Below are 60,948 nucleotides of genomic sequence, written 5' to 3'. Positions count from 1 at the left end.
GTTTTTCTTGCTTTTGGAGGAATCTTCCCATGACCAGTGACCAAATACTGGCAGCTCATGACTCACAATTTATTCTCACTGGTTTCCAGCCACACAGCCTCATCTCATATTTTTTCTTCTGAAAAGTCAACAGAGGAACATCAAGTTTATCCCCCATCTAAAGCATACAGCTTTATACCTCTTTCTGGGTCTCTCACTGCTTTGTGACAGAAAGCCAAGCTACCTTGAAGATTCATTCCATTGTGTAGGAAGCATAAAACTCTTTGTCAAGCCAAACACTCTCAGGTGAACCAGAGCATGGAGTAGTCAACCATATCTATGACTAATTCACTACTTGGTCACCTGAAGGCTCCCAGGTTGACAGAGTACTTAGGAACCTTCATCCACAATCATGGCTTCATTGTGTTTAATTTTGATTCATTATCTCAACATGGAAATCATTAAAAACTGTTATAATCAAATATTCTCAGCATCCTTAGACATTTAATTTACTTTGTAGTCTGGAGGTAGTCATTAAGATATTAAAGCTTAAAACAGGCGTTTACAAAGAAAAAAATACATGCAGCACATGAGGTTTTTAAGATGGCAGTACTGGAATCAATAAAATCTAGGGGGTATTGGTCTCCTCTGTTTTCCTGGGCAAATAAATGGTGTGTTTAACTGATGTGGTGACTTGCTCACAAAAGAAAATTGCCTTTTAAAAACAGCAAATAAAAAACATTCTGGTGTTATTTGTCTCCAGTAAACTAACTAACAGCATTTTGGCATTTTAATTGAACAACTTTGGAAGTAATGCACTGATCTTAAAATGGGTCTCTACAAACTCAAAGTGCCATTCACATTATGTTCCATAAAAAAGTAGCAGCCCAGACATGCTGAATAGTTACCTAACATGGTAACAGCAAGCATCAGATCATCTCAAAGACATAATAAGTGTGGAGGAACTTCAAGTTAATACTTCCAATAAATCTGGGTTTTTTAAACAATGTTCACAATTTCTCTGAAGAGCACATCCTTCTAATCGTTCTAAGTCTGACCATAAAACACATAAAGCAGAGAAGGGACATAAACTATGGTACTATTTCCTTTTCATCCTTCTTAAGTGGGGATGGCATGGGTCTCAAAAAATACTTCACTCAGATCACTTTTTTCCTGTTGTGGTGTGATGCCAGGTGCCCAAAGCCACGCTGTCACTCCCATCTCAGCTGGGCAGGGGACAGAAAGTATAACAAAAGGCTCATGGGTTGATACAAGGACAGGGAGAGATCACTCACCGACTACTGTCACAGGCAAAGTGGACTCAGCTTGGGGAGTTAGTTTATTTTATTAACAATCAAATCAGAGTAAGGGTGATGAGACATAAAAACTAAATCTTAAAACACCTTTCTCCCACCCTTACCTTCTTCCTGGGCTCAACTTCACTGCCAATTTTCTCTACCTCCTCCCCTCCAGCAATGCAAGGGATCGGGGAAAGGTATTTGTGGTCAGTTCATCACACATTTTCACTGCTTCTCCTTCCTCCTCAGGGAGATGAGTGCTTACTCTGCTCCAACGTGGAGTCCCTCCCACAGAAGACTGTCCTCCATGAACTTCTTCAGTGTGAGTTCTTCCCAAGGGCTACCATTCTTCACAAACTACCCCAGCGTGGGTCCCTTTCCATGGCATGCAGTCCTTCAGGAACAGGCTGCTCCAGCATGTGTCCCCCACGGGGTCACAGGTCCTACCAGCAAACCTGCTCCAGCAAGGGCTTCTCTCTGTATGGGTCACAGGTCCTGCCTGAAGCCAGCTCCAGCATGGGCTTCCCATGGGGTCACAGCTTCCTTCAAGCATCAACTTGCTTTGGCATGAGGTCCTCCAATGGCTGCAGGTGGATCTCTGCTCCCCCATGGACCTCCATGGGCTGCAGTGGCACAGCTGCCTCACCATGGTCTGCACCTCAGGATGCAGGGGAATCTGCTCTGGCACCTGGAGCACTTCCTCTCGCTCCTTCTGCACCGACCTTGATGCCTACAGAGTTGTTTCACATATTTTCACTCCTGACTCTTGCTGCAGTTGCACATGTTTTTCCCTCTTCTTAAATGTTATCCCAGATGTGCTATCACCATCAGCCTTGGCCAGCAGTTCTGTTGACAAAGGGGAAGCTTCTAGCAGCTTCTCACAGAAGCCAGCTCTATGGGCTCTCACAAAAAACCTTGCTATGCAAACCCAAAACACCTGTGTACTGTTCACGAGATGAGCAAAACCCAGTTGTTTATAACTACTACTTCAGTTCAAGCCACTTACTCCCATATTTGAATAAGCTATAGTCCTGGGACCAGCACTTCTGTTTCTTCATCTTTCCACCTGACATTGATCTTAGAAGCCTGGGTATCCAGTTCATGCATCTTGGACAAACTGACAGTTTAGGTAAGACAAAAGTAATAAAACCAGAATGATCTCTTAAAATGCCAACAATGTGATTTCAGCAATCTTGTTAGTGTTCATCCGTCAAAGATTTTCACAAATGCAGTTATTTCTCCAAGGATCACTAGGGAGTTTTACTTCCTTTTACTTTGGTTGATGATTGCAATCAACATCTTACAGTATGCACAAACTATGAGTAACTGTATTACAACTTTTAAAATCTCTAAATATCTCCGTTTTATAATTTCTCTGCAAAAACTAATGAACTAAAGAAACTAAGAGAGTCTGCAAAACTGAAAACAGTGTTGCTCACAGCAATCTGTACTTTTCTCAACCAGGGCTCCATGGCTCTAAAGGACATTTCACCCGCATAAGGATTAATGGCCTGTATCATTCTTGTTTAGGTGTCTATTACAACTCTAAATGACTCCTGATATTAGGACAGCAAATAACAGGACACAGGTCAAAACAGTGGGGTTATTTGAAGTCTACTGACCCCAATATTACAGATCAAACTCTGCTTTCAGTCATCAATGTGTGAGCCCACGAGAGGCCCACGTCGCTGGAACGGGCCGCGGAGGCCGCCCAGAGCCGCCCCCCCCGGGCCGCTCCGCCCCGGCGGCCGAGGCGGGGCCGGCCCGGCAGCTCCGCGGCAGCAGCAGCGCGGCCGCCCCGCTCCGCCCCGGGCCCCGCGCGGCGGCAGCGGCCCGGGAGGCGCCGGGGACACCGCCGGAGCTCCCACCGGCGGGATGGGGCTGGAGCCGCTCTTCCAGGCCTGGAGCTACTTCAGGCGGAGGAAGTTCCGGGAGTGCGCGGATCTCTGCTCGCAGCTGCTGGAGAGGCCGCCCGGCGAGCAGGTAGCGGGGGCCGGGACGGGAGGCGGCGGTGAGGGGCGGCAGCAGCCGCGTCCCCGCCGCCCCAGCACGGCGGGACCCTCCGTGCCTGCTGCAGCCGCCGGAGGGGCCGGCGCGACCCCCGTCAGCGGGGCGGGAGCACTGGGCCGCGCCGAGCTCCCCAGGGAGGAGGAGGAGGAGAAGAGGCCGGGCAGCGCCGACTCCCCGAGCTCCCCCCGGGCCCGGGGGCGGTGATCCGGCCCTGCCGGCTCCTCCTCAGACACGCCCCGGTGGAGCGCTCCCGCCCCAGCCCCGAAGCCGGGAGAGGGGAGCGGTGCCGGGTGTGGGTGAGGCTGCTGGAGCGCTGCCGTGAGGGCCAGAACTGCCCACAGCGAGAACTTTAACTCATTCAGGAGTTTGCGGAGTTAAGGGAAGAAAAGCTAAGACTAAAATCAGTTCTGCGTTAGCGTGTTCCTGTTGAATTTATACTGATGTTCAGATGTCCTAGCTGTTGCGTGGACTAAATCGCATAAGGTTAAGAGACACGCATTTTAGCTCAGCTTACATATGAACCTTACCTTGGGGCAGAAGGCGTTTGCATTTCAATCTCTTTGCCCTTTCTCCATCTGCAGAGTCTCTGGAAACCTTGTACATGTCTTGTTCAATACATACATGTTTTCTCATTCTTCTGTAAAAAGGAAGAATTTGAGAAAGTTGTTTCTGGATTAATGTTTATGTGCATGTAAACCTTTTTAATGCCATATTTTAAAAACGGTAATTGAATAAACTTTATCTTCATCTTGAATACTTCACATAAATTTGTAAGTCTCTCAAGGCATCCTATAGACATACATTTTAGGAATCTTGAAGGCAGTTCTTTTCCTCGCAAAGGACAAATATTTAAAGAAAGGTACATAGTCACACAGTTATGTAAATATAAAGCACAGTAACTATTTAAATTGGCATAGGATGGATATTTTAAAAATTCTTTTTTATGTTTTATAACCAACAAGGACCCACCAGCAGAAAAAGTTTTAGCACAGAAGGTATTCAAAGAACATTGTTCCTCAATGCTAAATGGGATTGAGTATTAGTTCTGTGTAGGTGCTGTATTATTTATGTATATGTACGTTATTGGATCTTTATATATGTAATCTTTGCATACAGGAAGACAACACTTGATTTGTGATAGTAACTCTTGAAGTAGCACAGATAACAGTAAATAAAAGTTATAAAGACCATAGTGCTTCTGTTGCTCTTAATTTATAATTTTTTTTAATTAATAAAACTGTTTTTAATCTATGATCTCAACATGAAAATATAAAGATGGTTGCATTTCTGCTATGTGCTAAAGCTCAAGTATAAAATTGTATTGTTACACCTGGCAACTCCAAACTTTTGCTGGGCTGTTCCCAGTAGCACTGGGAAGAAATAGAAGATGTTCAAGGCTGGGAAAAATGTTTAGGAGGAAATTAACAAAACAGCAATGAGAGGAAGTAGTTGGGTAAGGCCTTGAGCGACCTGGTTCAGTGATGGGTGTCCCTGCCCATGGCAGAGGGGGCTGGAACTAGATAATCCTTAAGCTCCATTCCAACCCCTTAACATTCTATCATTCTGTGGGATAAATTCTGATTGGTTTTCCTTCTTCCAGATATTGATCAGGTACCAATCTGTCCTGTTTACCCTGCTAAATGTTGGGCATGGGGTAAAGGAACATTCCTCAAGAATGTGTTTTGTGTGTCATTGAAATCTTACAAACTATTTTGAACTTAATACAACAAAATGGAAAAGCAAAACATATTTATGTATTGTAGCATATATACTTTGCATTTAATAGAACCATTATTTTTATATAACCTTTGAAAGATACTAAGCTCCAAGGCTGAACACTGAGTTAATTAGAACTCGAATAAATGACATACATTACTTAATTCTCCTTTTGGCCTAGTCTAATCCTATTTTACATTATTCTGAATTTATTCCAATGGCATTGTATCAGCTAATTTGCTGTAGTTGTGAATATTAGAAAAATGATTTATGATTTTTTTCCACGTTAATAAGAATCTAGGGCCATTTTCAGGCAGATTGATTTCCTGATATCTGTGTTACTTTTGAAGTGGCATGTTAATGAAATAAGTAGTTCCTAAATGTTTTGATTAAACTTTATTTCTGTCATCTTCAGCCACGTACCAGAAAATGGTACTGTCTTCCATCTGTGTGAATTACATTAGTAGTGTTTTAGTATTACCTGGCAGTATATCTGAAATGAAGTATATTTCATTTTGGTACCTAACCCAGTATATGTGGTTTATTACTCTTAAAGAACACATAGCAATTCTGACAGATTTAATGGTCAAACTCTTAATGGTAGTACTTCTGCAAATCAAACTGTCATGTTGGGCACCAGGAAAGCAGACAGACAAATGACAGCCCTTACGGAAAGTTTGGATTAAGTGAGCTGCTGTGCAGCACGAGGGAATACTCAATGGCTGTAATCACTGTGCCATCTGTTCTTATCCTCGTGTCCCATATTCTGCTAAGCATGCGCCTCCCAACCTCTGCAGCCAGGGAAAGAAGGATCTTACAAGAACTGTAGCCTCAGTCACTGTTAGGGATTCACTTCTTTGACCAGCAACCATTAGGATACGACATAAACCAAGCCACAGGAGATCATGTCCTTTAAATACCTGCCCAGGAATGGTTGAGTTAAACTGTGACTGTTACAAGTCAGAACTTTTCTGTGCTTAAGCAACCAGCCTTCTCCCTTCTAAGACATGTAATGTAACAATAGATAAGTAAAGGAAGAGACTAACAGTGCATAACTGGAGAACATATTCATGCCTGAAAGAGATGGCCTTTCTTGTCTTAAAGTCTGTACATTTTTCCCAGCTGTCAGCTAGTCTGCTAAATGATAGCACCCCTCCTGCTCCATCGTATCCACAATGACGTCCCAGAGCTATGGGCTGCTGAAACCAGGAGGTTCTTAAGGTGTCATGTTGACCTTGTAGCTAACTGGGCATGAATCAAGAATTTTCTTACACAGCAGTATCAAATGCTATGTCGTTATAAACTTGTATTCTTAAAGAACACAACAACAAAATCAAAACATTTTAAAATCAATCAAGTTTTCCTGAAAAGTTCTTAATGAATAACATTTTGATAGAAGAATAATTAGCTGCTACAGAGTTACATTTTGTGGAAGATTGAATATTTTTTTCTATAAAATATCCTGTGCATTTCCTCATTTAAGTATTAGGAATATAAATGTTATTGATGGAATTTACTTCTATGCTGATAATCTAAGATCTGGGTAAATAAAAGCTGTATTTTCTATGACTAGCATTTGGGCATACAAACACATGAAGTACTGATGTTCAGTTTAATTATTTCCTGTTGTAAGCAAACAGGCATTGTCTTCTGTGTTTATAGTAATAGCATGACCTAGAGAAAATACAATCCAGGACTGTCTCTGTTGATCATCCTGATTAGTCACCTAATCTGATTACTCTTTGGGTTCCATATGTCAGATTCAAGGCAATAACCAGAACCCATGTATGAGGCCTGCTCTAGTTTAACAATAGGAAAACTAAAATTGCCTAATGTAATTAATAGGCATACAGTGGATGTTCTTATTGATTAATGGTCTACTATGAGGATTTGCTTTTGTTCATTCGTCCTTTCTTCTCCTGGGGTGAACTTTCCGCTACTATTACTTGCATACTGGTTTTATAAGGTCAATTTAGAGTTATCACAGTTATGTTTATGGGCATTGACTTTGATTTGAAAAAGCTTCTTCAACTGAAGTGAGTTATTGGTTCAAGAGACTGTAATTAAGTTTATGCATGAAAATTAGTGATACTTACAGTGAATTCATTGTTCCTGGGTAAAGTTTGGGGGTTTTTTTTTCTGTATTTCTGCTCTTAATCATTTGAAGAGCATATTCAGAATTTTAATATTCTGCATGTATTAAATCTTACCTGAAATTAATTGTAGAATGAAGCCTTATATATATATAAGGTATGTAGTCTTTTCATTCTCTTTTCTAGGCTGTAGGTGTCAGAAAACATAATTATTCTAAATATTTTTGGTCTTCAAATAAACTGACTTTATACATTAGCATGAATTTTAAAGTGCCCTCAGTTGATTCAGGGATCTGGATTAAATTCTTCCTTCATTGCTTTTACAATCTTTTTAATTCCAAAGGAACTTTATATGTGTAAATGAAGAGTAAATTTGAGCTTTTGTTTTGAGATACAAGCTTACAGGGCAACGCTATTTGTTAATCTTCTCAGAGAACTCTTTATTTGAAATCTAGTTCCAGTGGATTACTTGCATGAGTAGCAACTGCTGGATCCACCCATGTTAAAATAGATTATATTTTAATGTAATTTTTGTTGTTCCATACTTTTGTTTAGTGTGAGGGTCCTATTACCCACTTGAGGGTTATTAAAAATCTGAAGTTACTTCTTGTCAAAAACTGAAACAATGTATCAGGATGGATGAAGAGTGCATACTCTCATCTACTTTAATGAGAGAGCAATGTTTTTACTTAATATTATTGGTCAACTTTTTTTCCAGAATGATGAGGGGTATAATTTCTGAATTTTTTAGTAATATGAATGCTCCTACAAGCAAATTCATTTTGTTTTTAAATTATTTTTGAACTAATGAACAGTGCCTAAAGTAAGATACACATCTGTAACATCAAGGCATTTTCGAGTTAGTGTTGACGTACTGTTCCTAACCTTATCCTCATTAGTTACTGTAGCACATATGGTATGGAAGAGCACCTACTGCTCTTAAACCATTTTCATATATGCTGTAACACTCAGGCACAATGGGGTGAATAAAATGCAAGCTGAATATCTCAAGGATCCTCAGGAAGCTGAATAGTTTGTTTTTTAGAAGACAAGTGCTATAAATAAAAGAACTTGGAGTTCATAAAATCATACATCTGAAATGCTAAGGCAGTTTCAGTGCCCTATGTACCCCCAGCTACATCACAGTCAGCTGAGATTAATCCCTCAATTAACATTTAGTTCCATAGTGTAGTAGATGTGTAAGCTTGTTATACATTTTAACACCCGTGAACGAGTTGTGATTCCAAATATGATCCTTAAAAGGTGACAGAAATCCCAGTACACTACAGAAAGAAGATGTCTTTCACTAGTCTTTCAGGTCCCTACTGTCATAGAATTTACTGAATAAAAATGTTCAAATTGAAAGAAGTAGGCCATGTCTCGTACTACAGAGGAAAAGAGTGAGCTTGCCATTTTCCTGGGGAAACAGGAGCCAGCAATGTGTCCCACTGCAAAGGAAGCCAGCAGCATGTGGGGCAGTGCTTGAGTTTGGAGAAGACATTGGGGCGATCTAATAGCAGCCTTCTAATACATACAAGGAGGTTATCAAGAAAATGGAGCCAGGGGCCCCTTGCAGTGCTGCGTGGAAGTGAAGGAGGCTTTGGCTTGATGCAAGGAAAAACATTTCCTGATAAGGACAGTCGGCACTGGAGCAGATTGCCCATGGGCATTGTGCAGCCTCCATCCTTGGAAGTTTTCAAGACCTAACTGGACAAGGCTGTGAACACCTCAACTGACCTCATAGCTGACCTTTCTTTGAGCAGGGCTTTGGACCTCCAGAAGTCCCTTCATAGTCTGAATTACTCTAAGATTGTATATCCAGTCTAATAAAGCTGATTTAACTGTGATAGATTTACACAACTCCAAATGTGCAAGGAATTTTCCACTGCCTCTAGAAGCAGAAACGATCTGACACTCTAAAAGACTAATAGTGATTTGGAGAAAGTAACATCTATCTCCCACTTTCCTTGTCTAAAACTAAGTAATACATTAGGAAAAACTCCTCCCCAATCCCTGGAAGTGAGCAGCAGAAGCCCTGAACGTGATAATTATACAATTATTGGTGATAAACCTACTTTTCTTTCTGTTAGTATTTACTCAATTTTACCACAAGTTTTCAAGCAGATGCAAGCTTCTGCCTTTTCATTTGTAATAAACCAAATCTGATAGCTTTCCTTTTATTTATCGGGTGATGCAATAGGCCAGTAATTTGACGTTTATTCCACTTGCTGTCTTACTGTCCAGAATAAAATGAATGCATGATTTTCATCATAAAAGGACAAAAAAAGTGCTGACATTTTTCTATTGTGTGCTTGAATGATATCAGTGTGATCACCAGCAGCAGCTAACAAAAATGCACAAAGATGGATTTTATTAAGTAGGTATTCTAAAGCCCATGGCATAATAATCTGGTCAATTTTTAAGTGATTTGCATATGTCTTTCAAGTTAATTTTCTTTTAATCTACCATTTTTCAGTTAATTAATGCTGTAATGTTAATCTAAGATTTGGCCAGCATGATCCAGAAGAAGCAAGAAAGCAAAGGTATCAGAGAGGTGAACTTACTGCAAATCTGCTTTCATTGTATAAAATATTAATTAGCTCCACAATGTGTGTAAGTTGAGATAATGTAATAAAATGAAAATTCGGCTATATGTGTCAGAGAGAAAATGTTTGTCCAAAATGAGATAGTCACAGGGTATAAATCCATTTTTGTTGTTTTTATTGTTTGGCATTTCCATTCCTCAGTTTCAATTTCCTCTCTTTTCAGGAGCTTGATTCTGAATACAGCGTGGTTCAGGTAAAATTCTTTCCATAAATACAATTATTAAATATAATCATTTGGAAGAATTTATGATATACTGAATAATATTTGTTTTCTTGTTAAGTCCTCAATGGCAGAATTTTGTTTTTCATCATTGGTAAGGCATTACATTTGATAAGGGGGAGATTTTTGATATTTTGAATAGGCAGCTTTTATATTTGATGGAAATTTATTTATCATATATTTCCTATAGCTTTATTCAGCAGTTTAGCACCTTCTAAAAGCTAAATTGAATCTACCTTGAGCTGAATGACCTTCATCTGCTGATGAGATTAGGAAAAAGCTAATGTGTGGTTCACCGACAGAACAGTGTTTGTGCTCTTAGGACTCACTTTCATGTTTCATTTAATATAGGTAATAGTGGGCTTTTATCTGTGCCCTCCCTGCTCCTACAGCTCGTTCTCACTGCCTAACTTGTGTAGAGTCTTGTAGCTGCATGATGATGATTTGCATAAGTGATGGAAGACTGAGAGTAATTGATTAGTTTTCACTTTGTCCACATTAACACTAGATTACTGCAATGGCAAGAATAGTATTGTGCAGGTGGTGGCACCTTTTGGCTCCAGCCCACAGTCAGAAGAGATTAAATGCAATGTGAAATGGCATTTTTAAATACAGCTCCATAACATATTTTACGAGTCTCCAGTTACATTCCAGTGAAGTCATGCAAGTTGTTTACATATAGAATGGTTTCAGTAAAATACTTCCAGATATCTTCTTGACTTTAATGATTACCCTTCACAATGTAGTTCTTGCGTTCTTGGGTTTTCATTGTGTACGGAATAAAATTTATTATAATGGAAAGGATTATTAGATACTAAAAGCTCTTAGAAAAATGTGTTACCATATTCAGAAAAAAAACCATTTAAATACAGATTTTAAGTTTATATTTTTAATTTGGTTTTTGGACTTCTCAGGAACAAGAGGAAGATACTCTATTCAGTGGCAAACTTCTCAGGAACTAAGTGAAAAACACTTTGTCACTTTTCTTTCTGGAATTTAGACTTCCTAAATACTGTATCACATTTTTGTACTTATGGTACTTAAAATAATGTTTACCTCTTTATTTACTATTAGTTATTGTAAACTTCTCTCTGATTTGGAGTTAAGCAAGCAAAATCTGTTGTGTTGTGAATATGTGGGTTGTCTGAAATGATCTGTCCCTTTCTTTTTCCTGCCATTTAAGTGCCTGTTTCATAAAAATGCAGTTTTTCTTCATAAGTGCCAGACATGTTGCTTATCACAAAACAAAGTTATCAGTCCCACAAAGAGAGAGCAAATACTCTAATCTACAGACTGCTGTTTAATTAAGGAATAATGTGTGATATTTGAAATTTTTATTGGCTGTGAAGCCTCGTACTAGGAGCTCAAGACTGGAATCTAATTTCTAGAGTGGAATCTAATTTCTAATCTAAGGAATCTAATTTTGCCCAATAATGACAAAGAGACATGTTGCTTTTAAAAACACATTATCACATTTTAATTAGTGGAAAAATCACAATAATACTCTTATGCCTATGTAAAGAATTGACTGCAATTTTAGTGTAGAGAAGTTGCTACTTTCAATTCCCAGGAAAAAATAATTCCAATGGACAACTTTTCTTACCTCTACTAGGAAATTAACCTGTGTTTGGCTATACAAGAGCTCTAATTTGAGCATATTTCTAATAAAGATATGATTATGTTGACTACAGACATACATGTCTTTGAAAAGAACAGAGTACCATCAAAGTGATAAAAATTCAACAAACTAAATAATTCTACAGCATAATGAAAAGCAGTTAAAGGTGTTGAACATCTAACTGCAAATTGCAACGCAAATTAAAGGCTACGTTAATTTGCCCCACTACATAAGGAGAAACTAAAAGATAATAAAGCAGATCTGGATTATGTCTGTCTGGCCTAGATTCAGATCATCCTGCTGAATTCCTTTCTTTTCATACTTGAACAAAGGTTTATTAATTGTGGTTAAACTGACTGGCTAAAACCCTCCTTTGCTTCAACTTGGAAGAAAGTACTTTTTAAAAGAATAGTTAAGTATTTCAAAATTTTTAGATATACTTTCTTTTTGATTGACACAAGGTTGCATAGAAGCATGACGGGAATGTAGAAGAAGGGATGGTCTGAGACATGGTGAATAAGAAGTGTCTCATGAAATGATTACTTAAATTATTAAATAAGTTTGAAGTTTAGATCTTCTTATACCTCTTAATTAAAGAACAAATGTTTCCATGTGTTTGACCTTTATTTCTATTAAGGTAGCATCAGTATGTTTCTATTTTGAAATGTCTCCTTAGCCAATATTAAAGACGCCTTTACACCGGACTACTATATTGTGTCAGAGAGGAAATAAATCTAATTGTTTTGGCAGTGATTTTTACTCTGGAAAGTTTATGATGATCTATTTAATATCTGATGGAAGTTAAAGAATTGGTCTTGTGACTGCCTTTATCATGCCAGCTCTATGAGTACCTTACAAGCATATCAAGTTATCAAAGTGGTTGGGTCTGCACTTATTTTGTTGGTACTTCTGTATTGCTGGCACTGATTTTTCTTGGGGTTTTTTTTCTCCCCATTGATTTGTTGTCTTTACAGTCTACACAAAACTTGTCACATAGGCTAGTGTTATGCTTGCCTTTCCACACTGGTCAGATTATCCTCCAAGACATTTAATCTAGTAATTTGTCAGTTCAGGTCACTAAAAAGTGTTGCAATATTCTGATAATCTGAGATGCCTAATCTATGCATCTACAGATTTTTACAGCTGATGCTATGAACAAAAGACTTGGTCCCCTTTCCACCGCCGTCAGACAGATGGATATATTCGACTGTTTAAGTCAATACCTTATTCAGACCTATTAAAACTGTGAAGTGAATATTAATTAAAAAATTGGTAAAATTTCTTATTAGATTATTTACTTGGTGTTTTGAAGATATTTTACTTTTTACTTTATCCTTAATCAGGCTGCCTGGAGCCTGAAAACACGAGCTTTGACAGAAATGGTGTACATGGATGAAATCGATATGGATCAAGAAGGAATCGCAGAGATGATCCTAGATGAAAATGCCATTGCTCAAGTTGCACGTAAGAATGACTTCCACTTAAATACTTTGAATAAACAAGAACTGTTTTGGCTGGGATCATCATCTAGCATAAAATAGTACATACTGAGGTAACCTGATACAGCTTTTAGCTATTGCTACAAAAAGAGCTTCAGACTGTTTTATGGTGCATGGCAATGTTGAGATCCACCACATGTTCTTGATGTGGTGCTTAGACCCATCGGACAGGAGTTCGGACAAATAGTGTTTCATCAGCTTTTCCTCTACATCTCTGTACTCACTCGCTCTTTTCCATCAGTACATCGATTTCTTTTACTCCTTTCTGGCTTCTTGAGGCACTGTGGGAAACCAGAGAAAAAAATGCACCCTCAGTGTACTGTGAATCTTATCCATATGGCTGTACTGTAGACAGCAGTCAGACATCACCTTTTGTTATCATGTCCTACAACATTATCTGAACTGATTTTCTTTCTTTCTCTGCTTTTCTCTACTTCTTTTCTCTCTTCCTTCACAGAGCAGTTCTTCAGCTCTGTCATTGTTTCTTCTATGCAACTCTTTTTCAGCTTCATTAGTTCTCTTTTAAGTGGGTAATAATTAGTAGTATTCCACTACTTTTTTGGCATTATTTGTATTTTTCTCTGTTTCTTTAGTATAGTCCACATGGAAATTTTGATGCAACTTATTAGATGGGGCTCTCAACGACTGACCACATCAAGGAATTCAAGGGAAGAGTTGCACATAGGCCAGGGCTAATATTTGAAGCATAAGAAGCTTTTCTTGTCTGTATAGACATAGGCAATATCATACCTATCTGATTACATTTTTAAAAATTTTCATTTCATGATTGGTCACATATAAACAGTCAAACAGTACTGAAGTTGTATTTATACATTATGATAAGCTAATTACCTGTGTCTGTCTTAAAACAGTGTAGTAATATAGTTTAGTTCCCCCGTAGTAATCATCTGCCAAGAAAAATCATTTGATGAATATTATTTAGAAATAAGGTATCCTGGAAAAATACATTCATACTATCTTTACACTGAATAAAGATGACTTTCTGGATAGTGTGTACAAATTTCAAAACCAAAAGAAAATCATTATGATAGTGTAGCCTGCACTCCTGAATCATTGAGATAAGACTGCTATTTGTGCTTCAAATTCACTAGATGTACCTGAGCTAGTATATAATTTTTCAGAAATTATAAGAACTTCCCAAAGATAGAGAAACCCCTGCAATCTTTTCTAAGTTATTACATTTGCTAGCTTTTATCAGTGTGTGCCATATCTTTAGTGGGAATTATCAACTATAACTTCACCTGTTGCTTCTTTGTGAGTATTTTATGCCTGATATGAAGTTTTTATTTTCAAAGGTTTATTTCCAAAGTAAATTGCTAAATCTGTCATTAAGTCATCCAGTGATCTTTTCTCTAAGCTAAATGGTCTCCTCATTCTGGGCTATATCTTTTAATTTTTGAGTTGAGTCTTGAAACTCTTTTCTTAACCCTTTCTAGTTATTCAATTGTCTTTTGTAGTCACCAAACCAGACAACAGTCCACTGACACATAGAAAATACATTTTTCTTCTATAGCTTGATTTTCCTTTCTTTATACATCTGTGGTGTTCTAATGTTACATTAGAATTACATTGATGTTATATTTTTATATAAAAGGTAAGCACAGATATCACCGAACAGAGTGCAAGGAGGATGGAGCCAGTGGTGCCCAGTGACAGGACTAGAGGCAGTGGGCACAAACTGTAACACAGGAGGTGTTGAACATCAGGAAACAGTCTTTTTTACTGTGAGGGACTAAGCACTGTCACAGGCTGCTCAGGGAGGTTGTGGAGTCTCCCTCCTCAGATCTATTCAGAAACCATCTAAATAGAGCCCTGGGCAACTGGCTTTAGGTGTTCATGTTTGAGCATGGTTGGACCAGCTATTCATAGCTAGTTGAGTTGGGATTCTCAAAATAAGGACAGAGTTGCCTGGGGTGAGATCAAGGGTATTCCCATAAGCATTCTCCCAGTGCACCAAAAACTCAAAACCAATTGCAGTTATTAAAAAACATGTGTGAAAAGGGCATTTTGGTGTCTACCTCTTCTATATTACTGCAATAGTTTAAAAAAGAGTTCAGAAAGTGGAAGACTAGTACATTTTTGCCTGTTAGTCTAAAAAACTAAAAGCCACTTTGTCCATTTCTCAGAATAGTGCCCTAGTTACCATGTTAGAAACTCTACTGGGTAAACTGTCCACTCTTTCTGTTGTGGAGTAAAACATTCAAGATTCACAGGACTATAAAAGGCAAGCAAGCAACAGAGATCCTAAGTGTGGCCAACCAAAAGAGAGAGAATCCTGAGTTTTGTTCTTTATTTTAGCATCAGTTGCTGAAAGTTGGTTTTACCAAGGACATCATGGTTAATACCTTGTATTATTTAACTTAAAATACAGCTGTTGTCAGGTGGCTGCTATAATATTGGAGTCAGAGGTGCTTAGTATCATCTTGGATTAAAAACAGCTAGAAAGTGTTTGGATTTCGAAGTTATTGATCTAGACAAGTTACTAAACTTGCTTGTATCTCAGAGGTAATTACAGCTTGAAGGCAGGAGATGGAGGACTGAAAAAGGGCAGACTTGAGGTTTGTCTTGGAGGAAAAAAGAAGGAAGGAAACTGTCTACCTATCAGTTTAACTTAAGTTCTTAGAAACATTTGCAGTAAAAGCAGTTCAAAAGTATATAGAAAATAAGTAGACAAGTAACAGTGATTTGTCAAGAAATGTCAAATCAAATCTCATTTCTTTCTGTGCAAGGTAACAAGCAGTGAACAAACTGGAAGGTATAGATGTCATATGTTGGTTTTAACCAAGTGTTTAAAACCATCTCAATAGATACTCACTTGGCAGGTTAGAAAACCCGACTAATCAAATATCAGTGACAGTGATGTAAAATCTACATGCAGGAACTAGTAATTCTTAATTATCTGCTGTCAAAACAGAAATACGTGAAAAGGGGGACCCTTCATCAGTTCACCTGGGCTCAAGCCAGTTCAATATTTTCACTGATGACTTTGATCACGGATGAGTTTGAACTGTACTGTGCCCTAAATTGTGGTAGGGGATCCTACACTGGTTTAATGACACAAGATAGCATTCTCCATCTACTCTGTAGGTGATAGTTTTGGTTTACTTACTAAAGTCTGGGTATTATTTTAGTCTTGGATAGAAAATACACCATTTCGAATTAGCATGGTCTCATTGTTCCAGTAACCTTTCTTACTTCAGGGCTATCTATTGTTCCTAAAATGTCCTTGAGAATTGGTGTGGGTTAATCCCAGTAGGCAGCTAAGCTCCACACAGCCACTCGTTCACTCCCCCCAGGTGGGATGGAGAAGAGAATGGGGAGGGTAAAAGAGAGAAAACCATATTCATTGTAGCAGTATTTTGAACAAAGAAATTTCTGACTTATATTTATTGTAAAATACAATAATTTTTTAAGTCCTCTGGACAAGGGAGTAGTATCTCAATGTGAAGTGAGAAGTGCTCTTATCTTACAGGACCAGGAACATCTTTGAAACTCCCTGGAACTAGCCAAGGTGGAGGCCCCAGCCCAGCTGTTAGGTATGTGACAGTTTATTTTTTTTAAATGCGACTACTTGGAAATGAACAAATATTACATTTAACTTCTGAAAATGAAGTGCTTCAGGTACAACTGTTTAAATTCTCTATCAATAAATACCACTTAACGTAAGAATAATGTACTTAACATCTTCAGGCCAATAACTCAATCAGGAAGACCTATTACAGGATTTGTGAGACCCAGCACGCAAAGTGGACGGCCCAGTACTATGGAACAGGCGATAAGAACACCTCGAACAGCTCTCACAGCCCGTCCCCTTACTAGTGCTTCTGGGGGATATGTCAGGCTGGGAACGGTGAGTTGTTTGACTCTCTTCTCAGAATGAGGCATTTCTTGGTCATACCATCTGGTACAGTGACATTATAGTTTACTTAAAAGCTGCATCTAAACTCCAGTTTGAAGGAGGAGAGCATTTTTAGTTTTTTATTTAAATTACTTCTAGGGTTTGAAAATGATAATTCTTGTTAGTTTGCTGATCTGTTTATATAGAAACATAAATCTGTAAGTTCACTGAAATTCACATAAACTCCCAATTCACAGGCTCTTTTAGACATGTTTTTATTCACTGAAGGCCATGAAAAGACCGTGACATGATTTCATTATGAGCATCTTGAAACCTTCTCCAAGTTTTTCAGTTTACTACAAAACAATTACTAAGTGCTCAGTGTCTGTCCCTTCAAATGATAAGGAAAATAAACCAGACTAGTTCTATCCCGTTCTTTTGGCAAAATTAATAAACTGCAAGCAGCAAGAATATATAGTACAGATAAACATCACATTAATGGCAAAACGTGGTATCTTCTCGCTGTTGCAGGTAGGAACTGATCTTCCTGAATCTTTCGTGAAATTTTTTTTATTATGTATCCCAACTACCAAGGTACATGCTTAGGCACTGTATGGAAATGGTGGAGAGAGGGAAACAAAAGGAAGTTTTTGACTGATGTTTTGTTTGGGGGTTGGGAGTTTTGTTGTATACAACTAATATTTTGAAAATTTTCAGGAAAAGCATAGGGCATCTTCCCACTTAAAAGACTTCTTTTTCCTCTTCAGGCTTCAATGCTAACAAATCCAGATGGCCCTTTCATAAATCTGTCTCGACTGAATTTAGCAAAATATGCTCAGAAACCCAAACTGGCAAAGGTACGTAACTGTTTTTGGTTAACATGATATCTTTTTCTTATTTTCTGGTGTCATTCTAATGTAACTGTACATGGGATTGGGAATAAAAACAATGATGAAATGTGTTGTAGAGGTGAAGTTCAGAAAAATAGTGTGTTACTTACCTTTTGACAGCTTTTACTAGATTTGAAATTGAAAGAATGTCTAAAGAAGTTACTTAGAAAGTATAATCTAGGAAAAACTTTTGTGGCGAATAAAATTTTCCATTAATAAATAACTTGAACTGCACATATAGGAGTGATGAAGGGCAACTAAAAAAAGGAAAAAAAAAAGCCAGGAGCAAAAAAACCTGCAGAACCCTCCTTAATGTCTGGAAATTGCAATCCTGGTCTAAAAATGTTCAGAAGGTTTGAACATTTTTGATTTTATGGCATGAGTTAACTGTTTTTATGTAAAAAGATTTCATTGTTTTGTTCAGAATACTTCATTTTCAATTAAGAACATCTGGCTGACGATCATTGAAACTGAGACTGTCTGACAATAGAACAGGTTTATCCATGTTATCTGCCCAACTTATTTCAGCTCTGAGTGGCAGGGACTGAAAGCTGTGTGATGATTTATCATTCTGTGGCCTTTCAGTTGAATCTTTCCCCAACATAATCAGTTATGGATGAACATGTTTCGAAAAAAACAACTGTTGGGCTGAGGCCAGCAACTCATTTTGCACAAGGTATCAGACAACTATCAGACACCCTCTAGGGAGCTATATTTGGCTCTCAACCTAAAGTGGAAAGAACCAGTATGTATTCAGTCTATTTTGAGAAACATAGTGGTGAACACTGTTAGAAGACTAGCAGTGCCTAATAATCTGCTAGTGGAAATTAGCTCTTCCAGTCTAAAACTTTGGTTAACTGTTTTTCATAAATGATTAGCAAATTTCTTTTCTTTTTAAAGCCTAATGTAGGCTGATGGCATTGCATTTCAGTGTGGTTTTTAAAGGAAATAAATTTTGTGTGATTGCATTGTATTCTTCACCCACTCCTTGCATCATTGTCCCTTTGCTTCCTAACCAAACTAGGCAGAAGAGTAGGTATCAAATATGGTAATCAAAGGTATATCCCTGGCCAGGGTATATCCCTGGGAAGGCAGTCAAAGACTTCCAGACTATCATCTGAAGGCAGTTACAGGTTAGTTCTTTATCAGTACTGAAAGAACTTGCATGGCTTTTGTCCAATTATGTCCTTGCTAGCAATCAGCCAGCAGACAAATTATTATAAATCCATTACAGTCTGTAAAATAGGGGGGATGTAGGAAACCTGGGAAGGATTAAGAAATGCAAGACATGTCCATAAGAAACAAGTCTTAGTTCTTCTGCCCGAAGACAGCTAGCTTTTAATTATGTTTGGTAACTACATGCTATTTAAGTAGGTAGGTTAGATTTCAGAGGATGTTTTGTCAACAACAGCCCTCAGGAATGAGAAACATACATATTTTTAACAATTTTCGTTTTTAATTAGCATTTTCTGGGGCAACTCTGTCTTCCTTCAGTTTCATATGAAAAGAGGCTTAAGCCAAAAATGTAAAACAACAGTCATAGAAACATCCATAGGCAGCAAGTGAACTTGTCAGTATTATGAAGCTAATACATTATGGCATTAACATTTCACACAGAATGTAAGATCTAAGTTTAAATTTGGAGCTACGAGGATTTATAACTTTTTAAAAATGAAACAGCATTAAGGGTAAAGCCAAAGCAGGAGGTGAGACTTCAGGCTGCACTGTGTGTTAAGAATAATTGATTAAAGTTTTAAAATTTTCTGAGCTGTCACCTCTCCCACATGCAAAAAAGATGATTAGTCTTATAGCTATTAATTTCACATCCAGAACATGCTGAACCTGGGCAGTAGCCACCAGTGTGCTTGTAACAAATGTGGATAGAGCCTTCCTAAATCTTCATTTGCAAAGCCCAGCCATGATGATGAATTTCACATAATTAGCCTGTGTATTCATGTTTGTATATGAATACCTCCTACGTACTTCTTCCTAATGTACTTGCAAAGTATCCTCACCGAATCTTTTTTCAAGTTAGATTTTTTATCTTTTCATTGTGTGATGAGGTTTTCCAGTGTTTTGAAGAATACTGAAATGTGCCTTCTCTCTGACCAGCATTAGCCATTTTAAAGACTATCACAGGAAACAGCATAGCAGACATAAAAGATATCACCTGTCACCAGACAGAGCCTCTGGTAAATCTCAGTTAGCAACTGGTTTATGGTATGAAATAGAAAGTTTTATCTTTTTTAGCTTGTGGATTTTTAATAGAGTTATTAAGATAACTCTAGATATTTTTATCCAAGCGAATATTCAGTCACTTAAATCCTTTTGAAGGTCAGGCTGTGTACATTGTGCCAACCATGCAAGAAAACATCTTTTTTTGTCACTTTAGATTTACACACTTTTACTGAATGCTTCCCTGTTACTGAACTAGAGGAGAAAATGTTCCACTACTACTTTATCGTCTATTCTATTCTTATCCACCGATTCTAATCTCCCTATAAATGTGTTTCTATTTATAATTCTTTAATGTCTTTTAATCATCTGTTCAGAGTCTTTTCTGACCAAAACTAGAAGAAAAGTAGGTCATGGTTTACTTTTCTCGCCAGACATGACAATTCATTAATAATTCTCTAGTTTCCTTAAGTTAATTATTTTAAGGATTTTGTCTAAGAAAAGCTGGCAGAAAGGTCATGGAAGCCCTTAGGAGACTGAGGTCTTGTTCTTTCTTTCTTTCCTTATGGGACAATAGTTTTTTCTAGTTTTTTAGAATGAATTATACAAATTTAGAAAAACGTTCTGTTCTTCTGAAGCAATTAAGACCTGGGATTTGGATGCAGAAAAAGTTCAAGGTTCAACTCAATTAAACCTTGTGTTACTAGCACCCATAATACATTTCTGGGAATAGAGGCTTCCACTGTCCATTTAATTGCCCATCATCTTTCGATATCATGTATTCACTGAAAATGCCACCCCCATTACCTATTATATACTCATCTGTATATAATATATATATATACCTATATATACTCATCTGTGTTCTAGTGCAGAACAACTCCAGTGCAGTATGACTTGACTAGCTTTATACACGAGTAAACAAAAATGCAGTTATGTTGCTGTGCAGTTGTGGACTTATAAGCAGTTAACCACAGCACAGCTGATGCATGTAACTTCTTTAAGCTTTGGTATTATGATGGTGTATTTGAGTTGCAGCAGCAGCACAATATTGTTACTATTTATCGTTTACGAATAATTATAAAAAGGAATTTTTTCCTCTACATATCCGAAAATTCTGTAAGGTTTAGGATTGTTTTCCCCTAAGGCAAAGTTTGCTCAGCTTACATTCTTAATAAACCTATGTTTATTTAAGTAGGTTTAGCACTTAACACACCTGACATTGCACACTACATGACACCTGTCCATTGCAAAAAGCTTTTTTTAGATCACTTGTTGATTTTACCGCTAAATAGTCATGAAATTTTGCAAGATTCTCAAATCTACATTCACTTTCAAATTATAGCTGCCTTTTTTGTTTTAAGGTGATGTTAAGGACCAGAGATAAGAGGCAATTCCACTAATCTCTTGCAACAAATTAAGAATTAAGATGCTTTCCTGTGATGACAACATAGCACATCTATAGTTTTTGTCTATTCAAGTCTTAAATAAATGTAATTTCAGCAATTGTGATGTTTGCTTTCACAAAGAATTAATTTCTGCCTAACATAATCAAGATTCTGTATTCCTCTAAAATAATATTATCAATTTTTGTCTTCAAATATGACAATATTTTAAATATTCTTCTGACAGGCATTGTTCGAATATATATTTCACCATGAAAATGACGTAAAAAACGTGAGTATATGTTCCATTTTCAGTTTTTATTATGTATGATTCAGGTATTTCTGTCAGTATTCTGCTAAACTAAAGATCCAGGTAGTACGTCACACATGTCCAGGTAGTAAGTACAGAAGTGAAGCATTAAAAGTTGCTTAAGAGAGAGAAATCCTTTCTTACAGGGGTGATAATCGGGGATGATAATTTGCAAATACCAAGCTATGGATTGCTCTCCTTTTTGAGAAGCAAAACATTCTAATGCTTAAAACTGGGTCCCTCATCTATCAATATGGTAAAGTTCCTGCATTATTTCATGTTAACAGAATTTACTGGAGCCTGAGCAGTAGCTGAAACTACAGGTCAGGTAGTGAACTGCCTAGAAAGTTCAGAGTCCTGTGGCTTGAGAGTAAGCAGTAAATTATGAAAGACTGTCTATTAACTGAATAAGTTGAAAATACCTGACAAAACAGTGATTGAAATGAACATTATTTGACATTTTAAACTGCTGAGATGATTGCTTATGCATTTGGATGAATAGAAAGGAAATATATTTGGTGAAACTGCATAAAAATAAAATATCAACGGGACTTTGAATAGTTTTTCTAGAAACATAATTCCATAGTGCTGAGGTGTTTTGTGGCCTCAAGAGAAAGATTAAATTGTTTATAACATTTATTCTTCAGAAGTTTTCCTAATTATAATTTTCCTCTTACCCTATCCAAGAGTTTTCTGTGGTTCTTACGTTACTGCACTGAATGGGTAAGATCAAGTTTGGGTACATATTGTTTAAACTTTCAGAAAGAGATAAAGGTTGCAGAAGTTTTTTGGCAGTTCACCCAGTAATTAATTTATTCAATTAATAAAGTGTCAAAATATTTCATTGCTATATTTGATATATCCACCCAGTTGAAATGGAATCAAAATTTCTGCTTGAGGTTTGTTTGAAAGAAGTTTATGTCAATAATGCATAGTTGACTAGTTGCTGAATTTTCTGCAATACTACCAGCTGGTGTGTAATTAGGCCTGGAGTTAAACTCTCCAGTTAATCAATAATACACACCAAAAATATTTTACTGTTGTTGACATAGATGATAATTATTTCTAAATGTGCTGCTATGTGAAGTTTTTTAATCTAATATGGAATGATTATTGTTGTACACTGTCAACTTGTTGTATAGCATTCTTTTAAGAGGATTGAATTGTAATGCACTCTTAATCCAAAATACCATTGAAATGGTAAGTAGAAGCATCAGAAATGTCAGAGAGAAATAGCAATTAACATTTACATATTCTGGTACTGAATATGAAGAAAGTACCTGGGTGTTAGGCCACTAGTAATTTAAAAGTTATGTTGTTTGTTACTGAAAGCTCAGTTCACTAAGAATAAAAGAGTCACTTGATGAGATGCCACATGTGCCTGTGACCTACAGTTTAAGGACATGCAGGATCTCTAGGCTAGATAGATAGTTTTATATAATGCAGGTAATTTTCCAAGCACTCCAGGAAAAAATTGTAAAATGTTTCTGCACTGTGCTGCATGTATTTTGAAATCCTTGCTGAGAGTCCCAAATGAATGACTTGCAGAAAAAGTTTTTCCTATGTTTTTTTTACATACTTGAGCCTTTTGAATAAATATCTGTAAGCAAGGAAGTGCCAGCTTAGTCACAATCATTTATTGTGTAATGAGAGGGTGATCAACATGTTCATGATATCATCTTGTAGGAAAAAAAATTGTGTCATGCTTCACAGAATGAGGTGCCTTTATAATGTAATGTATATCTCTGAAGAGATTTTTTGTAACTGTTCAGTTTGCTTTCTGTCATTTGCTTTCACTGACTGTTTTCTACACCATTTTCAATGTAATTTTGTTCTCCAAACTGTCCTCCCTTCCTTTTGAACTTCATCTGCATTAATTTTTCTTAAACAAAAAAGAAACACTTTAACTTCTGCATTACTGTGGCTGCATCAATGTTTATTCACTTCTCCTACCAAGTGAAATTTCAAAAATTCAATTTCTTGTCTCCCTAAAAAGAATTCAATCACTTAGGATTCAGCAGGGAAACAGCATGTATGTTAACTTTTTAAAAATGGATCTGGCTCTTGCTTGATCACCCATTAGAGCAGTCACTGACATCTCTTACATCTTTGTATTTTCTGCTACTGTGTGAGGTTGCACATTCTTAAAAAAGAACCAAAACCCAAGAGTTTTCTACATGAGGTGAGATGAAAGAGCTTGAAATGCTTGGAAACCAGAGAAATTGACTTAAAGTTTGAAAAGTCTTTCTTGGGACTTTCTGCATGAACAGCATACCAGTTCCTGCAGTTTTGCAAATAAAACACAAATTAGTAGTGACATTATCCTTTCTTTGTCACTGTTGATCTGGAACAGTCTGTACTGTTCTCATTTATTATTATCACATTATTATTTAAGAAACAAAGGCAGTTTTATTATTTATCTTCTGTTTCATATTCTGCCAGTATATAGTACGAAAAAAAAAGACTCAGCAATTTCAGTTTAGAAATGCTATTAATCAGTGTGCATTCAGATGAATAAATAGTGCTAGGAAATTGGTTTTAATTAAAAGTAAATACATCTGTAATCTGTCCATTATCAGAAACGTGAGTCTGCAAGTAAAAGAGAGAAGCACTGAGCTTGTTCAGCACTTGAAAATGTACTCAAAAGTCTTTCGTCTTATTTAATGAAAAATTAAACACTTCTCTGAACAAAATACTGTTATCCTATCCGTGATTGTTCTTGACTTGTTTCCTTTTGAACACATCTACTTAATAACTGACTTTCTGTACTTCTTGAGCTATTTCTAAAAGCCATTTTATGGGCTAAATGCTCTAAGAGCAGGACAGTTTGAAAGACTTGTCCAGAAATAGTTCAACTGCTACTTTTTTCAGTAGGCTGTGACATCATATTTTGCCATTATTTGCAGATGGGTAATGATGACAAGATACTTTGTCCTGAGGAAGAACAATGAGTGTACAATGCATACTTATGGCCAGAAGTCATGACCTCTCATATTTCCTTAGATCTTCTTAATACTTTGTAGTTTATACTCTCTGATAGAAATCTATTTAAAATGGAATTATGTTAGATTTATAAAATATAGGAATCCAGAAGACACTCGCCAAAATAGACTGTGTTAAATTGACTATGGCTAATGTCATTTGCTCAGCTATCTTATAGACTATCTGGGCTGATTTGTCTACAAATAAGACTTCAGTCAGTAATTGTTGCTGGGAAAGTTACTGCCATTTAACAGCACATGAAAGAAGCAGCAGATGCTTGCTTTTGTTTCCATCTATCTAATTTCTTGGTGCATACAATACTCTGTATGAAATTACTGTTTCAAACAACTTTACCAATTTCATTTTGCAATAGCGAAGTTTGGAAGTCTTAGTTATAGTACGGTTTAGTTAAGGAAGGTAATGGTAAAGAAATGAAACTGGTAAAGAAATACAAACACCACATTAGATCTTTTTAGACTATTTCTGATATCCCTAAAGTGTAACAAATATAGCATGGCTTTGATTTGTTCTGAGAAAAAATGGAATTAATAAAAAAAGAAACACTAACAAGTGTGTCTGTGGTAGACTGTGGTACAAAACACACATCTATTTGTTTTAACACAGATTTTGAAATTATAGCTTAAATATGAAAAGGCACAGATTCTGGCTGATGTGGCTGATCAGAGCATACCTGCTTTTCCACTATGCCAGACAAAAGAGATTTTAGACCTCCACCATCTTCAATAGCTATCTATTTCTTAAGATATTTCTCCTGTAAAATAGTTCTTTACATTATAGTCTTTGCAAAGGAAGAAATGTGTCTTACTGTACACATCTGAGAATTTCTTCCCAGAAATGGAGGCAACCTGATATTAGCAATGAGATGACAATTTCTACAGTATTTCAGACTCATTGAACTTATTTATTTTAGTTTATTTTTACTTTTTTTTAACACCTTTTAGTGAACAATGATGGGAAGCTTGGAAAAAGTGTGTTGGCTTAAACAAATAATGTATTCTGAAGCAGCGCTACAGGAGTCTGATCAATTGATTTCCTATTTTCTCTTTGAATTAGAAGAAGCTGTTTGGATTGTGTATTTTTATAGGGACAAATAATCCTTTCAGCTGTTTTATGGACTGAACTATAAAAGTAATAAACGTAAAGCAATGCTTCAACCTAAAGGTTACCTGTAGTTTTTGTTCAAAATTTTCTCTTTACAAAAATCTTTACATTGTTCACATTGTGCTCTTTTTCTTTGTGTAAACACTGGTGGTATTAATTTTAAGATGATGGATTTGTTTTGGAAGGCTCTAGATTTGGCAGCCCTTGCCACCGAGCACGCACAATTCAAGGACTGGTGGTGGAAAGTGCAAATTGGGAAGTGCTACTATAGGTAAGCCATTGTTCATTTCTTCTGTGATGAGTGAATATGAGTTCAGGACCTGTACTGCTGGGTGTGTTGTACAATGCTGAACACTGAGAAACAGTTCAGCAAGTGTTTTGTTGGAGACCTCTGTGCTTACAGTTAAATCTCCTTTAATATACAGGAAGACAACTGCTTGAGATAAAGGTATCGACACTGAGTACCTTTAAGTAACCCATTACTTGCAACTTTGCCTTTTTTAATGTATTTTAAAATCACTATTTGAAAAGTCAGTCAATAAATGCAAAGAATTATTGTTAAAAGACTACACAAAATAAATATTACAATATTAGTTTGAGAAACTAACTGTCACGAGGGCTTCAAATTGACGAAACAATACATAATAAAATATTTGTGTTGGACAGTCTCTGCCAGAAGTACATTGCCCAAGAAGTATCAGTTCCAAAAATGCCAAGGCCTCAGGGCTGGCACCCCATACCCAAGCATCTAATAAAAATGACTTATGAGTACCCCGACATTGTGCAGCCATACATTTCTTAGAGGGAAGAATGGAAACAGCAGGGAGGAACAAACTTGTGGCGAGCAGTTTGGAGTGATTGCTGAAGATATAGCTATGATAGTAACAGTTCTACCAAACCAGGAGAAACTCCTCCTGATACAACCCTGCTCTGCATAAGTCAAACAAGTACTGAGGCAGTTCCCCCTTTCATTCTTTACGATGAATTTGTATGAACACTATATTGGGTGTTAAAAAACAGAAGCATCATCTGCAGTCTTTTCAATTCTATAAGCAGTTCTTGTATTGATAATACAAAGCAGTTAGCCCTTTAAAATTCCATATTGCATCTTAGCTTGAAACTATTGCTTCTTTTTAGATGGCCAAACTAATGAAATTTATCACTATCCTTAACTTTTATTTGATATTCTTTAGAAGATCAGACTGACTTTTTTTTCTTTTTTAGCTGTGGTGGATGCCAGCACCAAAGCTGTGCTATCACATCCCTCCTCAGCTGGGCAGAGGAGAGAAAACAGGGACATAGATGAAACTTCAGCTTCTCTCAGAAGCCATCCCTGTAGCCCCCCAGCTACCAAACCCTTGCCATACAGACACAATACATGAGCTTAGAGGTCATTTATTACTTTCAGGATTTTTATGAATAGTGTTACAGAGACTAAAGCGTCCAAGCAGGCACATGTACTTCCAGGATCCCAAAATACCTTATGTCCCCATTGGCTATGTTTCTTTGTTTTAGCTGGCTTGTTCTGTTTCTGTGTTGTGTTTCTTCAGCAAGTATATATGCACTATGGCTGAAGGAGACAAAAGGCAATTTGCATTTGCATTGAGAAAGTGTACCTTTTTGCTGTTGTTGAAATGGCACGGTCCTCTTAATTTTGTAGTTAATGTAGCATTTATAGATTAATGCAAAATATTTGACACTATAAAAGAAATGCCTTTGAGATGAAACAGACTTCTGTGAGCTTCATGCGCAGTGGAAAGTATCTGTGTGATCTTTACCATGGGTGAGGAAATTCTGCTCCAAAACAGTATGGGTTGAGGCATGAATTTAATTGCTCATTTTTTACTGTCCCTTCTAAGACCAGGAAGGAGTCCTATGAATACAAGTACATCATTATTCACTTATCACCAGAAGGCTTCATGGGGGGCCAAATTTCATGGATTTGTCTTTTTCACAGTTTTGTTTTCTTAATGCATATAACAGCATGGTTTTTTTTAACGTGCACAGAAATATGTGGTCTTAAAGTGTGCTTTTGGGCAGCTCATATTTGGTTTAGAGTGCGCTGCTTCATTATTTAATAAACTTCTTTTTTAAAAAGCAAACAACAAATGAGTATCTTCCATATGTATCTGTTGTCTCTTTAGGTTGGGATTATATCGTGAAGCCGAAAAACAATTTAAGTCAGCTCTCAAGCAGCAGGACATGGTTGATACAATCTTGTATTTGGCAAAAGTAAGTCACAGATTTTCTTGTTTAAGAATGAAATTCCAAACTATGCCTGAGAGTCCATACAGCACAAGAGCTCAGTATTGAACTTGATACACCATTGTGTTTAAAAGTATATGCTCTCCTGTCACTACCAGGAGTCATTCTGCAAATACATAGAATCATAGAATCAGAACGGTTTGGGTTGGGAGGGTCACCAAAGATCGTGTGGTTCCAACCCCTCTGCCATGGGCAGGGATACTTTCCACTAGACCGGGTTGCTCAGAGCTCCATCCAACCTGGCCTTGAACACTTCAGGGATGGGGCACACACAGTTTCTCTGGGTGCTCCCTATCCTCACAGTAAAGAATTTATTCCTCCTATCTAATCTAAACCTACCCTCTTTCAGTGTGAAGCCATTCCCCCTTGTCCTGTCACTCCAGGCCCTTGTCCCTTGCAAGAGGTCTCTCTCCACCTTTCTTGTAGGCTCCCATCATGTACGGGAAGGCTGCAATTAGGTGACCCTGAAGCCTTCTCTTTTCCAGGCTAAACAATCCCAACTCTCTTAGCCTTTCCTCATAGGAGAAGTGCTCCATCCCTCTAATCATCTTGGTGGCCCACCTCTGGACTCGCTCCATGAGCTACACAGAATGATTAAATTGGCAGAGTAATTAGATTAACGAACCAATTTGTTATGGGAGATATGCATCCCCCCGCATCATTACTAGCTCAAACAGGAGCTGTATTTGAACCTCCACCTCTCACTCCACAGACCAGCTCACTCAAGTATAAAACATTGCACATGATTTAATGACTGACAGTGGACAGGCAATAGAGTAAGGCACTGAGGTACGGTTCAGTCTGACAGAACTGGAAAGATAAGACTTGAGTTAAGCAGCCATTAAAAAATAATAGGATTGCATCCAGTTCTGTTGTAAACAGACTGATAGTACTGTACTGGTTAGTTTTGTTTATATTCCTTATTGCAACAGCTATCTGGGTTTTAAAAAATATTTTTTGAAAGCTGTCTCTCCCTTGAAATGTAATTTATTAAAAGATAAAAGAAAAATAAAAAAAATTAGGAGTATGTAAAGTCAGGACTGCTGAGAAGTTAAAAAGTATTTCATGACCTAGGAGAGTTAGAAATAGGATATTTTAATAAGAAATAAGAGAGATACCAAAAAGAAAATGGAGCCATTCTGCTTATCCATCTGTTTAGCATCTAAACCTTAATTACTATAGCTGTAGTACTCTTAGAAAGCAAGTCTCCCCAAAGCAACTGCAAGTAGATGGAAATTGTCCCACCATTTTTTCATTTCTTCTGCCACTTATCTAGATAGCATCTCTACAGACTGCAGAGATGTTGGACAGTGTGATATGACACTGGATATGGGAATTACATAGTAGAGTACTGTGGCTGTGTGGTTTTAGTATCTGTAGTGAGTGGTTCTTTGGAGTGAACCTCCAGATAAAGCAATAGAACAGATTTGAGTCATTAATACTCAAAAAATGTACTTCATAAACAAACATAAAAATATAAAAAAGGAGTAGATCTAGGGGAGTTACCCCTTTCCTGATGTCTACTAAGTACCATACCCTCCAAACCCCTCACTCTTTTATTGCTTTTCACAAGAAGACATTAGTTTTCTAACTTAATACAGGAAATGCAAGTGACATTAGCAGAATGAGTGTAAAAATGCCTGTATGTTTTTCATTTTACTAATGATCAACTTGAAATGGCAGTCCCTTTGCTTGGAAGGCACTCACAGTCGGCAGCTCTTTGACAATTAAGAATGTCGTTGAGTGGTCATAGGAAAGAATTCTTTGCAAATATCTGCAGCAGTATATATCTATAGGGTTGCAAAAAAAGGATCTATGATTTTGGTTGTTGGCAGTCAGAAGTCCATGAAACTCAAGGGCAAAAGCAGAAACCATGTTTGGAGGTTTCTCAAGTGTTCAGTTAACACTGACATTTTTCTTACATTTCATCACAAAATGTTTGTATCAGGATACCAGTCACAGATTCTTTTCCTTTTTTAGTAGCATCAAGTATTAGCACTAATTAATGTAATATTTCTCCAACAGAAGCATTCAGAACCCTTTTCCACTCAGTGGAATACAGATTAATCATTCCAACCATCTAGTTTCCCAAAGCATATGTGCAGGGTTTTTCCCTTCACTGTAGCTCTATTTGCCATACCCCACAACAGGAGGCCTTTACAGTTGTACTCTCAGATAGCTGCAGGGGTGGTCTCTGTCAACACGTTGCAACACATTGGAGTCCAATTCTCACACAGTTATTATCCACATTACACATTTTCATAATCAACACAAAAGCCAAAATCGCAGAGGCAAAACTACCCTCTTTCTGTAGGATTTTATTGTTTGTGATGAGAGATTGGTAGAACAGTAAGGAAACTTGAAAGTGTCACTGCTCTGTGCAGTGCAGTCTTATTTGACTAAGTAAAACATTTTGGTATTCCAGCACTACTCACCTGAAGATCCAGTTCTTTCCAGCCTAAGCACAATTTTTTTAAAATATATGAAACAGGGCAATATTCAAGGTGATACCTTTACCTCAGTGTCAAAGTATATTATTTTGGTATGATAATAAATAACTAGATTTCTTTTGAGTAGTAATGTTCAAATTAATTAATAATGTGTAGATGGTATGTATGTAAATTTAATTATTTTAAATAAAGCTATTTTATCTTCATTACGCAGATTTAGTCAGTATTCACTCCATTATTTTCTCAGTATTATTCATCATCTCAGCTAATGGTTTATTGCATGAATGGAAGTGTCATCCCTTTTATTTCTCTCCCATGTTAAACAGCAGTATAGGTATAAAAATCAGACATTTAACATGTATATACACTTTTTATTTGCTTAGGTGTATTTGCGCTTGGATCAGCCCGTAACAGCTTTGAACCTTTTCAAGCAAGGGTTAGATCGATTTCCTGGAGAAGTGACTCTTATTTGTGGAATTGCCAGAATCTACGAGGTATGCACCCACTATACAATCCTTATAGTGGCCAATGTAGGTGCTTGAGGTAGAAAAAAGAGCCACTAGTTGAATATAACTGTGAGATCCCATTTACCCGTGGCTTGAAGAATCAAGCTCACATTGAGCCAAGTGGTCCAGATGTTGTCCGTGTAGTTGAGGCTAGTTTATATATGTTTCATCCTACTAAAACTGCTCAAGTCACCATCAACCTGCTAGCAGGATCAATCAGCAAAATAGTTTACTCATCAATGTTGTTTTTATTTGCACTAATGTGTTACCATTAGTTTCTGAAACCAGTGAGAACAGTTGAAATGTGAATGTTTTTCAGTTAGGAAGCAGATGTCATTTTAAGTAGGATTCGTTTTAGTTTCATTTTAGCTTGGTAACCATGCATTTTGTGTCTTAAAAGTGTGTATTTTCATGTCAAACAGTGGACTTATCGTTTTTCACTGAAAGTTGGTAATGATGCTATTCTAGAACAAATGTTTTAAACAAAGTCATGAATTTATGGTTTTTTTATCTACATTCATACTTGGCATTCAATCCTGTTCTCATCATTCTCATCTAACCCCTAAGCTTTAATCTATTTTCATATTTAATCCTTTGTGTCCTTCAGCATGGAAGAAAACAGCTGCATAATTTTTGGAGGCTTTTCTTTCTGAATTGTTAAACAGTTATTAATATGGATATTATTTTGCCAAACCATATATAACATTGCATAACCCTTTAAGGAATTATTAAGGAGCAACATATAGTTGATAGGATCTAGTTTTGCACTGACACCTGATTGCAGGATTATAGCTTCATTAGCAAAGATTTGTACTGCAGCACAGGGCTGTTCTCATTACATAGATTCCCAAGTGGAATATGTGCATCAGCCATCTTAATCAGAGCTTTTCTTCCCTATCGCTAACTTTTTACAGTAGGAAGAGTTGCAGAGGTTTTTTTGGCTTAAAAAAACCCATAATTTTTAAAGAGACTGCTTTAGTACTATCTCCTTTAATCACAAAAAATCCATTTTTTTAATAGCTAAATACACTGCTGAAGTTAAACAAAAGCTTATTCTTTAGTTATGTTGAGAGCACAGTGTATCTACAGCACACGGGTACAAGTTATTCCTTTTTAAACACAGAAATGAGCTTGATCTTTTTTCTGGTGTGGGACAGGGTTCTCTGGACCTTGCACTCATCAGAAACAGTGTGCCATCATTTACAGCAATGAGTTCTCCCTAATTTGTCCTCCAAGTAGCACACATCCAAGCATATATTTTTTTACAATATAGTTCTCTTAACTGGCATATCCTAGGTAGTACAAATTTTGGTGAATTCATGATTCCTGTTTACAAAAGCACATAATAATTCTTTATATGCAATTATATTCTCATTTTTGTACAGAGGAATTCATGAGTTGATTTACAAAGCATTGAAAATAATTGAGACACTGACGGGGCAGTAAGTGTATTCTGTGTTACCATGCTGGGAAACTGACTGCACAGTTCTGTGTATCACAGACATTGTGCAAGAAGTGGCAGGTGCCTGTTGCATGTGTGTGGTGGGGTGACCCTGGCTGGATGCCAGGTGCCCACCAAAGCCACTCTATCACTCCCCTCTACATCTGGACAGAAGAGAGAAAATAAAATGAAAAGCTCTTGAGTTAAGGACAGGGAAAGATTACTCACCAATTACTGTCACAGGAAAAAGAGACTTGGCTTGGGGATATTACTTGAATTTATTACCAATCAAAATCAGAGCAGGATAATGAGAAGTAAAACAAATCTTAAAAATACCTTCCCCCCATCCTTCCCTCCTTCCCAGTCTCTCCCTCCTCCCTCCTCAGTGGTGCAGGGAGATGGGGAATGGGGATTGAGCACAGAGGGGAATAGTGAATGGAGTAACATCAGAATGGCGACCTGTCAGTAGTGGGGTTCCACAGGGCTCCATCTCAAGCCCTGTGTTCTTCAACATCATAAATGGCTTGGATGCAGGACTAGAAGGGATACTAAGCAAGTTTGCAGATGTCACAAAACTGGGAGAAGGTGTTGACTCCCTCAGAGGCAGGGAGGCCCTGCAGAGAGACCTCAACAAATTACAGGACTGGGCAATCCCCAACCATAAGAAGTTCAGCAAGGGAAAGTGTCAGATTCTGCACCTGGGATGGGGCAACCCTATATGTTTGTACAGACTGGGGAATGAGATGCTGGAAAGCAGTGCCACAGAAAGGGACCTGGGGGTCCTGGTCGATGGCAAGTTGAATATGATCAGCAGTGCCCTGGCAGCCAGGAGGGCCAACCGTGTCTGGGGGGCATCAGGCAAAGCATTGCCAGCCAGTCATGGGAGGGGATTGTCCCGCTCTGCTCTGCACTGGTGCAGCCTCACTTTGAATATTGTGTGCAGTTTTGGGTGCCACAATATGAGAAAGATATTAAGTTATTAGAGAACATCTAGGGGAGGGCAATGAAGATGGTGAAGGGCCTTGAGGGGAAACCGTAGGAGGAGCAGCTGAGGTCACTTGGTCTGTTCAGCCTGGAGAAGGGGAGACTGAGAGGATACCTCATTGCACTCTTCAACTTCCTTGTGAGGGGAAGAGGAGTGGCAGGCACTGATCTTTTCTCTGTGGTGACCAGTGACAGGACCCAAGGGAAAGGTTGGATTTTTGTCAGGGGATGTTAGGTTGGATATTAGAAAAAGATTCTTCACTCAGAGGGTGGCTGGGTACTGGAACAGGCTCCCCAGGGAAGTGGTCACAGCAGCAAGCCTGACAGGAGTTCAAGTGTTTAGATGATACTCCTTGTGGGTCCCTTCCAACTCAGCATGTTCTGTCATTTTGTGATTCTGTGAAGTACTGTACAGGACATAGGTAAAGCACTTAGTAGATTGACATTTTAGTAAGTTCCATGATAAAAATAGATGATAAGCATTAGAAGTAATTGGAATTTTTGTCCAATTGTATAGGAAATGAACAATATCTCCTCAGCTGCAGAATACTATAAAGACGTCCTAAAACAAGACAATACTCACGTGGAAGCCATTGCATGCATTGGCAGTAACCATTTTTATTCAGACCAGCCCGAGATAGCTCTGCGGTTTTACAGGTATCTACACTTGTGGAGAGGGAGGGAGGGGAACTAAATGCATGGGAAGGTAATATAAGGGATTGAATTTTGTATTGCTGATAGCAAAAACAAATTAGGAAATTGTCATGGGAGGATGAATGAGCATTTGGACAAATATCACCGTAAAACTAGCTTACCAACTTATGTATCTTCTCATCCAGTGATAATTACATCACTCTCTTAAAAATTTGTCATCATTACATGAGAAGTATATAGAAGTATCAACAAAGATTATCAAAACAGTTATTCAACTAATCCTCAAGTAAAGTTCTTTCACAGCATGAGGCAGTTTGAGAACAGTGGATCTTACTTTCGGCTTCAATTGCATCCAAGAGGCATAAGGACTTCGTATTTAGCCCTTTGAAAAAGAATAATCTTGCAAAACTTCACCTGAAGTGACCAGGAGTTCTGACCACAAAATCCCTGACCTGAATGTGGACTGGGCTTCCTGCATGTTTTACTGAAAGCAGTAAAAAGATAGTGTTAAATACTGCTACTTGCTTTTTATTTCGGTACAGTCAAGAGTGCAAAGGAGCCTGACTCATGTTCTTGAGTCTAGTAGCAAATTAAGTCAATAAAAGCACTTCCATCTCATTTCTATTGGACCTGAGCTCTTTTATGCGTTAGGTTAAAGAACTCACAGTCATGCTGCAGACAACAGCCCTTTTTCTCTGGCCCTCAAAGCACTTCTGTTTTTCCTATAAATATTAACAGAATTTTTATATCTCCATTCTAAAAAACACACCAAACAACATCAATTTGAATCAAAATCTGAGTTATGCTTCATATGTAAGATTAATGTAGATTCACATCTAGATGTACTATTACTAATTAAAGCAGCACTGAAGGATAGGAATCAAGCAAAAAATTGAAGTCTGAAGAGTTATAAAAAGTAACTGCAACGAATTACAGCTTGATTGAGGTCAATGGATTGGAAAGAGGAAATGGAGAAAGTCTGTGTCCAACTCTGTCTTACAGTAAAGTCAGATCATGTGACTCAGTCAAAAAGACAGAAGTTACTAATTTACACAGACTGTTTTGCACAGCTTTGATTCTAATAAAAAATGCCCTTCACTGCCCTTCACGAAACTACCAAGTGTAAGAGTATAACACTTGTTGTTTACACCCTCTCAGAACAGGGAGAAAGTAGGAGAGAACTTTGTCTTTTAGAGTAGAACTCTTATTTGAAATTAATCAAAAAAATAAATGAAACAAATATTTTCTTTCAATCTAGACGGCTCCTGCAGATGGGTGTTTATAACTGCCAGCTCTTTAACAATCTGGGCCTCTGTTGCTTCTATGCCCAGCAATATGATATGACACTATCTTCATTTGAACGGGCACTGTTTTTGGCTGAAAATGAGGAGGAAACAGCAGATGTGTGGTACAACTTGGGACATGTGGCTGTGGTATGAAAAATATTAACAATCTTTCCGAATAAATACAATTGGGAAAAAAAAGTAAAAAAAATAACTAGGAAGGAGTCATTTCCCTACTTGGAAATACAAAACCCAGTAGTGTACAGAATAAAGTCCAGTACAAATGGAATTTTTTTGCACTTCAGCAGAGAAGAAGCAGCAAAAGAAAAAAACCTCTGTACTTTACAGAATGTGGCTTTCACCTGCTAAAAAATGCTCACTCCCCACTGTCTTTAACCTTCCCATCTTTCTAAAAAAATTGCCACATGTACCTGCCTTTGAAGGCCTTGGCTACAGTACAAGATAATCTGACAAAAAAAAAATTTAATTCAAGATATTTTTCTGGGAGCTGTGTTACATGGAGCATTAGACCGATTCTGTTGTCATAAAAATACACATTCAGTAGCAAGTAGCCAACACTAAAGCACTGAGTATGTCATAGTTGAGAAAGCACGTTCCTCTGTCTCAGAGACACCTATAGAAGTATTGTATAAACATGTGATAAACTTTGTTAAATTTCTACACAAATTTTCATTCTTTGCCCATTTTTGCAGGTGTTTTTCCAGAAGTTGTGTTAGATTTCTCTTTAGCTGCATACCCAGAATAAGTTTACTGAATAAAGTTTTTGACAGCTTTCTAATGTGAATTGTCTTCAGATGGTTTCTGATAATGTTTTGAATCAGAGAGAAACCCAGCTGTTCATCTTGCTTTTATTGGAACTGGGATAAACCCAGTAATTTGAAATTTGAACTGATGTGCCTGTATTTTTTAGCATTTGTCACTTTTGATGTTTAACCTGATGCTGTATCAGTGTTGTTCATAACACTGAAGTACTGGTCAGCCGCTCCATCCAAGAAATGAATCTCCCTTAATTTTTATCTTCTTTTTTAAAATCTGTGTAGAGACAGAGAGGCAAGATGACTTCCTCTCTGGAGACATCTTACCCTGCTATAGACAGTTGCAGATAGCATAGTCTTTAGAAGACACTTCAGTCATCTAAAAGTTAAATTAGATGAAGTGAATATCCCTTGGGGCATGAAATTATTCTGTCTAGAGAAAGAATAAGAAAAAAATGCGAGGATCTGGGAAGAAAGCACATATGCTTCTGATCAGCATGTTTTTATTGTAATTTGCATTCCTTGTTAGTACATATGGGTGAAAAGATACTACAGACAACAAAACAGATGCATGGTGTTTCCAATCTTTTCACACATTAAAACACAGTCTTACTTTTAGGGGATAGGAGACCTGAATTTGGCTTACCAGTGTTTCAAGCTAACGTTAGTCAACAATAACGACTATGCAGAAGCTTACAACAACTTGGCTGTGCTGGAAATGCGAAAAGGTCACACTGAACAGGTCAGTGCTGAATCTCAGCCTAAGCAGAATGCTTCATTTGACCCTGTGGTATTTAACAAACATGTCATTTCTCTCAGGTTGAGGTATCATATGAATGTCTAGCTTACTGTTACAGGCAGAAAACCTGGATAATTGTTATGCATGTTTCACTGTAACTTCCATGTTGTCATGCTATCTCCCATTGAACTGCTCATTCTTAGGCTTATCCAAATGGATCATCAAAGACAAGCAAGCTTTACAGTTGCTTTGCAGTTTTTGAGATTTTTTTTTTAAGTTGTGGAAGTTGTGATTGCTAATAACTAGCACTGCAGAACCTTTCTGTTGGAATCACTTCCTGTCTACTTTAGTTTTTGGCTTAAAATTTTCAATTTACTTCTTGAATCACACCTATTAATTAAAAATCAGGATCATCATGGCAATAAGTTGTACCAAGAAGAATAAAAAAAAGTGAAGATGTTTTGCTTATCTTGGATTTTATTTCACAATGTTCTTTCATAAGTACTGTTACATGTACTCAGATGTTTCAGATTTAGGGAGTTTTAATAGATTCTTAACTTTGCCTTCTCAAACAGTTTACAGATACTTTTCTTTTTAAAAATTTTGGTTTCTTCCCCACTAAGTTCTCCATCTTCTAGTAGAAGCATTCACAAGTTGACCTTAATTTTGTATTGGATTTACAGCATGAAAATATACACCCTGATACTTAATTTCTTTTACTTTTGTATGCCACTATTTTACTAGTCAGAAAAAAAAGCTGATTTTATTAAAAGTTTAGAATGTGAAAGCTGTCACTTTTATGATAAAATTTATGTTTCCAGGGATGCTTAAGACAGTACTGTCAGAGACAACAGATAAATACAGTCGCATGTTCTTTAAATACTTGTTTTTATTTCATATACCTAATATATTCTCTTCAGTGTTTAAAATTGAATTGCTTAACTGAGTATGTCTCAATATGGTTTTTTCTGACTCAGCCAAGAGTCTTTATTAATTTCAATGTTATTCAACTGTATTATGCCTACACTATTGGTGTAACCATGTTGAAAATGGCTTTCTTAGTAAATGCCTACTAGAGAAAACATAGGATGATTTCTTTTAAGAATTATTCATATTTCACTGTATTATTTTTTTATTTCTCTGTATAGGCAAGAGCTTTGCTGCAGACTGCTTCATCTTTAGCACCTCATATGTATGAGCCCCATTTCAATTTTGCCATACTCTCAGAGAAGGTAAGGCACTGTCCTGTTCTTGTAATCTAAAAACTGAGTCATGGTGAGGCAAGTGGGTTTTTATTGTTAGTACTGAGAATTTCAGATGGGAAAGACAAAAGAATACAGACTGCACAAACTCAAGGAAAATGTAAGTTATGTTCTCATTTTAATACCCAGAAGTGTGTCAAAGTAGTCATTCCAGTGTGCTTTTGAGAATAAATGAGGCCAACTAGCTCTAAAGTAACTTTTTAATTGTCCAAATGCCTAGAAGATGAACAATTCATTAACAATTCCATCTACAGTCTTTACAGTCATTGGCTTTTTCAGAATGTGAAGTGAAATAGTATAACATGATTTATCAGTAATTATAGAAAAAATATCCTTTATTTATCCCATGATCTTACTGATCTCAAAAAGAAAGTCAGTTCTTCAGGTTTACAACCCTTGAATTTTTTGTGTTAATAATTTATTTCATACAGAGTGTCTAAGACACTGTATTAACAATGTGCAACATTCTTGTTAATAAGGAAATCTTGTATAAGTCCTTACATTTTTCACAAGAAAAAAATTGATTCCTTGCTTGTGCCTATATTTTCAAGATTCTGTTATGATTCTGTGTTGTGTGGGCAGCTCAACTCCTACAGATACTAAAGTACACGCGTCAAGAAAGAACAACCCATTAATTTGTAAGCGTATCCTCTCCATTGTGAAACATAAGATGGTTTTGAATAATTGCATATTTTACCTACCAATTAAGGAGTAAATCCTAGTCTGCAAATGTCTTGTTGCGTAGCTTTTGCACAAGGAATCCTCATAGGTTATGGGAGAAGACAGACAGCCACATCAACCAGGTGTTGATGCAGTGGGGTAATGCAGTCCTTAGATTTGGTGTAAGGCCATGGTTTACAAAGCATGACTTCGCTGGCCAGGACCCTGGTTTCTTCTCCTTCAGAGAACTGTTGCTGCACTGAAGCTCTGCGTTGACTGATACACAGGGAACAAAGGCCTCCCTCTGACTCTGTCCATAACTCCTTCCTTTCCATCCAGGAGTTATCACTTTTACTAGATGTGTTCCCAAACATTTGAATTCTTTTTTGCTGAACCCAGTTTCTGAGATACTTTCCTTTTCATCCTTCCAAAAAATGATGGCTATTTAGGAAAAAAAGTTAAGTTCCCTAAGTAGGGAACAATTACTTATAAAAACAGCAGAGGAGCAACATCAGTTCTCTAACATTGTGAGGAAGCAGGAAATCACGTGGAGTTGCAGTTTTTACAGATGCCTTATGGGTTGTGTTTTTCTCATATATACTGCAACACTTTTGTGAAGTTTAAAAGCAGAATGCTGGTTTTTATTCTTCCTTACTTCAAGCTCTAGGCATGGTGTGTACCTTGTCCATTCTCCAAGAAGTCAGGTAAAATGGGATATGTAGAGTTGCTGTCTTGAAGCAGCCCTCCCATTAAAATCACATCTGTCCTTTTCTTCTCATCCCTTGATGTAAGGGGGACATAATCCTGAGTTCAAAAGTCTCTATACTGACTCTGTTTGCTCTTAGGACCAGCTAGGTTTAAACATTCGTGAGCATCAGAAATGTACTCCACAGAATGCACAGAATACATGACGCGAACACTGCAGTGCTTGGATTTTCAAAAGTGTTTTGTGTTTTTCTTATAGGTTGGAGATCTTCAGAGGAGTTACACAGCTGCTCAGAAGTCAGAAGAAGCATTTCCAGGCCATGTTGATACACAGCAGCTCATCAAACAGTTAAAAGAGCATTTTGCTATGCTCTGATGAACATGTTTTTTATTATGTAAGAACAGTTAAGCCAGAGCAAATGTCCCAAACAGCATTTTGAAAATACCAGCTCAAAGTAGATGAACTATACTTAATGCATTCCTGTGGCAAAGCCTGTGTTACTTTGAGTATCAGGAAAGGTTTAGATTTCAATTTCTTGTCATCTTAAAACATAACACTTATTAAAAGGCAGCTAGAACACATTGCAACTATATACACAAGAGATTACAGAAAAGGATTCTTTTTCTGACTTTTATGCAGAAAAAAGTGGTTTTAAACATTCCCACGTGACAACCTGTCAAGTAGCAGAGTAAGAATACTTCCTACCTGGTCTTGAAACCTGACTTTTTATAGTATACTTTCTTACTGAATGTTAAGTTTTAAAAATAAAATACCTAAAAAGATTTTAAAATACATATGTAAAGCAGAAGTTCTTGTGTTCCTTGTTGTATTCTTTGTGTATGAATTAAATAAATTCAGTTCATATGGTTTGTCTCATTTGTTTATGTAAGTTAAATTACATCCTTATTGCCATGAAAATCAGGATCAGTAATCTTAACATACTTTGAAAGACTCCACAGAACTGGTACAAAATAGCATAAATGTATGTTTTCATCCCTACCCAGGAGAGAGTTTATTGTGGATCTCAGTAAGGGAGAAGGGTATTTAGAAGCTTGTGGAGTTAAGAACTAATAGTTGAGAACAAGGCATTGGTGGGGTGATTACAGATGCTACCACATGAGCACTGTTGCTAGACAAATATTTGGATCATCAAGAATACTACTAAAAACAGCAAATGAAGACTTTATATCATACTTTGTGTTTTAAATAAAAGGAATTAACTTGCATGAATTCACAACTTGACCTTTTTAAAAGACCTTTAAGAAATGTGGGATGTTAAGGCAATCTGAAATGGCACATCCTGAAAGAGACCTTCAGAATTTTTTCATGTTTCTCTGATGGGAGTCTCTTGGCTTAAGGAGCAACCCTAAACATGTTTATTAATATTATGTCTTTCTTTTTACTATTTGTTACTTCTCCACCCTCATCTGTGTTTGTGTGTTGTAGCTGGTGAAGTCGGATGCTGGAGAGCTTAGAGAAGTGTGCCCACAGGTTCCCCTACAGAGCATTCTGTAGGTGACAGCTAGAAACACTGTCATTAACTGCTACCACACAATGTGAAGTGCAAAAGCATTATTGACTGAATAGATGCAGCATCTTTAATGGAAATTTTTTTTTGTCCACATCTTTATATTGTTGGAAATTCATAACAAACTAGTTAAAAGAGAATCTTAGTTATCAGTAATTTTCATTACTTAAGTAAGACTTTACTTGCTGGTAAAAAAGGATGAAGTTATAGGGAAGTTTCATCCTTTGATCTACTGTATTTATGTCTTTCCAGCTGACACTGCTAAACTTAAAAAGCCACTAAAAAAGAAAATTTATCTTAGCAGTTTAAACACAACTGTCGAGAATTTTTGAATGTCTTATTATTAACTCAAGCTAATTTTAAAATTGCATAGTAAATGAGATTATTTCTATGTGAACTGGAAATGAGTAGCACAACTTTAATTTTTAATCTAGTGTGGCAGTTCAATAGTTCCTCATAAGTGCTTATAAGATGCCACTTACTGTGATCACTGCTCAGGTTAATGATATGAGTAACTCCTTTTTTTGGAAAACAGTACCCCTTAGTACATAGACTGGGCATGATTATTCTTTTAATATTGAGGAATGTATGGAGATTAAAAGAGAAAAGGCTCATGTATGGTAAAGAATCCTTTACATAATATGCTTGTGCAAATTAGAAATAAAACCCAAACCCCACAGAGAAGCACAAGTTCTAAACAAGGATTAAAATGTTTTTATCTCCCTACTGTGCAGCATCTGCAAGCTATTCCAAATTTATCTTATGTGGTATATTTTGATTGCCCCAAAAGGCAGCAGCTATTTGCCTTGTTGCCCCAAAGCAAGGGTCTGACAGTATATTTTTCATGATTAGCACATATACAAATGAAATCAAATGTGGTAATGAGTAGAGTACCACAGTGAAACAACAGATGAATCAGCAGGCTGTTTGTCAAGGAAGAATCTTTCAATATTATTGTATGTTAATTTGGTGCAAGCTGCAGCAAACAGCTGAATGAGCAGGCCCTGGGGCAAACCACCTCTGGTTCATTGAGGACGGCAGAGCACAACACAACACGTTGGAATCCGTGTTCATCTCTGCAGTAGGATCATGTCAGGGCGGTGTGACCTTAATATTGCAAGCAGTGTTTCTGTAACACAGCAACCATTTTTCCCCAAACCTGTAGCACAGCTCCAGGTATGTCCAGCCAGCTTTTAAAAAATCTCTTCAGAGTAGACAATAAAATACGAGGAAAAAAATAACACAATGTTTTAATCTAGAGGGGTGATAGTGTCCACAACAAAGCTGCCTGGAAGGAAGTTTAAAGCAGATGGCTGGGGCATCTTGAAGTTTCTGTGTCCCTGCAGGAAAGGTCTGTACCGTTTATGGTTGTTACCACCAGTTCCATCCTTCTTTACCAGCCTTCTTGCTGGGATCTTTCTGATGGATGAACCCAATTAAAAGTTGATAATGTAGGGTTAGGTTATTAAAGGAATTTCATTGTTCTGCTAGATGTTATAGCCACAGCACCAGCCATGAAACTGTTGCTGAAATTAATCAGAATTTGCAGTTAAGGGTTGTGGATCATTTTGGCTGCAAAAAGCATCCTCAGAAGGCAGGACAGAGTCAGTTTTCCATTAGATTCCAGTTCAGTCGCTGTAAGACTTTAGATAATGATCCAATTTTGTTGCTGCTGATGGTGGGCTTTTTCTTTCATTGCTTCCTGTCTTTGTAGCCTAGAGGGAGAGATTTTGGGGTCATTCAGTCTGATCTCTGATATGACATGGGCCTAAACTTTGATATTCAAGGCATATACAGACTTGTATCTCCAGTCACTCTCCAGTAGCATTTGAACTCCTGTGCTGATAAGATGGTGGCATTACTAATTTTCCTGAATAGGGGAGCTTTCAAAGTTAATGAGTGCTCAGGAGTTGCAAATGCTCGGAAGCATCTGTAAGAAGGTTCAATCTGGAAGATACATCACCAGAGAAAGCAATTTTTGTTGAAAAACTATCAAGTAAACATACTCTGAATCATGCTGAGTAACTGAAGGATCTGTACAAGTACTATATTTATGTTCTTTCTGTTGATTAGTTACAGCAATTGCATAGTGCACAGCCTTCTCCTTTCCTATATTTAGTTTATTAAAAGGTCACAAAGATTTAGCTGAAGAAGATTTCCTAGTTAGAGACTAGATCTTTATAGAATATGTAAAAAAAAAAAATCAAATCAATGAGTTCATAGTAAAAAACTCTCTTCCCAACACATAGTGCATTGTGTTGTGTATAGGAATATATCAGCACACACAAATGTGGGGCTTTTCCCCATTTCCTGTTTGCTTTTTGACATGTATTTCCAGTGAAACCAATTATATTGCTTCAAAAATAAGTCTTGAAGCCAATTAGAAACGAGACACAAGAAGAAACAGCAGGATGCAAACCTTGCTCAGCGCTATGGAAAGGGCAAAGTTGTTAAGAGCCAGGAAGCTCGGTTCCAGCAAGTAGACCACCCCAACAGTTTCATCTCATTTTCAGCTTATTCAGTTTACATAACCATAAAGTAATTGCCAAGATTGTACATTTTAGCTTTGGTGTCATTTTATATTTCCAAGTCTATATACTATAATAATGCCAAGAACCTTTAAAGCTATTGCACAAGCAATAAATTTAGATCATGCTAACCAAGGGTCATAAAACCTTCCATCAAGAGCCTCTAGTCTAATTGTGTATGAGATACCACACAAAAGTCAATTTAGGAACATAACCTTTGACTGTTTTTGTTCCTGTGAATTACCATAAGCTAACAGTTCAGGGTTCACATGAAAACATAGTCTTCTAAAATATATGGTTACCGATTCTTTTTTTAATCGGTAGAACAAACCCGGATGCATGTATCTGTACTAGCTTTCAAGGATGTAATTGTTAGTTCCTCGAGAGATATTGAAGGGGGAGATCCAGTACAAAAACTTTGAAAGCTTCTGACTTCTGCCTGCAATCCTGTAATGTCTAATGGCTTAAAATGCTATGTCATTACCAAGCATTTATTTATTATGATATGAAATGGTAGCTACTAGGATAAACATTAGAAATTCAATATAAGTCCTGGGATGGCAGGCTAATAAGCAGAAGACCACATATACCAGAAATCTCTGCCGTATAATACATCGATATCATTACTGCATATGTGCAAGACATTCACAGATATCTTCAGGTCAGGCAGTAGCTATAGACAGTGAAGGAAAGAATTCTCCAAGACTACCTTAGACCCCAGTCTAACTGAACACTGGGAAAGGTGGGTGAAATGTGAGATCCTATTTTGCAGGGATATATATATATATATTAGCAAAAAATAATTAATATAATGGTAACTAAACATAATGTGGCTACTTATAGATGACTGATGTAATTTACACTTTTCAACCTCACCTTTTATAGTCTTTATTATCTTTATTAGCATATGTGTATGTATTTTTCAACTACTAATTTTTAAGCAATTACAAGCAAAGTTCAAAAATTTTCAAACTACTGGCATTATGTGACAAGTCTCATATGGTCTACCTAAATACAACATCATCTTTAAAGAAAAAGTTAGACATACTCAGCAATCTCAGAAAGTGGCTCTAATGAAGCTGAATCTTCAAGTGCTCCAATGCCTTTAAAACTAAAAAAATACCACCACCAGAATATACACCTTTCTGCTTAGATCAAAACTTAAAATACTTTAAACAAAGCCTAAGTAATGACAGATATTTGTTTTTGAAGGGAAGAGAGAGTTGTTTCTTGGGGTAAACCATGTCACATCATCACTTGTAACTTCATATCATGTTATCTTTGTGAACACTGTGCTGCAACATAAGCCAATAACATTGTAAAGTAACATACATTGTAAGCAAATTCCCTTCAGGCTAAATATCTGTCATTTCTGGGAAAACAAGGTAATTCAGGCACAAATCTCTTAATGAGGAAGAGTAAGAGAAAACCAGAAAAGTGTTATTTGGATTGGAAACAATATTTTAATGTTATACTAAGAGACAGCTTTGGGTGTCTTCCCATAGCAACACGGCCAACTTTGCCAACATTAGGTTGCAGCTCAATATCATTTATAACAATAAGCAAATGAACTTTACCCATACAAGTCTGTTCAAGCACCCTGAGGAAAAACAATTGTTCTTGTTACATGGGACTCTAAGATGTACATACTGTAAATAAATTCTCCTTTCTCCTCTGGAAGTCCCCCTTTAGCTCAGGTTTAAAATAGCACAGCAGGTATTTTAGGCTTCAAATAGTTTGTGGTTTACAATAAATCTATTGGTCTTTAAGGGGTCCACAGAGTGCAGGGAAACATCCTGCTGCCATGCCCCTGGGAGCAGTGCTATCCTTGTCTTTGTGACCATGCATGTTTGAAAGTCAGCACTAGACACAGTCATAACATTTTTCTGCCCCTTATGGAGGTCATAGCACCAGATATGCTGAATATAACGAATCTGTTTTAACAATATCAAAGGAACTAGATACAAGAAAGATGAGAGCTTCTTTCACGCTCTTTTTCCCACGCATATCCATAGGAGGTAGTCAGTGCTGTGCTTCCCACCAGTTGATTATACCTGTAGTAGAACAATTTTTTTTTCTTCAATTCTGATTTCAGGGATTTGTACCAATGTTTTCATCTCTACTTAGATGGTGAAACTGCTTAAAGCAGAGAAACAGTTTAGGCTGGATATTAGAAAAAGGTTCTTCACCCAAAGGGTGGTTGGGCACTGGAACAGGCTCCCCAGGGAGGTGGTCACAGCACCAAGCCTGATGGAGCTCAGCAAGCACATGGATGATACTCTCAGGCACATGGTGTGACTCTTGGGCATGGTCCTGTGCATGGCCAGGAGTTGGACTCGATATTCTGTATTATGTGATTCTGTGATAATAGCCCCTCGTAGCTGCTGAGAAATGAGAACACTTTCAGGTTGAGTACATCTTACCAGGCAAGGAGAAGTCAACCATCCTGTGGTGTTCCTGGCTGCAGTCAAGAGCTGCTCTCTTACATGAATAGGCTTCAATATGAATATAGCATCTCCAGGCAGATTTTGATTAAGCTTTAGGCAGCTAAAGATACACTTGATAAAGACCTCAACAGACAGCCCAGGACCTTGTTTGAAGTCTTGTCTTACCTTTGAAAGCAAGTTGTATAGATGTGGATGCTTCAGTGCTTTACCTAGGTCCCAAAGACTCAGAGGCTGCTGCCACTTCCCATGACTGGTATACTGCTGCCACTGAGGGAAGGATAGAGAGCTGTCCCTCCCTTCCTGGAGTTGCAGCCCAGCTGTGTGGCTGGAGCAGGGTGGCATATGACAGGCAGTTGATGTAAGAAATTTCTTCAGTTTCTGCAATAAGATGTGCAAAATTTGAGTTTTTCCCTTAAAAGTGAGCTGAAAGTGGGAATCATTCTGGTCCCTATGAAATCTCTGGATCAGACACTTGAGCTGAGATGCCAAGCAACCTGGGAATCATTAGGGAATGATAAGTGTGGTTTCTCCTCTTTTCTCAGATTTTATGACCTAATTTCTTCTTTTCTCTCAGGATGTGTTCATCCTGCCTTGCTGCACTTGCACTCTCTGTGACTTCATGTTCTGTTTCCAGGCAGTTTGGTCTGTATCACCCCAAAAATATTCCTTTCCTCCTCCAGCTGCTGACTGTGTGAGCCTGGCTTTTTCCAAAGAAATTCATTCTTCAGACAAGCTTCAGCTCCATCCGCTTGAGCTGTCACTGTGCCAGGACCAGCTTTGCCACACAGCCACCAATAACTCTGGAAGTGGTTCAGATTTGCCATTTGCTTGAAGAGAAATGAGAACAGTCTGTTTTGTCTGGGCTTTGGGTTTGTCCTGTGCATACATTTAGAAAGCAAATTAAATCTCATTTAATTGATCGTGCTGACTAACAGGAATTTCACCCTTTTCAAGCCTGATAACTGTATTTAATCTGATGTCCTTTTCCTGTGTTCTGGAGGTTGAGAAGGTCACAACAGTAGACATGAGTAGTAGTTAATTTTATCAGTCTCCGCTGTCTCTTGCTGTAACACACTGGAAACTGCAGAACATTTAAAATTTCTATAATGTATGGTGATGATAGAGTTTGCTTAGAGTAATCTTCCCTGAGTTCACAGCAGCCCTGTGAAATCACCCCTGCTAAGCACGAGACAAGCTATTTGGGCACCTTCCTGACCCATCTCCTCTGCAGTACGTTTCACTGCAGCAGAGCAGCTGCCCAGCCATGAAGCCCTCACAACCCACACGAGCTCTGGAGACTGGAGCTTCAGCTTTTACATCCATGGGGTGCTATTTTCCACAGAACAAATTGGTATGTATGATTTACGTAGGGTTTCCCAGAAGTATTCCATGTATGGTGAAACCACAGCATCCATTAAACTTTCTGTTTGGCAGCTCTCATGTCCCCTTACATTGTGGCATGTTGTCTCTGTGATTTTATCCTTTTTGTCAGCTTCCTCCCTTAGTGCTGGACTGTACAAAAGGAACTAAAACATTGGTATAGGATGCAATTAAGTGCAGTAGCCTGCAAACTTGCTAATGGGATATAAAAAGGGCTTGTATGAGCTAGCTCATGCAAACACAGCCACTGAGCTGCCAGTGAAGTAATGTTCATCCAGACTGCCTGATGTTCCTCAAGAGGCAGCACAAATATTTCAGAGGATCAGTGAGGATACCTGAACCTTCGAGAACTGTGTAAGGCTCTCCTGACAAGTTTTAGTCACATTTAATAAGGAATATCAGGCAGTGATCACATGTTGGGATGACAAAATCTGGTTGTCATTAGAAGAGAGACCTAGAAAGGGAAGCACCTGCATCCCAGCCCCAGCTAGTGCTCCAGCTTCAGTAAATTATGCTTTTCCATATCTCCATTTCCATACATGTAAAATAAGGCTATTGGAATTGTTGCTGCTATTATAATTATTAATTTTTGCATTTTTAGCATTTTCCGTCAGCTGACCCCATTTTTCAGTGCTTGCACCCAGTGACTACTGAGGTTTTTGTATGAATACTCCTCCCTAAGCAATGGTGAGAGGCAGTGTGCAGAGGGGTGACAGGATTGAATTCTTAAAGGATTTTGTCTCTTATTTCCGTCAGTAAAACTCACAAACACTGGGAATATAAAAGCTGTGCAGGAAGCTGGAGCGCTGCGGGCAAACTGGACTCACAGTGCTTCTCCTCCTCTTGGACAAAGGCAACATCTTCCCTCGCCTGCCGTCACCTCCCATTAATGTCAGGAAAGTTCACTTGCTGCAGCTTTTGCAAGAGCAAAGCTAATATGCTCGTGAGGAGGGAAAAGAGGCCGTTTGTTTGTCTAATAAGATAATGCTAACATTGCAAATGGCAAGTCAGGGTTCAGAAAATAGCATTTTTTTTTAAATCATGCAGGAGGCCCTCTTCATTTTATTTATTCACGGAGCTTGAATCAACAGCTGTCCAGACAAAGATATTTAGAGAGAGCAAACAAAAAGGAGATTGTTCACCCTGGGCTCCAGATACAAATAGAGAAGGAAGAAGAAAATGTCAAATCTGCATAAACCCTGTATGGCTCCCTGATGGGTATAAAAATACCTCTTTTGAATACCATCTTGTAACTCCAAAAAGTTGAAGTAACCTTTTCTTATTTTCAGCACGTATTTCCCTTCTAATCCTAATGTCATGTTTCACTTCCTAAAATTACAATTAAATCCCAAACCCATACCTCATTCTGTTGTTCAGATCTTACAATTGTTCTGTTTATTCATAAAAACATAAATGTTTTCTTGCCATATCTTTATTACAAAATATGGAATATATAGTCTATTGTTCACTCTGGAAATGTGTAATGCAGAATGGCAAAATAATTGCTGGTAGTGTCAGAAAACTTCTGACAAGTGCTTATTAATGATGAATTCTGATAAAGTAAATAAGATTGTTTCTAGAAAATGAGAAACAAATGTAAGAAAAGAGCATATTGCCCTAGAGGCAAAATGTGCTGCTTGGTAACTTCTGCTTTCATAGGGATATGACTGTGTAAAGATACAAAACAGTTTTGTGTCAAAGAAATTATTTACATGGCCATTACTTGGTACAGATTTCCTCTCTTCATGCTCTTCCACACACACACAGAGATAAGAGTCAGCTGTTCACTAGATTATCAAAAATATCACAATATTCATTAAAACTTCAGAGAACTTGGGCTGGAACTCAGAGTTTCCTGCCTGACCAACCTTATCTCCTTTTATGACAAGGTGACCCCCTTAGTAGATGAGGGAAAGGTTGCACATGTTGTCTACCTGGATTTCAGTAAAGCCTCTGACACCGTTTCCCACAGCATTTTCCTAGAGAAAATGGTAGCCCATGGCTTGGACAGGTGCACCCTTCACTGGGTAGAAAACTGGTTGGATGCCTGAGCCCAAAGTGTGGTGGTGAATGGAGCTAAATCCAGCTGGCGGCAGGTCACAAGTAGTGTTCACCAGGGCTCAGTATTGGGGCCAGTGCTGTTTTTAACATCTATATTGATGATCTAGACAAGGGGATGGAGTGCATCCTCAATCAGCTTGGAGATGGCACCAAATTAGGTGGGAGTGTTGCTGGGGGGTAGGAAGGCTCTATAGAGAAATCTGGACAGCCTGGATTGATGAGCTGAGGACAACTAATGAGGTTCAATAAGGCCAAGTGCTGGGTCCTGCCCTTGGGTCACAACAACCCCATGCAGTGCTACAGGCCTGGGGCAGACGAGCTTGAGAGCTGCTTGACAGAAAGGGACTTGGAGTTTCTGGTTGACAGACAGGTGATATGAACAAGAAGTGTGCCCAGTCAGCCAAGAAGGCCAATGACATTCTGGCCTGTATCAGAAATAACGTGGCCAGCAGGACCAGGGCAGTGATTGCCCTGTGTACTCAGCACTGGTGAGGCTGCACCTCAAATCCTGTGTTTACTTTTGGGCCACTCACTATAAGAAAGACGTTGAGGTGCTGGAGTGTGTCCGGAGAAGGGTAACAAAGCTGAGGGTCTAGAAAACATGTTTTATGAGGAACGGCTCAGTTCCTTGTGAGAAACTGGGGTCTTTTAGTCTAGAGAACAGGCCAGGGCGGATGTCATCACTCTCTACAACTACCTGAAAGGAGGTTGTGGTAAGATGGTCTGGTCTCTTCTGCCATGTTTCAAGCAAAACAAGAGGAAATGGCCATAAATTACACCAGGAGAGGTTCAGATTACATATTTTAAAAAAATTTGTCTCTGAAAGTGGTTAAGCATTGGAATACATTCCCCAGGATGGTGGTGGGGTCACCATCTCTTGAAGAGTTCAAGTTGCCTCTGGATGTGGCATTTAGGTATATGGTTTAGGAGGGATTATGGTTGTGTTGAGTTGAAAGTTGGACTCAATGATCTTGAATGTCTCTTCCAACCTTGATGATTTTGTGATTCATATAATGCATTTTATGGGCAGTTCTTGTAGTATATTTAACAGCTAAGTCAGTAGAAGACTGCAGGACAAGAGCTAACAAAATATTTCCTGTGAAAAGGATGATGTTTTGAGGAACTAATGTCGGAGACAACTTCCATGCATCTCTTGCCCAGTATAGTCATAACAAGCCTCTGGAACAGCTTAAATAGCAGTAAAATGAGAAGGAAGCAATAAAATTTGTCAGGGTCTGTGTTTTCAGAGATTTAAAACATAACAGGTTCTTTCTACCTGCCTATTTATCAAGAAAGCCCACCACTTTCTGGGGAATTGTTTTAAATGCAGAAGTTCATTGTCTCTTTGAAACATGATCTGATAAAAACCACAGTTTTAGGAGAAGGGAAAAATGTTCACATTTAAAGTACAGTACCAAAAATAGCATTTTCTGCCTTCAGGATCTCACTGCTGCTCCCTGTGTGACATAGTGAGCAGGTGCAGAAGGCACCAACCACAGAAAACCTTCATCTGTGCAAGGACAATGATGTAAGGAAAGGTTTAGATGTGTTGTTTCACATCTATTGATTGCTATTGCCTGATAAGGAACACAGTCATAGGATACCACAGGTACAGTGCAACTTGATTCAGAAATAAAATAAGGCTGAAAGCTGGGAAAAGAAAATATCTGCCATTTGCAAACCCAAGCAGCACAGGGAAAAGGAGGGCAAGTCACATTCTCCTGCTTTCACGGGGCTCAGATTCTCTACCCATTACGCTTCCCAAAATACTGCTTCCCACAACACTCTGCAATGCAGTCTACAAAAGTGGAAGTAATCTGGGCTGCACAGTTGACTTCAGCTCTGATAGAATACTCAGTTATGTTATGTGTAACGTTCCTGTTATTGTCAGTACGCCAGTAAATGTCATTGCCTTTTCTGGGAATATACCATGTCAGAAAATCATTTGGGGTAGGATTTTAATTTTCCATTGGGTTCAGCAGCAGCTGAATGCTTTCTTTGCTGCATGTCAGCAGATCAGACAAGTACAGCCCTTCTGCCTCCTGTCAGCACGTGGCACAACAGCTTCCAGTCTCAGCAGTTGGAGCTCCCCCATCTATGATTTAAATCAGCATTTGTGTATTATGGCCTTTTTTTGCCTCTGCAGTGCAGCATTATGATTTTTCAGGTTTCAACAACAGTGACAGGAGCCCTCAGCATCCTGTCACAGCATTGCTCTGTGAGATGTCTTTTTGGCAACTCCAAGTTTCAGGATGATGAGTTGAACAGCCTGATTCCCATGGAGTTAGGGGTGATGGGTCAGTATCTCAGTGAGCAAATCTGAAGAGCCCACTGGGCCAGACCCCAGCCTAATCCAGGACAGACAGATGGTCCCAGCTCCAGGAGCTAAAACCTTGAAAACCAGCCTGGATGCCTGCCCAGCTCACTTACCTGGTGGAGTACCTTTTGGGGAAAACTCCCTGGTGCTATTCAAGAGGGGTCTACATCACTTTAAACACTTCACATATCAATGTCTCAGCTCTTTGCTCATAAAAACAACATAGCATTGTTCCTTCACCTACGTGGAGTTGTGAAATTAATTATAAATGGCTTTGAGTTCATTATCTGAGAGGAGCAATAGAAGTGTGACTTATTTTTAATAATGCATAAGTAATAATTTATTTAACATTTCTCTGTATTCCTCATCAGGTTCCCGAACCTGACTGTACTTTCCTGCTCTGTCTGCAAGTTCTCTCGTGAAAGTTGACAATAAGCTTCAAACTTTTTTGTTTATTTTTTTTTTAGGATAATGAGATACCTTGTCTTAGTCATTAAAGCTGTGGCACCTGTTCTGTTAAAAAATAGGATATCAAGTTTAAATGGAACAGGATATGACAAGAAGTGAAAAGAATCAAACAACAACTTTGTAAACATAATCTGTTAAATCCAGTAACTAGAATTAGTCTTATTTTTCCACTGTGAGTTTATGCTGTGATGTAGCACATTTGTTTCAGGGCCATGGAGTGTGGATGGAGCTAAATAGACAATTCAAACACTAAATACTGTGTGCTGTGCTCTCTGCAGAATCAACCTGTGTTTCAAGAATTCACACAAAGACAGCAACTGTTTATTTAGGTGCCATTGAACTATACAAAAGGAAAATATTTTTCCAGGTATAAAAGAAACAAGTAACTTATCCTCCCTATAATCTGCATTGCAGGGATACATGTGTGGAGCGAAACAGGCAAATATTCAGAGGTTGAGGCTGATGAAAGCTGGTGGACTTTGCCAAGTCAAGTATGGAAAGTCCTTAGTCAGCCTTGCCTCTGAAATCAAGCAACTGTAAATAGAAAGTTGTTTGGATCTTTGATATTCTAGATATTCTGGAGCTTTCTGACTTCTGTAACACCAAGAAACATCCTGAATATTTGGTTTCAGATGAAATGTGAGCTTGTTCTCTCATTCAGGGCAAATGGCAGCCCTGAATACCTTGGAACATCAAGATACCACTGGGTTTGGTGGTGCTGTGGCTTGCTGTGCCTGGCACAAGAGGAGGAGAGGCTGGTGGCCACCTGGGGTTTGAATCGAGGTAAGGAGCAGCATGTGTGCCCTTCCTTGGGTTTAGCCTTCCTCACAAAGTTGCACTCACTAGGTGTGTTCCTGGAATAAATGTTGCAGCACGGTTGTTGCTAGCGTACCTTCTCCATCCAGGCCACTCTGACAGAGCCAGCTTAGAAAACTTCAAGAGTCACCATGTCTTTTCACTCCTATTTCCAGAGAGCAATGAGGCCAGCTCAGCAATGCTTCCTCAGAAGTGCTGTGGGTATAGATAGAAAAAATGAGTATTAAGGCGTCAACCTTTGGCACCACCTGAAGGAAGGGGGTAAACTCACTCTGGCTCTGTGGGCTGATGCACACCAGGGGGGCCGAGAGACTGCCCGGGTAATGGGAGGGAAGCAATGTGCAAGGGGCCTGTCTGTATCTCCATGGCTTTTGCCTGGCAGCATCTACAACAGCTAAGAAGCAACAGGTTTTGAAAGGAAGCAGTGACAGGGTCCAATAAAGAAGCAACTAAAAGAGGTTTCTGCTGCTGGAAGACAGACAGTCAAACTGCTGTTTGTAGGAAGGATATCCCACTATCAGTTCGGTCTGCATCAAGGACTTTGATGATGAGAAACATCTTATCTGGACTTCAGCCTCCCCATTAATGCACTGGTTAAACAGGGAAATGGTGCAAAGAGAGGAGGATAAAGGGGCACAGCAAAACCTCAGGAGATTGATCCAGTTGGTGTGAGGAGATGTTCAAACAAATTGTTTATTGGGGCTGATATAGTAAGGTGACAAGAGCTGTTAAGAAAACCATTGTATTACAAATAAATTATGTGAAAGGATAACGTTTTCGAAAATGTTTTCTGAGCAAGGTTTTGAAGCTTATTTAGAGCACAACTGCAGTGGGAGAATGATGTGCTGGAAATAAGAAAAGCGAACCACTGACTGGAGCATTGAAGGTTGCACTGAAGCTCCTTGGAAAGTCACTTTTATTTATTTACTAGTAGGAATAAAGCAATGGACACTGTTCTGTGCAGCTTCCGACTGGGGAGGGATTTTTCTTCTGCTGGACTCAGGGAAGGCATTATTTCTGTCATTAAATCTCCAGTTTAGACATGTGGACTTGCTGCTACTGGCTTCTCTCCACCCGTCTGCAAGGACTGCAACCACCTTTCTCTGTTTTCATGCTCTTTCTTGCCTTCACCCATAACAGGGACTTCTTACACAGCTCAGGGAGTGCCACACTGTATTATTCAAGGGATGTAGCCTTTCACAGTTGGCTCCTGAGTAGCAACCTAAAGATAAATAATAATTTTTAAAAAAAAATCAAAGAAGAGGAGAAACAGTCTAGAAAACAAATGTAGAGAAGAAGAAAATGGCAGCTGTTGCCTTAAGAGTATTTTTCTTCCATTGTAAGTGTAATTAGAGCTGCAACACTGTGTTCCCTGGCAGTCTCCAGATACTGGTAATGAAACCCAGGCATATAACCCTGCCATTGTTTCTGCCAGGGATGGCAGAGGACTAAGCAAAGGTCAAAAGTTTACGAGAGGCTGTGGCTGTGCTGACACGTGGAGGGGAGCATGTTTCCACAGCACACACGGCACTACATGCGCTTGAAAGGTCACTGCAGCCATCAGGCTGAGCTGCAGCCTGCTGGAAAAGAGGCTGAGCGGGAGCTGCACCGGGAAAGAGAGAGAGGGAAAGTGGCATGCGAGGAAAGCAGATGGGGCTTCTGAGGGAAAGAAGCTGGTGGGAGAAGGGAAGACACAGAGGAGGGAAATTGAGAGATAGAAATAATAGTGGCAGAGGAGCATCACGGGCTGGTTTAACAACAGACTGGGCTCATGCAGGCAGATGTTGCACTTGGCAGGGCTGAGCAGGCGACTTGTTTGATCTCCCAGGACTGGAAAAAGGTCAGTAGCAGAGAAATCATCCTACTAACAATATTTAAGTAATTGCTTTCTGTCTGCAATCATTTTGAAAAGGAAGAAAGAGAGTGTAATGCAGGGAAGCAAACTGCACAGTAGCTGTTCTGCCACGAGGGAGGAAGCACTACTTCACTGCTGTGTTTGTGTCCAGAGAGCAACATCCCACACCAGAGTATCTGTTTAAACACTAAGACAAAACCCAGCAGCTGTGCTTTGGCTGTCTGCAGCAACCCACAGGCTCTGACCTCCAGGAGGCATCCCCAGCTGTGCTGCCCTTGACAGCAGCTGCCAATGCTGCCCCAGCAGCCAGACAGTCTCTTCACACATAAAAACCTGACAGTAAAAGCTTTTGACACCAATGATTGCAATGGTGAGATGAAGACAAGATGCACTTGGGAATGCATCCCCCTCTCCTGTAAAGAGACAATACGGAAATGCCCAGTTTTCTTCCACCCTTGATTGTTATACTCCCTTACCTCCATGTAAATGTAGTGCAAGCTAGAAGTGCCAGCCCATGACACTGACATCACCCTTTCTTTGTCCATTAAGTCTTAGGTAAAAGAAACTTAAGGAAGAGACATAAAAAAGAATCAAAGTCTTCACTATGTTGGAATGAGTTTCAGTCTCATCTTTGGCTTTTTCATTTCCTGTGCTAATAATAATTCTTCTTACTAATACCAGAGGAATATTGGAAGGAGGATCTTCATTATCTGTATCTAAGAGAAGAAAAGGAAGATTAGTGATCAACCTGATTGATCTGAGTATTATTGTTTCATAGCAAGAGGCTCCATGAGCACAAAATTGCCTTCACTGTGGAAGGGCCCTTGACTCAGCTGAGACTGGTACTCACTGTGCTAAGTATGGGCTGTCTATGAGAAACAATCCTTGTCCTCATGAGTCATCTAAGTGGATAAAACATTTCAGAAAGGCAAGGAACAAGCAGATCCCCGAGCACCAGGACTAGACAGACCTAATTTCCCAAGGATATTTTTTTCTAACACGATCAGCTTTTGTCACCTTCTAGAAGGTGACCTTGTAGAAGAAAGTATAAATTCCCCATTTTTAATCTTTAATTGGCATACATGAAAAGACTTTATCACTTGAATACTCTGCTGTCTAATCATGCATGAGACTCCCAGTCAATGCACTTAGATTTGGCCTCCTGCACAGAACTACCCATGTTTATAATAATTGTGAAGACATCATCTCCTTCAGACCTTTACCTCTCTGCCAAATGTTATTGAAACTGGAGGGCATACTGTGAGACATACAGACAGACAACACAATCATGCCAAACCTTATTCCCACAGGGAATCAGTAACAAATTTCAGGTAGAACAGAAACCAGGATGGCAGGAAATATCACAAGGTTTCCTTGACTTTTTTTAGAGTCTTGTTTGTTTTCTTATTTACATCCATCTGTGACTTCATGTTGCATCACTTGTTTTCCTTTTAGTAGCAGCCTTTAAAAAGGCTGACATCTTATTGCATAGACACCAAACTAGTCTTTGCAGAGCAAGGGTCCAGAAACAGAAGGTAGAGTATTAAACCCTTTTGGGTACAAATCACTAAATTTGAAGGGAGAATGTAAAAAAACCCCTAACTACAAATCCCAAGTCCTCTTCAGCTCTTCAGAAAATTGCTATCCATTTGAAAGTGATCTTTTAATTTTTACTTTGTCCAAATTCAGAAGAATAATTGTGGAGTTGCTGAAAGTGCAGAAAGTACAATACCAGACTAAGGCAAAGGCACTGAAAGTTGGCTGGTGATAACAAATTTCACTCTCAGTCATTTCTGTGGGCTTCCTTTGCAGAAATGATGTAAGCTGCACCTGAAAAACAGAACCATTTCCATGATAATTTGTAACTGTAATTTATTATAAATATATAATTATATTTACAAATATAAAAAATTACAATTTGTTACAAATGTATTACAGTTTTATATAAATATAAAATTGTACTTTGTTATAAATACTCCATACTAGGCTGTTTAGCATTTAGTAGCAAACACCAATCGCTTATGTACCTCAGTTTAATGCTTGTAAATGTGCTATCACTAGATATCACTTTTAGGTGCTAGACATTTCAGTTTTGAGATCAAGCTAGGTATTTAAATGATCCTCAAGTACCACAGTGAGGATCACTGTACAAGTGCTTTTAATAAGATGAGGGATCTAGATGAAAGAAGAGAGAAAGAAAGGTCTTTGGCTTAATTACAGTGGCACTTAGCAGACCCTCAGCGTTGGGGCTGGAGCGCAAGGACAGGCTTTAGCACTCACCCGCAACGCTGCACCGTGTCTCCAAGGGCAGACTCAGATGGGCAGAGGGATGAGATTAATGGTGAAACCCCCTGAGACAAGAAAGTGTATCCCACACAACTGAAAAAGCCATCTGAGATCTTCCACACTTGTAATGTTCATGGCGAGACTTAGGGTAGAATATAAGATACACCACAATGAGTGCATAGTAAGTTTTCTTGGCCATTATTAAATATCTAAACTCAGAGAACATCTGCTTTCTGACATTTTTACACCATGAAGGTCCCTTTATTTTTGTGAGACCATTTTGATGTTTTTGCATCTTGAGAACAATTAAATATCGCTTTCTGTCTTTGTATTGACCGGGGGTGCAGCCTTTAGTTCACAGATCCCAAGACATTGAAGTCTCGGTGATCTTTTGAATACCTCAATTTCTCTGCCTATGAAACAGAGCTGAAATATTTGCGTCCATTTGAAAATTTAATGTCTTTAAACTGAAAGCACTTGGAGATTTTTCAAGCAAACCTTACAAGTATTAAATTTAAAAAAAAAATAGATTTAATAAAATTTAAAATAAAATAAAGTAAAATAAACCCAATCCCCAGCTTCCTTTTATTAGCATGTCAAGTTTAAGAATGAAGCATCAGCAGCAATTTACCATACTTACATAACAATGTGTTTATTAATTTATCCAGCAGGCTAACTCATGCTCCCTCTGAGGAATACATAATCCTTAGCTATTATTTAGAACCTTTCATCCACAGATATCAAAATGTGTTACAAATGCTGTAGCACCTTTTGTCTATGCATAACTTTCATTAACATCAGTGGAAAAAAGGATTAAGCTCAATATGTTTCCTTGAAATAAATATTTATTAAGAAATTACCTTGTTTGTTCCACCTCACTGTCTTTCAAACGTGAGTGCCATCATAGCATTCACTATTTACCCGGGGGCAGTGACTCATCCTTGCTCTGAAGGAGACAGCTCTCAGAGGCCAGTGATCATCTTTGTCAGAGGAGAGGGAGCACTGGAGGAGTGACCATATCCCGCTGTCTGTCTCCACCAACTGCAGCCTGCACAGCAAACAAAAGCACAGCCGTAAATTAATCACACAATTGCATTAGTGCCCTCTGAACCAGCACACTCAGCTAGTCCTCCACTGAACTCTGCTGTACTGAAAAGACCTTCAGCTGGATTATGCTTAAGCAAAAGCATTAGCACTGAGTGCAAAGCAGCACCCTGTTCCCTCCCACATGGACTCTTGTTAACCTGACATTGCTGCAGAGCCTTTGCTGGGATGGCAGTGCCTGCGAATGCTTGGACATAAAGCAGTTTATATACCTTCTTTTAGATCAGTATCTAATAGCCAACAGGCAGCCCAGTGTCCAGGCTGAGAGGACAGGTCAATGGTGAGCAGCCAACCCGGTGGCATGAACCCTCTCCTCCAGAGCATCATCAGTCTACAATCACTTGGTGCTGCTACTTCTGCCCAGCAGGTGAAAATACACCTCCTAGCCTCATGTAGCCCAGAGGATTATTCTCTTGCCCTGCCTTGGTGTCAGGATGAGGGCAGCTAGCCCTTAGGTACTCTTTTAGGAATTCCTACATTGTATTTTTGCTGCTGTCTTCTCTGTCCTCAGGATGCAAGATCCAACTGACTTTACATAGATGGGTTCTGCTGAGGTGCACTGGGTCTGTGAAACACCTCCCAACAGGATTCCTACCAGACAGCAGGCTGAGGAAGAAGTCTCCTAAGGCAGAAATGTTTAATAAAAGGTGTCAGAAATCTGGTTTTTCACCCCTGAAAGGCATTTCTCTGTAACCCAAGATTGGTGTCTATGCAAACCTGGTACTCAAAACTCAGCACCAACTTTGGACTTAAACAACTGAGCCATCTTCTTCAGAACAGGCAGTGGACTTATTCTTTCAAAGTACAGACAATACTACATTCGTCTTTACAGTCTCTAGAAAACATGAATGATTTCTCCCCATTCTTCCCTCAGCAACACTGCTACTGTTTTGAAACAGTTTGATAAATCTGATAAACTTTATCTTGACTTCAGGACAGCAGCTATCTGTACTAGCTATACCAGGTAGGGCATGCATGGTACATGGGGGATTAAACTGAAGAGATTCAGATTTCTAATCCAAGTGCAGAAGTGAGATAAGGGTGGAGATGTCCAGCCATGCACCAGGGAAGCATGGGCAGTAGCAGAACACCAAGAGCTTAGGGGCTTGTGACTTCTGAGTGTGCAGGGCACAGACAATGGTTGTGGGGCTGTGCTCTTGACTTGAATGCTGTTATTCCTGTGAGAATATGGGCCTTGGGCTGCAGCTCAGTAAAGCATACTCAAGAAGTTTAGCTCAGGTATGAAGCACAGAGTTTCCTCTCTGAGCCATTCTGAATCACAGAATCACAGAACACGGTGAGTTGGAAGGGACCCACAAGGATCATTGAGTCCAGCTCCTGGCCCTGCACAGGACCATCCCCAAGAGTCACACCATGTGCCTGAGGGTATCAACCAAAAGCTTCTTCAACTCTGTCAGGCTTGGTGCTGGGACCACTTTCCTGGGGAGCCTGTTCCAGTGCCCAAACACCCTCTGGGTGAAGAACCTCTTTCTAATATCCAATCTAAACCGCCCCTGACACAACTTCAGGCCATTCCCTCAGGTCCTGTCACTGGTCACCACAGAGAAGAGATCAGTACCTGCCCCTCCTCTTCTCCTCACAAGGAAGTTGTAGACTGCAGTGAGGTCTTCCCTCATCTCCTCTTCTCCAGGCTGAACAGACCAAGTGACCTCAGCTGCTCCTCCTACAGCTTCCCCTCAAGGCCCTTCACCATCTTTACTCTGTAGACTTATTTGATGGAGAAAGAATTCTATTTAATGATAGATTTTTTTTTTGCAACATCTCTAGTGTGAAGGGAAGACCAATCTCTTCAGACCTCATGTCACAAGGGTGTCTAGTGTCAGCCACAGTAGAATGAGATTTAATTCAATTCTAAAACTTTCTTTGCACTGCAGATGTTGAAGGTGCAATATAGAAAGTGCAACACAAGTCAACGGTCCTTTATTCAAATGCTTTCTATCCCCATTTCAATGCAGTTTCAGCCTAAATCAATATTGACCTAAGAAAGGTGGTTTATTTCAGCAACAGGTTCATCTGTATATTAATAGATAAACTGGCAATTGGGGCAAGCAAACATAACTCCAGTGAGACCAGCACAGTTGTTTCTACTCATGACAGTCCATGTGGCCTTTGAAGAATTTTAAAGCAATCAGCGTAACTGGGCCTCTGGAGCTTGCCAGCTCTTATTAACCTTGATCAGCAGGCAGGCAGGCAGGCAGAACTAAGAGGCCCTCATAATTCAACGTGGCAGAATCTGACCTCTGTGTTTGCCTCCTGTGCAAATTCATGCAGAACAAATTAATGCTTAAATGCTGCATCTCCACCAGAGACACAGAATTCCAAACACAGCCAATTCTCCCTGAGCTGTTCTCAGAGTCTAAAGCCCAGAACGGGACCCTGCATGCAAAAACACAAACCCCACCTGCCATGGCATCCTGGGTCTGTAGTAAATTTGCAGTTAATGAGCACTGATTGATTTCACCAGGCAAGCCTGTATGGATCTGGAAGCAAGAGGAATTTCTTATGTTGCCCACAGCACTGCAGGTGAGAAGCTGCTACCCCTCCCCAGGCCAGCAAGGGTGCTTGGCAGTAGCTGCAAGACAGTGGAGTTGGGGCACATGGCATGTCAGAGGCTTTTGCAAAAGGCAGAGGGTGGTTATAGGAGGGAGG

At 38.6% G+C, this 60,948-nt stretch overlaps 1 protein-coding gene across 3 annotated transcripts; it reads left to right on the top strand.

Moving 5' to 3' along the window:
• The first annotated feature begins 3,043 nt into the window (after positions 1-3,043).
• TTC8 (tetratricopeptide repeat domain 8) lies at positions 3,044-40,373 on the top strand. Of its 3 annotated transcripts, XM_051806640.1 has the most exons (15): positions 3,044-3,260; positions 9,866-9,895; positions 12,884-13,004; positions 16,533-16,596; positions 16,751-16,910; positions 17,666-17,755; positions 21,596-21,640; positions 25,948-26,033; positions 27,907-27,994; positions 30,861-30,971; positions 33,926-34,065; positions 35,321-35,495; positions 36,741-36,863; positions 38,009-38,092; positions 39,747-40,373. In XM_051806640.1, exons 1-15 carry the CDS (start codon positions 3,153-3,155, stop codon positions 39,861-39,863), a joined length of 1,542 nt encoding a protein of 513 aa, XP_051662600.1. In that variant the 5' UTR covers positions 3,044-3,152; the 3' UTR covers positions 39,864-40,373. The 3 variants fall into 3 exon arrangements, with proteins under 3 accessions (XP_051662600.1, XP_051662602.1, XP_051662603.1); XM_051806642.1 differs by lacking the exon at positions 12,884-13,004 and having other exon boundaries at positions 3,045-3,260; positions 39,747-40,367; XM_051806643.1 differs by lacking the exons at positions 3,044-3,260; positions 12,884-13,004 and having other exon boundaries at positions 9,880-9,895; positions 39,747-40,371.
• The last annotated feature ends 20,575 nt before the right edge of the window (positions 40,374-60,948 follow it).

This window comes from Manacus candei, unplaced genomic scaffold (genome assembly GCF_025592945.1).
Source record: "Manacus candei isolate 608988 ecotype Guabito, Panama unplaced genomic scaffold, ASM2559294v1 h1tg000067l, whole genome shotgun sequence".
NCBI lineage: Eukaryota > Metazoa > Chordata > Aves > Passeriformes > Pipridae > Manacus > Manacus candei.
This window is presented reverse-complemented; position numbering and strand designations above follow the sequence as displayed.

Coding starts and splice junctions, on each gene's coding strand:
- TTC8 (XM_051806640.1), top strand. CDS start 3,153: ATGGGGCTGGAGCCGCTCTTCCAGGCCTGGAGCTACTTCAGGCGGAGG. Junction 3,261..9,865: donor AGAGGCCGCCCGGCGAGCAG/GTAGCGGGGGCC, acceptor CTCTCTTTTCAG/GAGCTTGATTCTGAATACAG. Junction 26,034..27,906: donor ATTGGGAAGTGCTACTATAG/GTAAGCCATTGT, acceptor TTGTCTCTTTAG/GTTGGGATTATATCGTGAAG.